The sequence below is a fragment of the Thrips palmi genome, unplaced genomic scaffold (genome assembly GCF_012932325.1).
Source record: "Thrips palmi isolate BJ-2018 unplaced genomic scaffold, TpBJ-2018v1 HiC_scaffold_19, whole genome shotgun sequence".
NCBI lineage: Eukaryota > Metazoa > Arthropoda > Insecta > Thysanoptera > Thripidae > Thrips > Thrips palmi.
This window is the reverse complement of record NW_023144628.1, coordinates 13,108,402-13,169,349: the sequence shown is the minus strand read 5'-3', so window position 1 is coordinate 13,169,349 and position 60,948 is coordinate 13,108,402. Positions and strand designations below refer to the sequence as shown.

Genomic DNA, 60,948 nt, shown 5'->3' with positions numbered 1-60,948 from the left:
AAATAGAAAATCCTCTAAAAATTTTAAATTAATTTCAAAAATTAATTGTTTGCCACAATACTTGCAAACAGAACAAAGATTTCAACAACAAAAAACAAACGAGATGGCCTCAGTAAATACACGCACAACTGATCCAAATTATTTCACAAATGTGCGGTGGTTTCGCAAATGTGAGGCGGGCAAAATGGGCGTCGTAGCGTTATCATATTTTGCATTTATTTCCGGATCCGTTCATTATATTGGAAAACAGAGTATAGAAAACGATTCTGCGTGAAATTTTACATCGCCTAGAGGTCATCATATGTTTCTATTAGTTGATATTCAATATGTACTGGAACTTAAAATGTCGCGGAACGGCGTCGCCAGCGCTCCGGCGCTCGAAAACGAGGGGGAAATCACTCGCGTAATAGTCGGGTCACCGATTCCTAGCATTACGCGTAATAGTAATAGCGTAATAGCCAAATTTTTTTAAAATTTTCCCTATTTAGGGTCCGATTTTGGCTAAATATGGATAATTTTGAGCGTAATAAGCCTTACGTAATAGCGTTATAGAACGTAACAGGGAGTAGTCGGGTCACAGTTTTTAAGAGTGATGTCCCCCTCGCTCGAAAAAGCGCGGCGAGCGTGTGGACAGCCCGGGCATGGGAGTTGCCGGGGGCTGAATTGTGGCTTAGCATGGCCACTTTTTCCAAAAGTCGAATTTTTAATTGATTTCTAAGCAATAATAGAGGCCGGTGCAGCCCATTCTCGGGCACCGGGCGGCCGACCGGGCCGTGGCGAGCAGCCCGAGACATGGTCCCAGCCGCGCTAAGGGAGTTTCCACCCGCTGTGTACCAGCGGTACACAATCGATGGGAAGGGCTTGACCAGCCTAGGGACTTGAAATTTTACCAGATCTTAGGGGACGTAAGGACAACATTTTTGGTTTTTTTTTTTCAAGAATTTGGAAAAACTTTTACTTTTGAAAAAAGTTGGACTTTATTTTTTTTTCTAGATCTCAAAAACATACTTTTGAAAAAATTTGAGAAAGTACCTTTCCTGGGTCCTAGTAACTGTACAAAATTTCAGCTCGGGCACACTGTGGCAAAAAGGTACGGAAAATTCTGTTAATTTTTTTGCCAGGATTCTCCGTAGCCCTCTTATCAATATTCTCCGTAGGCTCTTACAGAATTCTCCGTAGGGCCGTACAGATTCTCGTGGCACAGTCTCGTAGACTCACATGATCTCCGTACACTGTACAGTCTTCGTGACGACATTTCTCCGTAGGACCTCATCAGTGATCTCCGTAGGACTGTACAGTTTTCTACGCTAGAGATAGGGACAGGCACGCGAGCATTCTCCGATAGCACGGACCAACCACTCGAGCTTGCCCATGTGGTACTGATACGGCTTGACGGCTGCTCTGACGAGAGAGTGTGGGAGTTAGACAGAATCCTGATGTCGGCCCACGGAGACAACTAGCAAGAGTGCAGCGTGACGGAGAGAATTTGACTATATGCTACGTATGCTGCATACCTCCAACTCTAATTGAATTTAATGAGCAGGTCTCAATTAGTCAGCCGACCGATTCTAGCCGGCCGACAGTGAGATTCTCCGTAGGCCGCCAGTCTTCCCGTCAGGCAGCCACAGTGATCTCCGTACGCGTTGCACGTCTTCCAGGACCGCAAGCCTTCTCCGTGGACTCTACCAGCTGATCTCCGTACGACTGTACAGTCTTCCAGGTCCTACGGAGAAGACTGTGCGGTCCTACGGAAAATACTGTGAGAGCCTACGGAGAATACTGACAAGGGGCCTACGGAGAATTACCACAAGCTGTTTACAGAATTTTCCGTAGCTTTTTGCCACAGTGCACAGACTTGGTTTGGGAGCCATGGAGGAAAGCGTAAATTTCACTCCGTAGTCTGAAGGACTATAGCGGAGAAATGACTCATTTGTAGCCTGGGTATATAAGAATGGGATAAGCTATGATCCCATGATAGACATAGTGGCCTGATGAGTATCTTCTACTTCCTTACTTGTGTTTTGAGTATTTTCAGCCTGTCAGGATTATGTTTCGATTTTCGAAGAGCCATCGAAGAATCATCAAACCAAAGCACAATTTTTTAATACCAAATACAAAAAAAAGAGAAAGAACTCTTTAGAAAGCTTGCGATTAAAAATGTAATTTACGTTTTGATTTCCGCATGCCGGCATCTTTTAAAAATAAATCGAAGAAGTGAAAAATGTCAAGGCCAACCTTTTACGACAAAATAGTATGCGCAAGGAGCCTAAATAGAAGAAAATGGCTCTGCGACTGGGTTCAGCGCACAGATTGTGCCTCCCCATTGAAAAAATTTAATTATTACTTGGTAAGACATCAAATTTTTAACAAATTTACAGTGAAACCTATTTAGGAGAAAGTAGCATTTTCACCAGAACCTCCCCTTAAAAACATCTTGTCACTGATAAAATTGGCAACAAATGTGTCGTTAAGTTACGGCAATGTTTTTATCAGTTAACTGTGTGGTTCAATGCTGATTCTAACTTTTCTTGCATTTCATGACTTTTCCCCTCATCCGTTAACCAACCTTATAGCACAAAGATCAACCACGAAAGATTTTTAATTTCTAGTTATTCGAGATCGAATAGAATCTAGCCTGATTCTATTCGTTTCGGTACCGTACTGTTCACACTCTATAATCTTGAGGATTCCGTGAATTCCGCGTCGATAATAGACGGAGTGACCCGTCTACTGCACTCTCATTCCAGAAACGTGACATCACGTTCAAAAGAATGAGACAAAATGTCACGTTCGTTTGAGCATTGCATCATATTTGTTTCGAATTGAATCAGCCATAAATTAGCTTGTTCACGTTCAAACGAATGTGACATTTTGTCACATTCTTTTGAACGTAATGTCACGTTCCCGGAATGAGAGTGTGGGAAAGTGCGTACACCCTGGACAAAAGTGATGAATGTAATATTAGCGTCGTATCAGGAGGGACTTGGTGCATGATTGAAATAGGCAATACGTTATTTCAAACTTTATTTCAAAGTGTCAATTGAAACAAAAGTGAAAAGACTTCAACAGCGTAAGGTAAGTACATATCCTTCTGCATCTCGCCATGGTGGTGGCACGAACTGCGATATTTAAAATAATAATAAAATAAAAAAAAAAAGTTAATTCTCATATATGAAACACTCATCAATGACAACCTTGCAAGCAAGTGATGTAGTAAGCTCAACTTTCAGGTAAAAGATAGTTGAAACAGCAACATGGCAGTAGAAAGGAACCCAATTGGTTGACCGAGATCCATACGTATAAAACATGTGGCAATGACAAAATAACTATTACCCTACAAATCGAAAAGCGAACATTGTAAGTTAACATTAAATGTTTTCATAGTGCTAACAATGTACGCTTTTCGAGTTGTACAGCGATATGGTAGGCCCATCTTGGGATGTGAGGAAATTTAAAACGCAAACAATGACAGTTAAAGGGTAAAACGGCTGATGCAGAAAAGGTCACCAAAAAAGTGAGAAAAGGCAATCTAGTTCTCGTAGACCTCCCAGGCGTCGCCCAGCAGCGCGGCAGCCACGGGGTGCGCGGTCCGGAAGGCCTTCCACGCGGCGGTGGCGGTCAGCTCCTCCCAGTCGTTGAGCAGCGCCCTGGTGGTCTCCAGACGGACCTCCTTCGGCACGAACGGCCACTCCACCGCGGCCCGCAGCGTGGCCACCACCCTCTCCTTGTCCACCTGTCGACAGGGAAGACCAATGACAATACAGAAGAAAAATCTGCGAATTTTACGAGGAGGCGTCAACTTGCACAACACTCTCATCCCAGAAACGTGTTTTAGGAAATATAATGGCACATTCGCACTCTACCAAAAATGTCATGTCAATGCCGTTAATTTATTACCAGTTTTCACTGTAGGTCAATTCACAGCGTTTACTGTGATCTGCTCACGCGATTCACTGTGATCTGGATCACAGTAAACACTGTGAGTTTGACGCCGCTGAGCACCGAAGTGCTGCAAATCAGGCTCCAATTCACGGCGTTTACTGTGGCCAGATCACAGCGAACACTGTAACCGAGATCACAGTGAACGCCGTGAACTAGTTAGCAGCAAACGCCGTGAATTGCATAACAGCAAAAATTGGTAATAAATTAACGGAGTTGACAGGACATTTTTTGTAGAGTGTCGTTTTAACGTGATGTCACGTTTCTAGGATGAGAAAGCATTACTTCGTTCACAGGCTGCTTATTAATTGTTAATCGTTTACCTTAACTAATTCACAAAGAATCTTGGTAATAAAAAGAACGGAGAGAAAAAGAAAACGAAAAAAAAAAAAAAAACTTTTTGTGCTGAACCAACATTGTTTGATACACACTAAACTTCTTACGGATACATCCTATCTGTATTACGGACATTTTTGTGCAATTGCAATTACGGATAGATTTTGCTTGTAATACGGATGAAATCATCCGTATTACAAAAAGTTTTACGTCCGTACTATACGGATATTTTCGTCTGTATGTTACGGACGTAAAACTCTTTGTAATACGGATGATTTCATCCGTATTACAAGCAAAATCTATCCGTAATTGCAATTGCACAAAAATGTCCGTAATACAGATAGGATGTATCCGTAAGAAGTTTACTGTGTAGCTGCAAATTGGAAAATCAATCCTACCTACAACCAAGCTGGTTGCTGCGACCGGACACTTGAGGAGGACAACTTTGTATGCGGAGTTTGTTATCCTCTTACAAGTGTCGAGTCGTGGAAACCAGCTTTTGGTTGTAGGTATCGACTTTGCGATTGCAGTTATCGAATTAAGCCATATCGAATAAAGTTGATCACCACAACGAAGGATCTTTTAGCGTGTAGTCATTCCAAAGTACTTTGAGCATACATAAACTTTCAAAGAAAATACTCCGTACACACAGACCTGTATGGACTGTTTCCTCTCTTGCTTAGAGCGTTTTGTGAGCAAACATAAAATGTACTATTTTCCCCTTAACTATGCACCATTAAGATCGTTATTGTCAATAGATAATGAAGGAATTTAAAAGTAAATTGCAAATGACAAAAAGTCAGTCCGGTTCTACATACATTAGACATTAAACAAAATAGTGTATAGCTAGAGAGAAAATGGTACAAAAACCTTTACGGCAAGAAATAAAAAGTCAATAAGAGTCTTTCTAAATATTTCGTACCTTACGTTTACACAGTAAAGCCCTTTCGAAAAGCGTTTGTAGGTTACGGATAGTTTTGTGCAGCTAAATTACGGATCGAATTTTGTGTGTAATACGGATGTTTTTATCCGTAATACAAAGGTTTTGGTGTCCGTAATTTACAGATAATTTCGTTGTAACATACGGATTCCCAAATCTTTGTATTACAGACAAAAACATCCGTATTACAAACAAAATTCGATCCGTAATATGGCTGCACAAAACTATCCGTAACCTACAAACACGCTATCCGTAAGGACTTTAGTGTGTACTCAAAATACTTCGGAAGGTTTTAAGCGCGTGTACCTCCATCAGCCGCTCGATGCACGCCTCTCGCAGTTTCTCCACGATGTACCGGTCGGCCAGCCCCAGCAGCTCCACTTCCAGGTCGCTGAAGTCGGCGACGCTGCCGGTGTACAGAAACTCGAGCAACTTCTCGAAGGCAGCGGCGGAGAACACTTCCTTGATTTCGACGACACGAGCCTGACTCGCCGTGGCCGTGGCGCTCCCCTCCCCAGCGCCACCGGGCCCCTCCACGAAGTCACCCGTGAACATGCGGAGGAACACGGGGCTGGCCGCGCTCAGCACCACCTGCAAGACGAAACATTTTACTATTGAGAAGCTGAATGATCTAAGAAGCACACGGTAAGACTCGGTCCTTGAATTTCCCAGGACCGTCCTGGTTTCTCCTATACTGCAGGAACCTGAGTTTAACATCGGACCGAGTCTTACCGCGCGCGGAGGAAGGGGAATAGCCTCACTTATCTCCAAAATTGAGATTTCACTACGTACAAAGCACTGCAAGTAAAAAACCGCAATAGACAACCGAATTTCTCTGCATTATGACAAATTTGTGTCGTAATGTGCTAAGAATCAGCTTAGAATTATGACTGCAGGGTAATTCTTTCCCAAGTCACCCGAGGTCCCGAAATCGATGTCTCCGATTTCGACGAAACTTTGTGGGCGTGTTCCCTATGTAGCAAAGAGCTCCAGAAAAAATTTTCAACTTTTTTGGTCGGCCCAAAAAATTTTAATCACGTATTTTGTAAAAAACACTGAAACCTGCACTAAAAATTTGTTTATTGCCTGAGGGCGACCTGCCCGGTGGATTTTTCTTCTTTTCATGGTACTGAAAAAAAAAGTCCCCGAGAGCCACTTCAAAAGTCACTTGTTCCAGGAGATATGGACCAAAAAATTCGTTTTTCGCGAATACCCAAAAAATGCATCCGAATTTTTTGATGATAATTTTTTTTTAGGAAGGTCCTGTGGTGGTCTATCACCCTTATTGGTTTTGGGTTTGGCCAATGGAAAACCGAATAAAAATTGCGTTTTCTTCGTTTTTTTCGCAGTTTTTGGCCCATAGTATCGCCATTTTAAGTCGGACTTAATGAGCGCCATTAGACTTTTTTTTCGCCTTTCCAAGACGAATCGATTGATATAAGGTGAAGTCAAATCGGAGTATTTTGAAAAATCGCCCTTTTTACAATCGGGATCCAACTAATCTAGATGCGTAAAAAAAGCTATTTTTCAAAATACTCCGATTTGACTTCACCTTATATCAATCGATTCGTCTTGGAAAGGCGAAAAAAAAGTCTAATGGCGCTCATTAAGTCCGACTTAAAATGGCGATACTATGGGCCAAAAACTGCGAAAAAAACGAAGAAAACGCAATTTTTATTCGGTTTTCCATTGGCCAAACCCAAAACCAATAAGGGTGATAGACCACCACAGGACCTTCCTAAAAAAAAATTATCATCGAAAAATTCGGATGCATTTTTTGGGTATTCGCGAAAAACGAATTTTTTGGTCCATATCTCCTGGAACAAGTGACTTTTGAAGTGGCTCTCGGGGACTTTTTTTTCAGTACCATGAAAAGAAGAAAAATCCACCGGGCAGGTCGCCCTCAGGCAATAAACAAATTTTTAGTGCAGGTTTCAGTGTTTTTTACAAAATACGTGATTAAAATTTTTTGAGCCGACCAAAAAAGTTGAAAATTTTTTCTGGAGCTCTTTGCTACATAGGGAACACGCCCACAAAGTTTCGTCGAAATCGGAGACATCGATTTCGGGACCTCGGGTGACTTGGGAAAGAATTACCCTGCACAGCATTTCCCAGTAGGAAATTACACTGCAAACCTAACTGTCCACTAAGTACTCACTTAAAATGCATGCATTTATAAGTGTGTACTTAGTTGACAGTTAGGTGTGTAGTGTAGGAGTGTAGAAGTAATGTCTAATAAACAGTGCAGACAAAACTGTCAGTATGGCTCTGAGAGTGCACGTGCGCGCCACCGCGGCGACACACTGCAAAAGTGTGAATAGTACAACAACAAGTGTACAATAAAAGCACAACAGGGATCGTAGGAAGTGCGACAAGAATTGTAAAAACCACAACGAGGCCTTGACTGCCCGGCACTCGTCATGCCGGTTCCATTGTACTGTGCTGTACTGTGTATTGTGCTGTACTTTGATAGTGCAAAAAATCCTGTTAAAAGATCAGCCAGCAATTTGTGAATCTTTGTTGTATTTTTTCTTGCAGTGCACCGTAGACTCACCTTGTGGGCGGGGAAGTCCCTGCCGGCGGCGCGCAGCACCACATCGCACAGCTCGCCCATGCCGCGCACCACGTGGAGGCACGCGCCCAGCGACCGCACGTGCGTCACCGTCAGCCTGGCCGTGACGGCGTACGCGTCCGAGAGCAGCATGCGGACCAGGCGTCCGTTGCCCGTCTGCTTCACCGAGAACTTGCGCACCTTCCGCTTGGCGCCGGGCACGTCGTCCTCCGTGTCGTACGAGTCCTCCTCCGACTCCGACGACTCGTCGTCCTTCCGCGGCTGCGCAAACAAGAAGACCGTACTTAGAACCCACCATCATGCACTGAAATTCGAAAGGTTGAGACATCTGACCACACACAAAATCTATGTGTGTACTCAGTACACACTTCTAGGTGCGTGCTTACAAGCATGCACTTCGAGTTAGTTGTGTACTTGCCTAAGCACGTATCTAGGTGCGTGCTTAAAGCATGCTTGTAAGCACGGACCTAGAAGTGTGTACTGAGTACACACATAGATTTTGTGTGCAATTTTCGGTGATACAAAAAGTATAATCGAAAATAGGGTCATACTTAAATGTACGTATGACCGATAAAAGGCCAGACATCAGCGAGAATGTCCCTACTTTAGCTTGGGGATGCATCAATCAGCTTTGTCTGTGATGCAACAAAGTATCACCCTCTTTCGGTTCGGTCACAGGGTCAGTTAGGTTAATTATGGGACACGGGGTGAAAATGGGACAGCTGATTCTTAGTCAAGAATCGAGATTTTAGAACTTGTGCCGTAGCAAATGTTATTTTGTAAATAAAAACATAACATCTGGTATGTCATGCGTTCAAAAATGTCAAATCTTGACTAAGAATCAGCTGTCCCATTTTTGCCACGTGTCCCATATTTACCCCCACTGACCCTACATTTCAGTATGTCCCTTTAAGCGGTCTAAACAGCACTTTTCTCCCAAGTATGTGCAACATCCCAACATCGCACGAAAAGTTCATATAATCTGAAGAAAGGCGTGCCCCGCCATGACCTTCGGACTTGCATTAAAATTTTGGCTAATCTCTTAAAATGATGAAGGGACAATTGCTCCCCACCTGCGCGGCACGATAAACAATTAAAAATGAATGTTCTAATGATACTGACCTTTACATATTTTAGCACATCGCCATCCACGAGAACTTCATTAGGAACTGGGACGCCAGTAAGGTCCAGTGTGATGGTCAGCTTCTTTTCATCATCTCGCTTGATATTCACTGACACCTGAAAAAAAAGTTGTCAGCTGTCAGAAACGATCACGAAACGCTCTCCGCCTTTTTCAGACCATTTCTCTTTAGCAGACGCATTTCTGTAAGCGGCCATAATACTTAGTATTTTTTCTTAGTATTTCACTGGCAAAAGGCAACGTAAAATTCTGTAAGCAGCTTGTGGTAATTCTCCGTAGCCTCCTTGTCAATATTCTCCGTAGGACCTTACAACAGTATTCTCCGTGGGAACGCACAGACATCTCCTTAGAACCTTACAGTGATCTTCGAAGGACTCCACAGTCTTCCAGGTCCCACGGAGAAGACTGTACGGTCCTACGAAGCATACTGATACATGGGCTACGGAGAATCTTGGCGAAAAAAAATTAACAGAATTTTCGGTACCTTTGTGCCACAGCATAGCAATCGCTTATTACTGCACTGATTGTTATCGTTTACTAAGTAAATAACAAATAAATTTATAACTATTTAAGAACGAAATACTAAGTATTATGGTTGCTTACAGAAATGCGTCTGCCACTTAGAAATAGTCAGTCAATGAGAGGCTTAGGGTGAAGGATAACATGTTAGCAATCAAGAAGGAGAAACGCGGTTGACAACGACCACCCACCTCGAGCTGGAGCCCATCCACGGAGACGGCCACTGGGTTCACCACGTTGGACCGCGACCTCTTGCAATCTTTCAGCACGCCCGAAGGAACCGACACCTCCACCTCGGTAGAGACACGCTGCATTCCGTCTCCGTCAAATGTCACCTAAAAATAAAGATGATTTTCTAATTGAAACCAAGAATAAAGAGTATTAGTCGATGACGAGCGGAAAAGACTCTAGATGTTACGCGGGATGCTGAGTTAAAGTCGTACGAGAGGTGACACTTCATTGACGATATGACGTTTTCGCACAATTGACGTCCGATAAACTGAACACTGAAAACTGAAGGGTGAGATTGGCGACCAAAATTAGACGAGAAATATTTCTCAGTCTTGAGATAAAAATCAAAATTCTGATCAAATTTTAAAGTGAATTTTTCTTGCAAGCCCATGTGACGTTTTAAAAATTTCTCACCTCACCTCTTCATGGCGAGAATTCTGACTCTCGCTGCTAATGACGCGAGAATTTCGATTCTCACCGCTACAGAGGTGAAAATTTGAGTCTCACCACACTACGGTGAGAAGTTCTGACCCCTAAGGTGGCTCCGCCAAGAAGAGTCCAAAAGTGCGTGATGTAATCAATGGACGGTCCCTAGGCTTCTGAGCATTGGGGAAACGATGTCAGAGCCAACGTGGCGTTTCGCTTTACACGTGAAATGTGAGCACCGCGAGTAAGCAGGGGCCAACGAATCACGTTCAAATGAAACACAGGGCGTTACGATAGGCGAGGCGAGGGGCTGGGGAATGGGCTAGCGTAACGCGGGAAGACTAGGGAATCCAAAACTGCGTCACGTAATGTATGGGCATCTCCTACTCCTCACACGCAAATCTCCTCCGTAACACGAGAAGAGAGAAGTGAATCATTTGAATAATAATGAGAACAGATTCGCCTGTACCATGGAGACAAGCTACTAACGTAGGGAGACGCAAGGTCCCGGTTCCTGTCACCAGGTCATGTAGTATGGAGGGAATGAGACAGACATACGGTAGTCGTAAAGTGTTGAAATACCGGAGGGTGTCGTAAACCTTGCGTCTCCCGACGTGTTGGTAGCTTGTCTCCATGTCTGTACTCAGTATCCTCATTTGATTCAAACGAGCATTTGTGACTGAATCTTAGCGTGAATAGGTGTTGCCGTTGCCTGGCGTCTGAAACGCTACGTAAGAACTGGAAGCGTTCAAAATATTGAAATTTGTCAGGTTTGGAAGGTGTACTCATCCGCATTCATGCACACTAGTAAGTTGAGTGATAGACCACTCTAGTCGTGGCCGAGTGAAGAACAAGGATTACAAAAGACAACTTTTTAGCGCTTTAACTTTAAATATTTAAGATTCTTTGCTTGGTAGAAGTTAGTGAGAAAATGTTACAGTAAATACAACATATTTTCAGTGAAAATACGCACTCCAAATGGCCTTAACGAGTCTTTTGTGATTCTTCTTGTTCTTCACTCGGCCACGACTAGAATGGTCTATTCACCCTCGCCGTACAGCGATGAAGTCGTTGCTGGACATTTATCTGAAGTTCCAAAGGAACTCTGGGCCCGGAAGAAGAAGAACAAGAACGGAAGCAAGAAATGACAGTTTTGACGCGAATGATACGCAGTGGATAAGGTCGGAGGCGAATCCACAGCGTATATTTCCCGTAGAAATTACCATTTCTTACTTATGTTTTTATTCTTTTTCTTCTGAGTCAGAGCTTCTCTGGATTACTCTTTTCAATTTCGCACTACAAACCTAACTGTCTACTAAGTACACACTTACAAATGTATGCTTGCAAGTACTCATTTACAAACGCAAGCTTGGCCAAGTACACACTAACAAATGCATGCTTGCAAGTACACACTTACAAACGCATGCTTGACGCTGTATAACTCCATGCGTCAAGCATGCGTTTGTAAGTGTGTACTTGCAAGCATGCATTTGTAAGAGTGTACTTGGCCAAGCATGCATTTGTAAGAGTGTACTTGGCCAAGCATGCATTTGTAAGTGTGTACTTGCAAGCATGCACTTGTAAGTGAGTACTTAGAAGACAAGTTTGCAGTGTATGTGCGAAAAAACATGGCGTTGAAAATAGAGGCCACTGGATGGCCAGCACATGTCAAAACGGAGGATGAAAAAGAGGCTTTTGTGAATGACCAATTTGAGAAAGATTCAGTAGTCATTGACAAGTCCAAGGTGGAAAAACAATCCAGGGAAAAGGGCATTGGCCAAGCTGATTCTCAAGTCATTCTGTAAGTTTTTTCTTCCGATGTCATTCATTCATGGAGCCAATGACTTACGAGTTGTCTCTGTTTATTTATTGTTTCAGGGGGTAAACTTGAAGAAAGAACTTTGAGACCGACCACAGACTTCGTGAAAACGTATGGAGAGCTGCTAGAATTGGTTCAGAACTTCAGAAATTAACTTGTCTGTTATTTGTGTCCAAATGCAATGCTGCGAATGGCGTAACCGTTCGGCCACCCTAGAATTTTCCTTGAAAATGAACCAGAAATGCCCAAACCTGAACTGTGGAACGGTGCGTGGTGAACATAAGTTTTTTTACCTTAATCCTGATTTGTTCCTGCCTGTCCTGCCTTACACATGTTGTAATAAGTTTATTGTCCCCCCTGTGTAGATCGTGTGCTGAAAATCAAAATCACAATTATTGTAACCACGGTAACAAAGAAAGGGTTATAACAGGAACTTGGTGTGCTCCTGAAGTGAAAGTTGCCCTTCCAAAGAGTTACGTCACAACTAAAATTTTTGAAGTTCATCAATATCCAGGTGTCAAGCAGTACAACCCTCAGACAGGTGAAGATGGGTCCTTTTCTAACCATGTGCGCACTAAACATGGCGTTGAAAATAGAGGCCCCTGGTTGGCCAGCACATGTCAAAACTGAGGATGAAAAAGATGCTTTTGTGAAAGATCAATTTGAGAAAGACGGAATAGTCATTGACAAGGCCAAGGTGGAAAAAAATCCAGGGAAAAGGACATTGGCCAAGCTGATTTTCAACTCATTCTGTAAGTTTTTTCTTCCGATGTCATTCATTCATGGAGCCAATGACTTACGAGTTGTCTCTGTTTATTTATTGTTTCAGGGGGTAAACTTGAAGAAAGAACTTTGAGACCGACCACAGACTTCGTGAAAACGTATGGAGAGCTGCTAGAATTGGTTCAGAACTTCAGAAATTAACTTGTCTGTTATTTGTGTCCAAATGCAATGCTGCGAATGGCGTAACCGTTCGGCCACCCTAGAATTTTCCTTGAAAATGAACCAGAAATGCCCAAACCTGAACTGTGGAACGGTGCGTGGTGAACATAAGTTTTTTTACCTTATCCTGATTTGTTCCTGCCTGTCCTGCCTACACATGTTGTAAAAGTTTATTGTCCCCCTGTGTAGATCGTGTGCTGAAAATCAAAATCACAATTATTGTAACCACGGTAACAAAGAAAGGGTTATAACAGGAACTTGGTGTGCTCCTGAAGTGAAAGTTGCCCTTCCAAAGAGTTACGTCACAACTAAAATTTTTGAAGTTCATCAATATCCAGGTGTCAAGCAGTACAACCCTCAGACAGGTGAAGATGGGTCCTTTTCTGACCATGTGCGCACTAAACATGGCGTTGAAAATAGAGGCCCCTGGTTGGCCAGCACATGTCAAAACTGAGGATGAAAAAGATGCTTTTGTGAAAGATCAATTTGAGAAAGATGGAATAGTCATTGACAAGGCCAAGGTGGAAAAAAATCCAGGGAAAAGGACATTGGCCAAGCTGATTTTCAACTCATTCTGAAAGTTTTTTCTTCTGATGTCATTCATTCATTCATGGAGCCAATGACTTACGAGTTGTTTCTGTTTCGTTTCTGTTTCTGGGGGTAAACCGGAAGAAAAAACTTTGACACCGACCACAGACCACGAAAACGTATGGAGAGCTGCTGGAATTGGTTCAGAACCCTTTGATCAAGGTTACGGCTGTGATTCCGATTGATGAAGAAACTCTCCAGGTTCGGTACCAGCACATCGCCGAAATCGAAGATTCCAAGCCAACTTCGTCACTGGTGCACGCTGCCTTCACCACGGCGTTTGGTTGTCTGAATTTGTAAAGATACCTCGACAAGGTTCCAAAGTCGCACTCCTGTCATGGCTCCTAAACCCCTATACTTCAATAACACAGAGATATTTGTACTTTATTGTCAGCTCAGCAGTCAGCTCCGGCGGTCCTCGTGGTCTAACTCCACGAACAAGTTGTGATCCAGGCTGACCGCGAGGAACGGGTATGGCGGGATGATGTCCGCGTAGATTCCCGGAGCCGCCGTGGCCACTGGAAGCGGCGCGGCCTGGAGCATGTTACATACCAGGCCGGGGTGCGTGACCGGAAGATCAATATGAAGCATTGCCCTCGTTGATCCTGACGGTGGTCCCGCGGCTGGCTGCCTAGTGGGCCCCCAGCGAGTCCAGGTCGACGGGGTGCAGCAACGCCCGGCCCGCCGTCAACTGGCCCTGGATGGCCCGAAGGGAGGTGTACAAGTCTTTGGGCGTGAGGAGGGCCGGTGAGAGGTTGTGTTGCGATGCCGCAGTCCAGCCCACCAGAAAGCGTGACAGCTCGGCGTGCAGGCGGCTCATGGCGGCGTGGACGAGCCGCAGCTGAGCCTCCATAATCGTGATGGCGGGCTGTTGGTCGACCAGGGTGGCTTGGGGGGGACTGGAGTGACTTCACCTCGGTGACAAACAGTGCAGGAACAGAGGTAAAATAGAGACTGCTGAAAATGGGCGTGAAAAAATAGTTTTAAATAGAAAAGTAGATGGTTCTTGCAAAGTTCGGCTCCCTGATGGCACGGAAGAGGAAAAGATTTACAATTATCATGGGTGTTACTTTCACAATTGTCCTAATTGCATGAAAAATGAAAAGTTCAGAAAGCAGCTCCGGGGAGGAAATCACGAACCGTATCTCCGCAATCAAGAAAGTTCTGCTGCATTTAGAGAAGCAGGCTATGTTGTCATTAAAAAATGGGCCTTTGAATTTAAGCTGGATATGAAACACGATCCGCAAGTAAAAGCTTTCTTCGAAAAGAATACAGTAAAAAGAGTTGAACCCCTAAATTTTCGAGAAGCCACCTGTGGGGGCCAAACTTCGGCTATAAGATGTTATTACAAGGCTGATTTAAGTAAACATGAAAAAATTAGCTTGTCTGTTATTTGTGTCCAAATGCAATGCTGCGAATGGCGTACCCGTTCGGCCACCCTAGAATTATCCTTGAAAATGATCCAGAAATGCCCAAACCTGAACTGTGGAACGGTGCGTGGTTTACATAATTTGTTTACCTTATCCTGATTTGTTCCTGCCTGTCCCGCCTTACAAATGTTGCAATAAGTTTAGTGTGTAGAACGTGTCCTGAAAATAAAAATCACAAATGTTGTATCACGGTAACAATAAAACAGGAACTTGGCGGGCTCCTGAAGTGAAAGTTGCTCTTCAAAAGAGTTACGTCACAACTAAAGTTTTTAAAGTTCATCAGTATCCAGGTGTCAAGCAATACAGACAGGTGAAGATGGGCTCTTTTCTGCCTATGTGCGCAAAAACATGGCGTTGAAAATAGAGGCCACTGGATGGCCAGCACATGTCAAAACTGAGGATGAAAAAGATGCTTTTGTGAAAGACCAATTTGAGAAAGATGGAATAGTCATTGACAGGTCTAAGGTGGAAAAAAAATCAAGGGAAAAAGGACATTGGCCAAACTGATTCTCAACTCATTCTGTAAGTTTTTCCTTCTGATGTCATTCATTCATGGAGCCAATGACTTACGAGTTGTCTCTGTTTCTTTTTTGTTTCAGGGAGTAAACTAGAAGAAAAAACTTTGAGACCGACCATAGACTTCGTGAAAACGTATGGAGAGCTGCTGGAATTGGTTCAGAACTTCAGAAATTAACTTGTATGTTATTTGTGTCCAAATGCAATGCTGCGAATGGCGTAACCGTTCGGCCACCCTAGAATTTTCCTTGAAAATGAACCAGAAATGCCCAAACCTGAACCGTAGAACGGTGCGTGGTTAACATAAGTTTCTTACCTTAACCCTGATTTGTTCCTGCCTGTCCCGCCTTACAAATGTTGCAATAAGTTTAATGTCCCCCTTGTGTAGAACGTGTGCTGAAAATCAAAAATCACAATTATTGTAATCAGGGTAACAATGAAAGGGTTATAACAGGAACTTGGTGTGCTCCTGAAAAGTGAAAGTTGCTCTTCAAAAGAGTTACGTCACAACTTAAATTTTTGAAGTTCATCAGTATCCGGGTGTCAAGCAATACCCCTCAGACAGGTGAAGATGGGCTCTTTTCTGCCTATGTGCGCAAAAACATGGCGTTGAAAATAGAGGCCACTGGATGGCCAGCACATGTCAAAACTGAGGATGAAAAAGATGCTTTTGTGAAAGATCAATTTTAGAAAGATGGAATAGTCATTGATAAGTCTAAGGTGGAAAAATATCAAGGGAAAAGGACATTGGCCAAGCTGATTCTCAACTCATTCTGTAAGTTTTTTCTTCTGATGTCATTCATTTATTCATGGAGCCAAGGACTTACGAGTTGTTTCTGTTTCGTTTCTGTTTCCTGCGGTACACTGGAAGAAAAAACTTTGACACCGACCATGGACTTCGTGAAAACGTATGGAGAGCTGCTGGAATTGGTTCAGAACCCTTTGATCAAGGTTACGGCTGTGATTCCGATTGATAAAGAAACTCTCCAGGTTCGGTACCAGCCCATCGCCGAAATCGAAGATTCCAAGCCAACTTCGTCACTGGTGCACGCTGCCTTCACCACGGCGTTTGGTCGTCTGAATTTGTAAAGATACCTCGACATGGTGCAAGATCGTACCTTGTGCCACGACACTAGTAAAAATCGTTTTACTTACTCTTGCTCTTGTTTTGTATAACAAAATAACAGTAACGTGACGGCTTTCGAGGGAGGGCTTTCGCCTTTTCTGTGACCGGTGAGGGCTCTGTTATCTGAACCGTAAGTGTTGGCCTTTGTTTCTCGGGAGTGGGGTGCTGCGGGCGGATTCTAAGGGTGTTCTGTTTCCAGGGAGGGGACATCACTTCATCCCCCATAACAGGGAGAAGGAGGTGTTTGAAGGACACCGGCAGGACATGTGGGGGGAACACTGTGTGCTCGGGAGGCCGGCTTCCTGGTTCGTCCCCCTGCGGCCTCACTCAAAATTCACTAGATCCAGTTGCGGCGGCGTCGCGGCCGCCTTGTAAGGTCCTGGGTCATGGTGGCCCGGGACCACGACGGCTGGCTGGAGCTCCATCTAGAGGAAGGAGAAGAACGGTGGCTGTTCTTGTGGGCCAGCCGCCGCATGAGGTCGGAGGTCACCACGACTATGGACGAGACGCGGTCCTACAAGGAGGGCTGCGCTACCTATTCGTGGAGGGGGTCGTAACGAGTCCTGGAACAAGCTTGGAGGTCGGAAGGAGGCAGCTTGGCCACATTCTTGGCTCTCAAGCGTCTCTCCTGAACACAACGTTCCAGAATCTGTAGTAACAAATCTTAGTCTCCCCAAACATCTATCTCTCTCCCTCCGAGCATCTTTCTCTCTCACTCACACTCTCACTCTCTGCCGACCTTCACCAAGCGAGCACCAGCCACCTCACCGAGCGAGCACCCGACTTTCTCTTACTCTCTCCCTCCCCCCCCCCCTCGCTCTCTCTCTCTCTCTCTCTCTCTCTCACGGCCACCGTTTCACCCCTTCCACAACCCCTTGGCCATCAGCGGCGCGGGTATAAAAGAAGCTGACCGCCGTCCGTCAAGTCAGTCGTGTACGGTTCCCTCCCATTGCAAGAAGGTAATAAACACACTAAGCCCACCTCACGACTCTTCACTGGCCACCCTGTCCGAGACAGAACCACGCTGACCGAGATCACACGAACACCCATAAGACGGAGTTAGGTCTGCGAGCATGTCTCAATAGACCAACACAGGCTCAAATATCCACTCCACAGATCAACAGACCTTGAACAAGGAGGTGGCCCGGCTGGAGGCCACCAACAAGCTGTTGGTCACCGAGGTGGAGTCACTCCAGTCCCACCAAGCCACCCTGGTCGACCAACAGCCCGCCCTCACGATTATGGAGGCCCGGCTGCGGCACGTCCACGCCGCCATGAGCCGCCTGCACGCCGAGCTGCCACGCTTTCTGGTGGGCTGGACTGCGGCATCGCAACACAACCTCTCACCGGCCCTCCTCACGCCCAAGGACTTGTACACCTCCCTTCGGGCCATCCAGGGCCAGTTGACGGCGGGCCGGACGTTGCTGCACCCCGTCGACCTGGACTCGCTGGGGGCCCACTACGCAGCCAGCCGCGTGACCACCGTCAGGATCAACAAGGGTATTATGCTTTATATTAATCTTCCGGTCACGCACCCCGGCCTCGTATTTAACGTGTTCCACGCCGTGCCGCTTCCAGTGGCCATGGCGGCTCCGGGAATCTTCGCGCACATCATCCCACCATACCCGTTCCTCGCGGTCAGCCTGGATCACAACTTTTCGTGGAGTTGGACCACGGGGACCGCCGGAGCTGCCAGGAGGGGACGGTGCGGCTGTGCAACCCCTTGGGACCCCTTCGCTCCACTGGAAAGGCGACCCCGTCGCACTGCCTAGCTAGATTAATCCCTGTAAGGTTTAACCGTGTTCGCCCCCTTCCCTCCCCTTTTGTTTCGTTGCAATTTCGGGAAAGAAAATAGTACAGTCATAAAAAATATTTTTTTTTAAATTTTTCAACTGGCCATGCGGATCCCCGCCGGGTTAATTGTTGGCCCGCGAAGGAAGAGAAACACACACACTCTCATTCCAGGAACGTGACATCTTGTTGAAACGAACGTGACAACATGTCACGTTCGTTTGAGCATTGTGTCACATTCGTTAGAGTGTGAATTGTCCAAAAAACAGCTTGTTCACATTCAAACGAACGTGACACAATGCTCAAACGAACGTGACATTTTGTCACGTTCGTTTCAACGTGATGTCACGTTCCTAGAATGAGAGTGCACATAACAACTTGGTGTCAGAAGTGGGATCGATTCTCTGTACGGAGTGACCCGAGACCGCGCAGTGATAAAGTATCTGTGTTGGTGACTCGTTGACTGTGACGATGAACTGTGACCGTGAATGCCGACGCGGGACTCCATTACTGCCTGGCTGAGATCTCCGCAGCAGAGACGCCTTAGTCGCCGTTCCTGGGGAATACCTCCGCGAGGGGCCCTCCTGCCGCAGGGGTTTGCATCGCAGTATTGCCGGTTGTCGGTGCTGCCGACCAACCAGAGCGCTGCAATGGGCGGGTTTGGCCCTCTGGCGGACCCGTCACCGTGCCTCGAGTCGGCCCGACCCGACCCGAAGTCCGGTTCGGTCGGGTCGGGTCGGCAAACCCGTACTGCATTTTATCTATTTTTCACGATTCCTTTCAAGTTATACCCATTCGGACCGCTGGTTCGGTCAAACCTTGCATGGACCCAGTGGTTTCACTAGGTTCCACCTCATTCTAAGGCGTCTTTGTTTTATGTAAACAACCTGTAAATCAGCTGAGTCCACCTGAGTGCGACAAAGCGACGGTGCTGCCGCTCAGCGGTATCGCTCGGAATCTCTTGACGGGTCTTCGGATCCGCCCATTGCAGCGCTCTGCGACCAACCCCAATTACCTCCGGACCTTCGATACCCTGTGGGTCCCTGTTCGAGACCGGCCCCTTCTGCTAGAATACGCCTGCAGGAGGTTCAAGGGCCTGCGCTGGCGCTTCAGCCTGGAGGCCGATCCCGGCGAGAGGCCCCACCGGATATACTACTGCATGGAATCAGTCGTCTCAGAACTCAACAACAACCGCCTCCAGCAAAGAGAGGAGATCTTTGCCACTCAACTCAATCAAATCAAATTACAAATACAGTTCGAAGTGAACCACACTAGAACACCACTTTTACCCACACCGACAGCACCACCAACAAGATACGACCACCTCAGATAAATAGCACAAAGACACCGCCACAGATCACTGAACCCACCGAGCATTATGACCCATCGTCCGGCCAGACAGCGCCAGGGCCCGACACACATTCACAATGCGGCGGGGTTTAAATAGGCTGGCCGCTGTACGCTCAGCAGCCAGTAGTGTACGGACCTCTCTCAAGCAAGGTAATAAAACACACTGGGCTCTCACCAGCGAGTCTTCCTTTGTCACTATCTGACGACGGTCCAGCAGCGCTAACCAAAGCAGAACCAACACACGTGGGATAGGTCTGCGAGTCTAACACAATAGACCATCGAATTCTCAGGAAATGGCCCGCTGGACATTCCTTCTTGGTCCCCCCGAATCGAATCTGCTCTACCAATTTTACGACATGGCAGAAGTTTACGCAGCACTCCGATTGGACCACTCAATCCGACTTTTTATCATGCTTCCACTGGCCAACCCCAACTGAAATTTGACCTCTACAGAACGGTGCCTGTCCCGTCCCGCCTTCGGAATCTCACTCTCTGGGCCTTTCACAAGCCCGAGACAGAATTTTTGGCCGTTTCGCAAAACAGGCAACTTTTTATTTCCGTCACACGAGCCAGATCGGCTGCCATGAAGGGCACTACATGCTCAATAGCAGCATTCATGAACGACGATCAGCTAATCAAGGACATGTGCGATTCAGTGCTAAAAACGACACCACAGTCACTGTTCTACAACATAAGAAACACGGACAAGGGGGTCTTTTCCGTTCCAAATCCAACGCGCCTGAACGTGCGCTGCGACACCTCGGAGCACGGAATCTCCGCCCTGGTACATACTCTACTACTACTACATAAAGCAGGAATAGTGTATGTAGTCTGATCTATCGCATTTTTCTTAACGATTTTATTTTTCTTTCTTGCAGGGTTCGTCCGCTGAGACGTCCGCCGCCAGTCAGGACAGTGTGGACGGGAGGGCCATGTCTCCGGTTTTGAATAGCCAAGACATGGCTTTTCTCTCGCAGCTCGTTAGCGAGAGCCTGGCTGCGTTTCTGAACGAGCCGATCGACATCACTGACTCGCCTGTGACTTCGCCTGTCGAGGTCATAGATTTGGCGAGCCCTGCTGTGACCCCTACCCGGCCCGATTCAGCTGGCACCCCTGCCGCTGCCCCTTCTCCGCCCGCTGCCCCTGCTGACGCTACGCCGCGCCCCGCCACTGATGGCGTGGCCGCCTCGAGCCCCACCCCTGCCGAACCTCAGTTTGTCGATGACGCAGCGGTGATTGACTTTATGAACACTGTAGATTTTCCTGTTGTCCCTCCCTCCTTGAAGCATCGTCCAGTGTTAGTGCGATGGCAGGACATTCCCCTGACACTGAATGACAATAAGAAAATCAGAATTGGCATATATTTGGCGAATAATTTTGAGATAAGCGCCCAATTACTGAGCCTTGAGGGGCGGATGACCGCCTATGTTAACCTTGCAGTGGAGGAGCTTCGAGGGCTGCTCATGTCTGATATTAATAAAACGGTCAAAAAAATATTTTATGTAGAGAAAAGTGCTTTCTGTGATGTCTCAGGTCTTCACTTTGAAAGAAATTTTCTGGAAGATGGACTAAAACTAGTAAAATTGACAAGATTGTCAGGGGGTCTTTCAATCAATTTTACCCAGAGCGCATGGGATAACTTCATAGGGTTGAGCGAGATTATCAGCGCTGCTTTGGACAAGGTCTCTGGAGACCAAATCTTTGATTCTACTTATTACTCTCAAATGTTAGGAGAGGTGAAAACCTCTCTGAGTAGTCGTGATTTTACGAAGGATTCAATTGAAAAGTTGTCGTTCAGTCAGAGGAAAGCCCTGCTCACTCAGACCTTGTTGGAGTGTTCAGATTATCTAGAATGTTTGGTCAGCCGAAAGAGAAAGCCCGCATTCTCTTAAAGTGTGTTGAAATTATATATTTCTGTCATGCTTTGGCAGAGGGTTTTGATTGATATTTATTGATATTTATGTATGAAATCAGAGTAAAATAAGAATGAAATGAAAAAAAATGGCTTTGTACTTTTTTCTTGAATGTGTATCCTATCAAAAAAATATGAACGAAAACCGGAGAAAAATATTATCAAAAGAAAGAATCGTGCCCAGGACACGATTGCCGGCCACCCATTCCCGCCTGTTGCTCAGCCACTTTTCCTGCCACTTCTCTTTCTTTTCCATTCACCTTACTTTATCTCAGACGTCTTAGAGTAATTGGTAATTCAATTTTGCCCCAACAGGACGATTGATGTGGGCGGCGACGGCCGCGGCGACGCCACCCATGGATGTCCACCGGAGTGTCCACCGGTGCCACCGGCGCAGCGTCACGGGCCGTGGTCACGGGCTAGCGTTGGTGAAGGAGCCCTATCAGTTTTGCCAACTTGCCAAGGACAGGCACCGCGCCGAGGTCTGATACGACTCGGGGCCACTCACAGCGGAGACAACCAGAACGTCACTCTGCCCGAGCAACCCACGATCAAACCAACGACCGAATGTATCTTGTAGTGGGTGAGTGTCGTGAACAAGAATAAAACCTGGAAGCTGTACTGTCTCCGTGCATTGAAGCCGATCTGGACGACAGCCATGAAGGGCACTACACGATCTGCCATCCTCGTTGGCAGATTCGCCGCCTTCCGGAAGTAACATGCTCAACAGCAGCATAACGACGATCAGCTAATCGACGACAGACCACACTCACTGTTTTACCACGCAAGACACACGGACAAGTGGGTCTTTATCGTTCCAAATCCAACGCGCCTGAAGGTGCGTCGTCATGGCCCAGCCCGTCAGTGTCCAGCACAGTGTCAGTGCAGTGCTCCACCGCCGTCACCCTGTTCAAGAGCCAAGATCGCTACCACCGGCTTCCTTGCTCCACGAAGCGCAGCAGACACCACCCTGGCGTTGGTCTTAAGATCCGTCATGGACGATCTCCGGACACTCCGACGCCAAGAAGAAGCAATTGCCAACCCCCTCCGCAATCTGCAATCTCAGCTGGACATTTACCTCACCGAGCTACTGCCGCCACCTCCACGAGGCTACGTGGGATCAAGAGCAGTACTAAACAGCATCCGAACCGGAAAAATAAGGCCCACCCCCTTCTCGAAGACTTGACTGCAATCAACCATATCAAACAGCCCTTACATCCGCAAGCTAATGAGGTACGACCCGGCCAGACGAAGTTCTTAGCATCGGCCGCTAGGTGGCGCGCTACTGGTTTCTGCATTTTGACTTCTTTAGTTCTTCTCTCGACGACGAGCGAAAGGGACTATTCTCACGTGAAGGACTCGACATCCTATAATTTTATCCTTAAGCATCGCGATCAGTTTAACCAGACTTCAAATTTACCTAAAGGTTGTTGTTTCCTCAACTCTCCCGAACGACAGACCCATTCATCATTAACAAATTTTTCTTAAGTTAAATCACAACGGGAATCACGCGAGACTGCATTGAAAAGGCCTACCATAAGTGTAAATTGAACCGCAATGGTGTCTAGACAATGAGCATGCTGATTAAACTATTGATAAAGCGTTGAGATACTGAAGTCTTAAGCTTTATTTTCACACACTTTTGAAGTTTGTTTTACCTGCGCAATGGTGAGTGTAACATAGCTATAGATCAAGCTGAAGTTTCGAAACTAACTGCGAAAAAACTGCAGTCAGGCTATTCTTACGAGTACCACCTGAACAATGCACAAACTTGTAAGTAACTACTAGATAGCTTAATGACACTTTAACTGTACTGAAGACCGCAGTTTGTGCACTGCAGTTTTTCATGCAGTTCACTGCAGTTGTTACATCATGCATGCCGGCATGTTACGACGTTTTTGGTCCGCGGCTGGTATCTCGATTGATCACCGAGCTGCCGGCTGCGGGCCATGGTACGTTTCCACGGTTTTGGCTAATATGGCAAGTGGCGAGCAGCGGCGTGAGAAGCCGAGCTCCGAGAGGCATCTTCTTGGAACAGCATCCGGCCCGGCGGCCTGAGGGGCCCAAATGTGACAAACATCCCTGTCGCATCCCCTCCAGCCCCGGTGTCCGCGGCAGTTAAATACAGAGGCCTCTCGGTGGCTCGGGGTCACTCCGAGAGTAGCGTTGCTGCCCGTCACTCTGCCCGAGCGCGCAGCAACCTCCTTGAAGATTATTGTATTGCAACCTCCATCGAAGACTAGACCATGTGCAAGTGTAACGGTTTGTTGGGTGAGTGCCAACGCCAATAAATAGAGTGAAGCTTCCACTGTTTTATCACTGTGCCCTGAGAATCGATCCCTCGATCCCCGCCGGGTTGATTGTTAGCCCACGAAGAAGCGAGACTGCCACACATAACAATTTGGTGTCAGAAGTGGGATCGATTCTCTGCACGGAGTGACCCGAGACCGCGCAGTGATAAAGTGAAAGTGTTTTGTTGGTGACTCGTGGACTGTGACTGTTGGGTGTGATTGTGAATGCCTACGCGGGAGTCTATAACCGCCTGGCTGAGATCCCCCCAGCAGAGACGCCTTCGTCGCCGTTCTTGGGGCTCAGCAAGTTTGCCAGACATGCCGGAGCACGAAGAGCGGGTCCTGGTGAATGGCGGCGCTAGCGGCAGCGGGATCGGCGCGGCCAGCAGCGGCAGCAGCGGAGCCGGCAGCGGCAGCGGATCGGGCAGTGGCCCCGGCCCGCGCCGCGTCCCCGAGCTGCACCCCGAGGCCCAGCCCCAGCTCCTCGCCTCCATGCTCGCCGACGTGACGACCTACGACGGCGAGGGCCCCGCCACGCGCTTCTTCAAACAGCTGGAGGACGCGGCCCGTGTGGGCGGCCTCACCCCGTCCACCCTCGCCATCCTGGCGAGAAGTAAGCTGAGGGGTGCCGCATCCAGGTATGTGGAAACCACCGTGTCGCTCGCGGACACGGAGGACTACACGTACCTGAGGGACAGCGTCATCGGACGTTTTGCCCAGCGGGAGAGCGAGGCCGCCGCTGAGAAGCGCCTCAGCACCTGCACCCAAAAGTCGAACGAGCGGGTCACAGAGTACTGTGACCGGCTCAAGGCGCTTGGGAATGTGCTCCTGACCTCCATCCTGAGCGTAGGTGACAGAACCGAGGCTCAGAAGGAGCACGAACGGGAGACCTTCCGCGGGCGACTCCTACGGAAGTTCATTAGCGGGCTCCGCGCCCGGCGCAACTCGCGGCTGAGTCGCGCCCCTCTGCTTCGCGCCCCCGTCGCTCTGCAGGCCGCCCCTCGGCTGCGCCTGGGCTGGAGACGGGACTTCTGCCCTTCTCGTGCCGCATGGGCCTCATTCGAGGCCCCCAGGAGACGCAACTGTGGGGGTTTTGCGAGCGGATGGGCCTGCCTTACATTGACGGTAAGCGAGCAACCCGGTTGTAATTTTCTTCTGAGTCCCCAAATCCCCGGGGCTAGAGCGAGCGGTTAAGTTACTTGAATTCTACCTTTTCCAGCCCGAGGGACCTACTACCTGCAAGCGGGGCATCGCGGGGCCCCTTGGCCCCTTGCTCCCTGGGAGACCGCGGCGGAGCTCCAACGGCCGCCCCGAGGAGGCTGCCTCCGCGAGGGGCCCTCCTGCCGCAGGGGGGTTGCGTCGCAGTACTGGCGGTTGTCGGTGCTGCCAACCGAGCCCACCCACGCACGGCGATGACTGAAAGGGTCTATTCGCCCAACAACAGATCAAAACCGTTCGGGTTTTCTCGAGTTTTTTTCCCCTGATCATTACGTGTGCGTGGAGCAGCGCCCTTGGCTTTGGTCAGTAATAGGGTACACCAGAATCTTGAAACGGCAGAAGAGGATCAGGAGAAAGCTCTGTAAACAGCTTCTGCGCATGCGCAAACGTTCCCCCACCACCTGGTGCGTATGCACATGAAGCTGTTTTCAGGGCTCACTCTTGCTCTTCTTCTTCCATTGGAAGATTCCTTGGGTTACCCTATTACATTGCAGGTCAGCCGAGCAACTGTCACAGCCCCTGTTCCTCAGTCAAGTAGTAAGCAGCAGGCCAAGTGAACTTCTTCGCTCTTCAACGTAAAGGTTTGCAGAAATATTTAACATCAAATGCGAATTATAACTGTTGAAGACGAAAGAGCATGCCGTTTGTTCGTGCGCGTTGATGGATGGTGTACACTAAAGTACCTTCTCTTATCGTAGCCTCACTGATAAAACTAAAGCGTAACTTTATTCTTGAGTCAAGCACAAAGTTACGCTTGAAGACGTTTCGTTTGAAATGAAGCATAGACTAGAAATTCCCCCATGCATTTAGATAGGAGGAATCTAGGCGGCTGAGTCTGTTACGCTCGATTTCAAGCGTAAACTGACTACGCTTGAAAACGAAGGGCATTGCTACCCTTTAGTTTTGTCAGTGTTGCCGTGCGACACCTACCTCGGTCGTCGGTGCTATCCTCTGTGCTAGGCGCTCTGCCAGTGTGAGGTCTCGCAGTTGACAGGGTTTGCTCTGAGCAGAACTTTCACGGCGCCGGTGGGATTGGCTGTGCTGGTTGAAGGTGGCTACACTGTCCGCGATCGCCAAGCGGGCTACAATCAAAGAGGGTGAGGGCGCCTACAATGGCAAATCCACGACAATCGCGGGTTCTCTTCTCTTTTCAGCAACGGAATAGAGCATTTTAATAAATCGAGCACCCAGACGAGAGGATTTAAAAAAGGGAAGTAGTAGAGGTGGTTGCACTTTTAGCACGTTACTGACTTTTTGCTCATATTGTCTGTACGCAAGTAATTTGTGCAACCATGATTCGTACTTTTCGTCATTTAAGGAAGTACTTAGGAATAGGGTATTTCGGAGCAGCCCTGGCCCGGAAGAAGAAGAACAAAAACGGAAGTTAGAAATGACAGCTTCTATGAGAAATATACGCTCCAGATGAGCATCCGCAGCGTATATTTCTCATAAAAACAGCAATTTCTAACTTCCGTTTTTGTTCTTCTTCTTCCGGGCCAGGGCTGCTCCGAAATACCCTATTATCAAATAATGTACTGGTTGGTTTCGTTAATGATTTCACGAGGGATATATAGTACACGCTCGTTTTCTTGCGTACGGTTTTATACGGAAAACGTCAGTAATGTGTTGAGAATGCAAAGAGCTCATACGCGTTCATCTCGCGGTCCCTTGCGCTCTATACTCAAAAAAGAATTGCACTTCAAAAGAAACGCTAGAAATTCAAATTTTGACCAGTCTCTTCCGCACATCCTTTCAGTCACGTGACTACCTGAATCTAAACTGCCCATTACCAGTAACTGCTGCGGTTATTTCATTTCAGTTCGATATCGTAGAGGGTAAGCTAAAATTTTAACAACGTTGCTTTATGGATTCGTCCCAACACAATAACTGTTTAAAATGTAAATGGCATACACTCTCAGACTCAAATTGACTTTTTTCTTTCAACTATCGACTTTTTCTCCTTTGTTTGCCTACTTTTTTGAGCAGGACCAATATGTATTATTTCCTTTGTAACAATGCATATTTTTCACTGCAAAGTCAAAATTCTCATAAGTATTGACTATATTTTTGAAGTCAATTGTGTATTTGTTACGGCTAATGACGGGTACCCGGCTCGTGAGACACATGTGGGGGAGGGGAGCCATTTATTTTTGCAGTTCCTATTGTTGTGGCATTTGCTCTTGCATATGTTATGTGCATAACTGAACCCCCTTTGGCGACGGTCCCCTCGGTGGAAACTGCCAGCCCTGCAGCGCGCGTGCACCACACCGTCAGCCGGATCGCGCATCCGGCTCGACATCGCAGAATCGCGGAAATCTCCTAAGACCACTCTTTCCAACCCCGCTGGAGGCAGCTCGGCCGGGCAGAGCGGGGGGCAGGGGAAGGGTGGCGTGACACCCCTCGCCTCACCCCCTGATCCGATCTGCTGGGTATTTAGTCTCCAAACGGCTCGGTCTCCACTCTACCAAAAATGTCCTGTAAATGCCGTTAATTTATTACCAGTTTTCACTGAAGGTCAATTCACAGCGTTTACTGTGATCTGCTCACGGGATTCACTGTGATCTTGTTCGCGGTGTTCACTGTGATCTGGTCCCCAGTAAACACTGTGAGTTTGACGCCGCTGAGCACCGAAGTACTGCAAATCAGGCTCGAATTCACGGCGTTTACTGTGGCCAGATCACAGTGAACACTGTAACCGAGATCACAGTGAACGCCGTGAGCTAGTTCACAGCAAACGCCGTGAATTGCATAACAGCAAACATTGGTAATAAATTAACGGCGTTGACAGGACATTTTTTGTAGAGTGTCGTGGCCATTCCGATTCGATCGACGAGAGACCCAACGCCGCCACTCTGCCCGACGGAGCCCTGTTTGAACCTTGTGTAAGACTATACAGTGTACCAGTGTAACCCGTGCATTAAACAGTGTGTCCCTGAGCGGCGTGTGTTCGATCAAACCCCCTGTCCAACCCCAAGAGAATCCTGAACCCACCGGGCATTGTGACCCAGCGACAGAAGCGAATTCACAATATTGGTGTCAGAAGTGGGATTCTCTAGGGTTGCCAGGAGTGGCCCGCGTTTTGGCAGCGTATGCCGAACAAGACAGTTACCTCGCGACTGCGCGAGTGGGTGCGCTCCCCATCGAGCCGGCTCCGCCGTCACCGTTCAGCGAGTTCACTACCCACTCCCCGTCGCCGCACCATGGACATCTGGGACGACGCTGTTTCGGAGGGCGACTCCGAGTACGAGCAGGACGACTTCATCGGAGTGGTGCAGCCTTCCTCCGGCCCCTCCGGGACTCCCTCCGGGTCCGGTCACTCCTCGAGCGGCCCCAACAACGGACCAGACCCCACCCGCCAGCAACACCAGCAGACAGAGGTACCCCTTCCTGGTTTCACCGCTGTTCATGCGTTCCCGGGCGCGCCCGGTTCTGCCCCAGGGGAAGGTTTCCACCAACTCCGCCCCGGCCACGCCGAGGCCCCCTGGCCCCTCACTGCCGGCGAGGAGATGATTTGTCTCCTCACCCCCATCGAGGGGTCCCTGTGGGAGGGACCCGACCCGCGACGGCCGGGCCCCAACCAGCAGCGCGGATGGGCCTACACCGTGCAGCCGGGGCGCCCGGAGTCCGACCCCGTGTCCCTAGACCTGTGGGTCCGCGACAGGGACCGGGGTTTGCTTTTCGAGTGGGCCTGCCGGCGATTCAAGGATCTCCACTTCAAGTATACACTCGAATGGGAGACCGGCCGCCGCGTTAGCCGGACCTACACATGGTCACGGCCTCCCGGCCAATCTGCGATCTCCGGGCCGGGGACGACCGTCCGTCGAAGCTAATGGGGAGGGGTGGGGAGCAGATTGAATGTGAAAATAAAAGAAACTGATTTAACTGTCTGTGTACTATTTGCTTACCCGGAATTGCAATAAACCAGAAAGAAAGGGAAGGAAAAGGGCGGACACGGTTAAACCTTACAGGGGTTAATCTAGCGGGGGAGGGGGTAACACAATGCTTACATCTAATTTGACCTAATTTGAACCAAAACCCCAGATCCCTAACTCTTGTTGAGCCTTATCGGAGGGTCAACTTCGGGACGCCGAGGACGACCATTTCGCCGGGTCGGACCAGGGAGGCAGTACTCTGGTCCGGCCCACGCCTCCACCCCACCGAGAGGGCGCTTCGCGGACGGAGCCCCGCCGAAGGACTCTCGGGGGCGTCATTGGCGCTAGCCAACGGGCCGCCGGGACAGGGACGTCCCGGGGCCAACCCCACGTCGACAACAGTTGACCGGCCGCCGAGATCGAGCCGCACGGACCGAGCGCCGCTGCAGGAGGTCTCGGGGCACCACCACTTTGGCACCAGCCAACGGGAGCTCCACGTCGACACCCGTCGACCGGCCGCCGGGACTTGGGCTTCGCGGACCGAGCGCCGCCGAAGAAGTCTCGGGGCACCCCTGGATCGGTGCTAGCCGATGGGCCAGGGTCACCACCCCCGAGTTCACGCTCGGGGCGCACCACCCCCGAGTTAACGCTCGGGGTGCACCACCCCCGAGTTCACGCTCGGGGCGCACCACCCCCGAGTTAACGCTCGGGGCGCACCACCCCTGAGTTAACGCTCGGCGTCACCGCCGCTGGGAGAGAGCGCTCTCAGGGCATACCCCGAAGGCTGGCGGCCAAACCGCCAGCAGCAGAAGAGAGAGGGAGAGAGAGAGGAGGGCGCCAGGCACAGACGGTAACCGTGTTTCCCCTTTTTCCGCAGGGCGCACACACACGAGTCATGACGTCCCAACTCCTCCACCTGGTCCTGACCGCCACCCTGCTGATCGCCGCGCCGCCACCGTCCATGGGCGAGGACGACGGCGACTACTCTGTGGCCAAGCTGCAAGGCTTGGACATCAGGCCGCTGCCTCCAGGACAGCAGCACGGCCTCAGCCTGATGAACGAGGGTCGTTTCACGATAGCAAACGACGTGTGGACTCTGGCCGTCGCGCTGGACTTAGGGAGCTTCCGGACCGCCGTTCGGAAGATCTCGGCCAACACGGACGTCATGAAACAACTCAGCGGGAACTTCACCCTGCTGGCCCAGCCCTCGTCGTGAGCCACCGACTCCTCGCGGGAGTTTTCGGAAGCCGTAGCTGCGCCCCTGGAGACGGAGGTGGCCGCCGTCCGGGAGGACCTGGACACGGCCTCCAAGAACCTCCGGAACCTGGAGATTGCTACCTCCCCGGCGAGGCTGGCGCCGCCACCCACCCCCGCGCCTAGGACTGGAAGCCCGCCCCAGGACACCACTCCGGAGCCAGTCCCAGCGCCAGCCCGAGCCGGCCGTGTGTGCGCCGCCGCCAGTGAATTTCAGCGCCGCAGTTGCGTCGTTGTGCACCGGAGCATTAACCTTTAAACAGAGGTGAGTGCATAGAGTGTTTGTTTCACAGCGATCTGCAGGATCCCTACTTAGTGCTAGCTCATCTAAAACCCGTTCTGTGCCTCTGGACCAGGTCGCGCCAGTTTCAGAGCGGAAGGAATATGGAATCCTTTCGAGACTTATGCCGACTGCCCATCCTGAGTGGGGCATCGAAATGGAAGAGAAGGGGATTGCCTTTGTTCTGCGACCGGTGGGGGCTATGCTACGTAAACCGTAAGTATTGGACTACATTTCTCGGGAGTGGGGTGCTGAGGGTGAATTCTAAGGGTGTTCTGTTTCCAGGGAGGGGGCATCATTTTGTCCCTCACAACCGGGAAAAGGAGGTGTTTGAGAGGCACCGGGAGGACATGTGGGGGGAGCATTGCGTGGGAGGGGTCCCCGCTCCCTGGTTTCTCCCCATGCCACCGGTGTCTCTAAGCATCCACCAATGCCAGCTGCGGCGGCGCCGCGGCCGCCTGGTACGGTCCTGGGTCATGGTGGCCCGGGACTACGACGGCTGCTCGGAGCAGCGAGAACTACACCTGGAAGAAGGAGAGGAGCGGTGGCTGTTTGAGTGGGCTCGCCGCCGAATGAGGACAAAAGCTACAACCGTATTTGACCGGACGCGGTCCCACAGGGAGGGCCGCGTGGTGTACTCGTGGAGGGGTAACTGCTACTGACTGTACGGGTGGGGGGGGGGCTTTATTGTGAATTATATTGAAAACTTGAATTTCTGTGTTGTCTTTCTTTGCCCTATCCGTTTCCGCAGAGCGGGGAAAGGGGAAGGGTGGGGGGTCGACCTGGCCCTTACAGTGCGTGCCTACTGGGAGAAGGGGGCCGGGGGTTTCCAGCTCCGCGCGGCGGCCGAGGTCGGCCAGCGCAACGCTCGCGGCGCGGATTACCGAATGGCGCGGGGGCGCGCCAGAGGTAGTGGGCGCGGGGGAATTTGACTGAAAAGCGGAAAGTGAAAACTAGGGTCACCTTCCGGGGACTAGATTGAATATACAAAAGGACACCCAAGCCAACTCAGTATGGAATCACAGATACACAACTAAGATGACGTTTGAACGAAAAATGAAATTTCGGAAAAATTGAAATTGAAAGGAGAAAGAAAAATGAATTTACAGGAAGAGCTATGCTCGAACCCCTTCTCCCTTACAAAAAGAGTTCCCACTAGATTGAAAAACTTGAATCGAAAAGCCACAGAAAGTTTGTACTTAGCCTAGTCAACCTTCCTCCCGGCTGCAGCCGAGTCGCCAACGAGGTTATGTAAGTGCAGCGGCCCGCCGGCCTTCGCTGCAGTCTGGCGCAGTCCGGGGTTGCCCCGGTGGAGACACTGCATCTCGTTGACACCGCAGAGTGGGAGGGGTTGAGGGTGGTCGCGAGCCCAGGGTTGCCCAACCCTGGGCTCCGGGTTACGTGGTTCCACGGCGGCCGGTCCGGGGTTTTCTGGTACAAAAGGGCGGCCGCGGCGAGGGTGGAGCACAGTTCTCCAGCAGCGCCCTCCGCCGCGTTGTGTCCCGCCGTTGTGAAGTACCCGCCGCCGTAGAAAATGGAAGCTGTCCGGGGTGAGAGGAGTTGCAGGGTGAGTGTTTGAAGTCCCAATTGCCGGAGAGTTCCCTGACCTAAGTGCTTAGCCTAATTGGTATGATTTTGCGTCGGCCTGATTTAGCCCGCGTCCGCCCGGCCTGTCGCCCCTCGCGAAGGCGGCGCGGTTGGCGGGGCCCGGGCGCACCGACCCGCTCGCCGGCACCCTGTGCCGGTCCCCGCCCCAGTGATGTCGTTCCGGAGGCCCTTCCTCCGGGAACTGCCTCGGGAGTGCCAGCCGGCTCTGCCGCTTGCCCCCCTCGAGGTGGCTCTGCGCCGATGGTCCGAGGCACAAGGAGTGCCCTACATCGACAGTGAGTATTCGGAAAGGTGACTGATGTAATTATTGTCGCGAGTATTGGATGTTAATTTGGACCGGTTCTGCCCCAGGGGAAGGTTTCCACCACCTCCGCCCAGGCCACGCTGAGGCCCCCTGGCCCCTCACTGCCGGCGAGGAGATGATTTGTCTCCTCACCCCCATCGAGGGGACCGTCGCCGAAAGGGGGTTCAGTTATGCACATAACAACTGTTGTGCTTCCAGGTTGTTTGGTGGGGGCGCTGGCACTGGCGCTAGTGGCGGCGGACAAGCCGCCCATGAACATCCGGCGATTTTCACCCGTGGAGTCACATGGGCTGGCGCTGGTCCGCGAGGGGCGTTTTGTGGTGGCATCCGACACGTGGGCGCTCGCGGTGTCACTGGAACTGACCTCGTTTTTGAAGACGGTCAACCGACTGACTTCAAACGCGAGGACCATGCGACAACTGGCTTCCAACTTCACGGCTCTGGCGGTGCCTACAAGTCACGTGGACAACGCCACCAAGGAGTACGCGGAGGCCATATCCGCTCTGCTAGACTCCGAGGTGAGCTCCATCCAGGACGACCTCACGGCTACGAGCAAGCACCTGAAGATGCTCGAGGTCGCCACGTCGACGCAGCCAACTGCACTGCCCGACCCCACATCGTCACCACTGGGCAAGCGGCAGAGGCGAGCCTGGATTCCGATCGGAGGCGACGCCCTGAAAACTGTTTTCGGAGTAGTAGCCACCCAGAGGGACGTCGAACGCCTCCAGGGGCAGCTCAGCCGCTTGCAGGTCGGCCAGCGGGAGGTTGGCCACATCCTTGAGTCCCAGGCTTCTTTGCTGAACTCAACCTTCCCCAACACGCCCCGGACCTTCGATACCCTGTGGGTCCCTGTTCGAGACCGGCCCCTTCTGCTAGAATACGTCTGCAGGAGGTTCAAGGGCCTCCGCTGGCGATTCTGCCTGGAGGCCGATCCCGGCGAGAGGCCCCACCTGGAGGCTGTTCCTCTTCGACTGGATCCAGGGCATGACCCGGCTCACCTTCCACCTGTCCTCCCCGGAATTCCACGTCCTCTACCTTTGGTGCTACCGGCGGATGGGGGCCCAGCCCGTTCTGGCCAGGGCAGGGCCGAACACGCTTCTTGTGTGGGACCAGAAAGAAATTATGAGAGAGAAGATCAGGTCAAATAAATTGAAATTATGAAATTCTGTGTTGTCTATCTTTGCCCTGCCCGTTTCCCTATCGCGGGGGGGGGGGGGGGGGCAGGGCAATTTCAAATTGAAATTGACAAAAGAATGAAAATACAGTGAGAGCTACGCTCGAGTCGCTGTGCACCGGAGTTTTAACCTTGAACAGAGGAGAGTACAAATAGTGCTTTGTTTCACAGTGTTTCTGCAGTATTCCCCACTTAGTGCTAGCTTATCTAAAAACCGTTCTGTGGACCAGGTCGCGCCGTTTTCGGAGGGGAAAAATGGAATCCTTCCGTGACTTATGCAGGTTGCCGGCGATGCGCCGGAAACCTGACGCGGCCGATCCGGACCGGCTGGAAGAATTTTGCCGGGGATACAAGTTGATCTTCGTGGACGGTGAGTGTTCGAAAGCGAGTGTGCAGAGGGGTGCAAAAGTAGGAGTGCCGCAGTGGAATGTGTGCTAACTGCTGTCCTTTCTGCTTACAGAGGGAGGGTGGCATTACCCTTCATGGAAGAATAAAATAACGATGGAGAGCTACCTCATACTCCATGACCTCATCGCCCTCGCTCGCGGGGAGCCGGGGCCGGTCAGCGTGTTCCCACCCGACCGGATGGTAATAGAAAAGGGGAACGAGGTCCGTCGAGGCCGCCGCTGGGTAACAACCTGGCGGCTATTCATCCGCGACGCGATCCAGGGCTGGTCGCAACCGACATTCCACCTGCCCTCCCCGGAGCAGCACCTCCTTTACCTGTGGTGCTGCCGGAGGATGACAGCACAGCCCGTTCTGGTCGGGAGAGGGCCAAAACCATGCTTCGGATGGGACCGGGAAGAAATTATGCTTGCGAAGCTCAACCAGAATATATCGAAAGTTTCAAATTCGGTGTTGTCTTTCTTTGCCCTAACCATTTCCACAGCGCGGGGAAAGGGAGGGTGGGGGTCGACCTGGCCCTTAAAGTGCGTGCTTACTGGGAGAAGGAGGCCGGGGGTTTCCAGCGCCGCGCGGCGGCCGGGGTCGGCCAGCGCAACGCTCACGGCGCGGATTACCGAATGGCGCGAGGCCCGCCGAAGGCCGGTCCGGGGGGCGTTCTGTTACAAAAGGGCGGCCGCGGCGAGGGTGGAGCACAGTTCTCCAGCAGCGCCCTTCGCCGCGTCGTGTCCAGCCGTTGTCAGATCCCCGCCACCGTAGAAGAAATGGAAGCTGTCCGGAATGGGAGGAGTTGTAGGGTGGGTACTCGAAGTTCCATTCGCTGAAGAGTTCCCTAACCTAAGTGCTTAGTCTAATTCGTATGATTTTGCGTCGGCCTGATTTAGCCCGCGTCCGCTCGGCCTTTCCCCCCTCGCGAGAATGGCGCGGCTGGCGGGGCCCGGGCGCACCGACCCGCTCGCCGGCACCCTGTGCCGGTCCCCGCCCCAGTGATGTCGTTCCGGAGGCCCTTCCTCCGGGAACTGCCTCGGGAGTGCCAGCCGGCTCTGCCGCTTGGCCCCCTCGAGGTGGCTCTGCGCCGATGGTGCGAGGCACAAGGAGTGCCCTACATCGACAGTGAGTATTCAAAGGGGTGACTGATAGAATTATTATCGCGGGTATCGGATGTTAATTTGGACCGTTTCTGCCCCAGGGGAGGGTTTCCACCACCTCCGCCCAGGCCACGCCGAGGCCCCCTGGCCTCTCACCGCGGGCGAGGAGTTGATTTGTCTCCTCACCCCCATCGAGAGGTCCCTCTGGGAGGGCCCTGACCCCCGGCGGCCGCCGGCCCCAACCAGAAGCGCGGCTGGGCATACACCGTACTGCCTGGACGCCCGGAATCCGACCTCGTGTCCCTGGACCTGTGGGTCCGCGAGAGAGACCGGGGCCTACTGTTCGAGTGGGCCTACCGGCGTTTCCGGGACCTCCGATTCAAGTACATACTTGAACGCCCCTGCTGCTACTACTATTGCTGATGACAGCCTAGATACCGTCATGGTGAATATGGATGTTGCGTCTGTGCCTATTATAGAGCTGTCGTCACCGACCTTTGTTTTTTGCAAGGACGTTAGAATCATGCAGAGAGACAATAAGAGACTTTCTATAGGCGTCGATCTTGGTTCTAAGGCAGTGTGCGTGATCAGGTGCGTGGAGGCGTGGAGGCCATCAATTGATGTAAATGATTCCGCCCTTCCGAGCAGGTCCTTCTTGCAATTTTTCGTGAAACAGGTAGGCCAGGTCTCCAACTTGGAAATCGCGCATGCGTTTTCCTCTGTTGTGACTCTTGATTCGCATTTCTTGGGAATGCACCAAATTGCTGTTTGCAATTTTGTAGGCGTGCTTCATTTTGCGTATCACGTCAGAAGCGTAGTCTTCGCCGTAAATTGGAGTGTCGTCCAGAATGCGCGGGTATGGAAGGCGCATGGAAAATCCATGGAAAAGAAAGAAAGGGCTGTAACCATGGCTTCGACATGAGGTGCTGTTCAGAGTACAAATATCTTTGTGGCGTCTTTCAATTGTGGAAACCTGTGGATTGGCTGGTGTCATCCGAATTTTGTCCATGTCCAGCGAATTTCTCAGTTCGGTCATAATTGAGCCAACGAGATTTGAAGCGTTGTCGCACTGCAAAGTGTCAAAACACCCAAGTTTTGTGATGACGTGTTTGACGAGTTTTCTCGCAATTGTGGCTGCTTTTATGTCTCGAACTGGAATTAAACGGATTAGTTTTGTGAATCCCGCTGGCAGATTCGCCGCCTGTAGCGTGCTCAATAGCAGCGTTCATGAACGACGACCAACTTAAAAAGGACATGTGCGACCCTGTGCTCAAGACAAGACCGCACTCGCTTTTCTACCACATAAGACACACGGACAAGTGGGTCTTTTTCGTTCCGAATCCAACGCGCTTGAACGTGCGCTGCGACACATCGGAACACGGACTTACCGCTCTTGTACACACTTTACTTCTAAACAATGCAGGAATTCTAACTTTGCCGCAAAACTGCGAAGCAACGACACCAGGAAATATCATCATTTCCCGCTACACTGGGGAAAGCAACGTGACGGCTCCGCACTACACACAGCTTTTACCATTTTTGGATCCCATTTTCAACATTATAAATGAAAAAACGAATACGTCGCTCTTGAAAGCCTTTGAAGGAACCTTAGACAAAAACTTGCCACAGTACTCTGTGGGACTGCGAGGACAGAGAGTGGTGGACTGTCGATGTGGAGCAGCATAGTTGTAAGTTTGTTTGTTTGTTTGTTTGTAAGTTTCAGCCTACACTGGCACCGTGGAGCGACCATTCAAGGTGCCAACCATCCCAGAACCTACCCTAACCAATTTCACACTGCCCTTAGGCGCTCTACAAATCAAAGAGTGAACATGGTATGCTCTAACTGGAGCATGCTATGTACACTCTTTGATTTGTAGAATGGAATGTGTGCTGACTGCCCTTTCTGTTTACAGAGGAAGGGTTGCATTACCCTTCCTGGAAGAATGAGATCCTGCTGGAGAACTACCTCATATTCCAGGGCCTCATGGCCCTCGCTCGAGGGGAGCTGGAGCCTGTCTCTGTCTTTCCGCCCGACCGGATGATAGTGGAAAGGGGAAACGAGGTCCAGCGGGGCCGCCGCTGGGTTACAACCTGGCGGCAACGCTCGGGGCGTCACTGCCGCTGGGAGAGAGCACTCTCAGGGCACAGCCCGGAGGCTGGCGGCCAAGCCGCCAGCAGCAGAAGAGAGAAAGAGAGAGAGGGAGGCGTCAGAAGCAGTCGCTAACGGTGTTTCCCCTCTTCCTTCCACAGGTCGCGACCAGCCGAACATTTACCGACTCTTCACCACACTGGTCGCGACCGCGGCCCTCCTGATCACGGCTTTGCTGCCGTCCGCCGCCCAGGACGACAGCGCGCCGTGGGGGGCCAAACACACCCTGCACATCAGACCGCTACCCCCTGGACAGCAGCACGGACTCAGTTTGATAAACGAAGGACGCTTTACGATTGCCAACGATGTCTGGACACTGGCTGTCGCCCTTGACTTGGGAAGCTTCCGAACCGCCGTCCGGAAGATCTCAGCCAACACCGACAAGTGTTACTCGTTGATTTCGTTAACTGTGTTAATCTTTTCCTTGGGCGTACACTGTTAAAACTAAAGCGTAACTCGATGCTTGAGTCAAGCATCAAGTTACGCTTGAAGGCGTTGCGCTTGAAATGAAGCATACTCTGGAAATTCCCATCCTTGCCCATGTTGAAAAATCGAAAGAGCGAAAAAGTGGCCGGGAAAAAGGCGGTCTGGACCTCACAATGCTGCACTACCGGGAGAAGGGGCGGAAAGTTTCGGCGGAGGTAGCCAGTCGCCCACCGCAGCAAAGCCGCCGCACTCATGTAAGTTTTGTCAGAATTTCAGATACATGTCTGAAATCCTGATCAAAATTCGCGCACCTTTGATAGCTGAAATTCTGAAACCTTATGCTGAAAGTGATGGTGTGAAGAGTGTCAGAATAAGTTTTCAGCTTTCAGAGGTGCGCCAATTTTGATCAGGTTTTCAGACACGTCTCTGATGTTCTGACAAGATTTACACGAGTGGCGGGGGAAAGCATGAAGCATGCCATGAATGGCGCCCCGCAGAAAACAATAGGGAAAGCGTGGGTAAAGTAATGTCGTTGGATTTCGTCCAGCGGCGAATGCTCAAGCCGCTTTCAGATTTATGTTTGTTAAGTTTTGTGCACTGCTACAAAACTAGGATATTCCTGGAGATCTTTGTTAGAGCAAAATTGTCTTCGATTTTCGAAAAAATTCCAAGACTTCAATGTTTCCATTTCCTATAAATTTCCGGCAGGAAAAGTACAAAAAAAAGTACCTCTAAGAAACACGAAACCTCCTTCAAACCCCACTTTTCGGAGTTTCTATTTTTAGCAGAGTGTGATGGAATAAATTAGCGACGCTGCTTGATTGGACCTTACACAGAAATGCAGTGTCCAAACTAACCGCGACGTTGAGTCACATGGTAGGATCGAAGATATAGATCCCATCATGCGCAGAAAGTGACGCAGCTGGGACCTTTTCGAACGAATGTTCGAATCAAACATCAAACTGCTTTGAATTTGTTTGGCAAACAATGTTGTGGAAAACTGGAGGATTTCGGACAGAACGAAATCGAGCCGAAAATGCCGAATACCTTTTCAAAGACACAAAGATTCTCAAATGAGACAGCTCCAGCGATACTCCGCGTGCTCAAAAGACCGTCCAAATGGGCAGGTTGAGCGCGGAGTATCGACGCTAACCACTCATGTCAATTTTGTCAGAACGTCACAAACCTATCTAAAATTCTGATCAAAATTCGCTCATCTTTGAAAGCTGAAAACTTATTCTGACCTTCAGTAACTCAGGCCATGAATATCAGAACCAGTTTTCAGAATCTCAGCTTTCAGAGGAGAGGTGCGCGAAGCTTGATCGGGATTTTAGACATGTTTCTGACATCTTGACAAAATTTACACGAGTAAAAATTACTTCTTCGCGCACGTGCACGAGGCCTGATGTTGGAAGAGGTGCGCAAGGTGGTGATCCCACAGCAGACTGAACCAGAGAGTTGGTTTCGTCGTTCTGCCTCGCTCACGCTCACACCTATACGGGACGCCCCTTGAGTGCGAGAGAGACAGAGCGACGAAAACAACTCTCGAAATCAGTCTGCTGTGGCCTCTGGCGTGGGCCACGTCAGCCCTGCCGAGCATTGCCGAAGGTCGTTTCGTCGCTCTGTCTCTCTCGCACCCCGAGGAAAAACCCCATGGGAGTGACGGAATGTCTCTGTCACCCTCATGGAGCGTTTCCGAGGGGCGCGAGAGAGGCAGAGCGACGAAACGACTGAGTGGAATCAGAATGCAGCACCACGCCACGTTTCTCAATGTGGAGATTGAGATGACGTGTCTCGCCCAAGGGCGCAGAGCAACGCGCAGTGGGCCAGAAGACCGGTAGGGGCAGCCATAACTTCAGACGCGGTTTGAGCTCCAGAGTCGCTAAATGGAACTCGAACCGAACCTGTGACCCCGCCAATGGATTGCTCTCCGAACGAGGAATCCATTGGTGGGGTCACAGGTTCGGTTCGGGTCCTGTTTCGCGACTCTGGAGCTCAAAACGCGTCTTGTGTTGTGGCTGAGGGCGCTGGTCTTCTGGCAAATCCACAATGCAAAGAGTTCAGCGCGTAACGAAACGCCACGTCGCTGGACCAGCTGCGGTAATTTCGGGACACGGGAAAAAAATGGGACAGCTGTTTCAAGAAAAAGCTGTCCATTTTAACCCCGTCCCGAAACGGCCAATAAGCTCGGGAATCGGACTTCGGACGCAGGCTGCAAAACGGGGGGCCGAAAGCGGCTACGGATACAGTTTGTAGAGTCGTAGATGGTCTAGGACTCTACAAACTGTCCGACTGCCGTATGGGCGCGGCCACGTCGGCATCCACTCGGCAGCCTGCTGCTGCGTCAGAATCGTTGATTCCCGGTGAACGGACGCGAGCGACGCACAGTGGGCCAGAAGACCAGTGGAGGCGGCCAAAACTCCAGACGCGCTTCGAGCTCCAGAGTCGCTAAATAGGACTCGAACCGAACGTGTGACCCCACCAATGGATTGCTCTCCGAACGAGGAATCCATTGGTGGGGGTCACACGTTCGATTCGAGTCCAGCTTAGTGACTCTGGAGCTCAAAACGCGTCTAGAGTTTTGGCCGCCTTCACCGGTCTTCTGGCCCACTGTGCGGCGGACACACTGCAAACCCACTAGCAAGCTTCCTTGGCGCTCCATTTCGGGCCGCCTGGCTCTGGATCGCCCCGTGAGAACGCCAAATTGTGGCACTCCAGCGGCTTGGAACGCCAAATTTCCGCGTTCTCAGAGGGTAATCCAGGGCCAGAAGGCCAAATATTGACAGAGATATTGGCAAACATTCGCGGTGAAAACGGGAACTGGTTTTCCCTGGAAGCCTACGGTAAAGACTTAGGCGATTTCCAGGGGGCTCCTGAGAAAACCAGGGACCGTTTTTACCGTGTTTGGCAATATTTGAGTGGCAAGGAAACTTACCTTGGATTTGCAGTGCAACTCGTTGCTTACTTCTCTTGGCTGACACCATCTGCTTCAGGACGCCTTGAAACGGCGTCAAGCCGAGCGATTCAGAAGAATCGTCTCGTCGCTCTGTCTCTCTCGCACTCATAGGGCTGTCCCTAACGGTGCGAGAGAGACAGCGCGACCAACCGATCTTCTGAATCGATATAGAAGAATCGTCTCGTCGCTCTGTCTCTCTCGCACTCATGGGGCTCTCCCTAAGGGTGCGCGAGAGACAGAGCGACAAACCGATCTTCTGAATCGCTGGACAGGCGGTGCAGAGAGCTGCCGGCTGATTCCGAAGGACTGCTTCGTCGCTCTGTCTCTCTCGCACTCATGGCGCGTCGCGTAGGGGTGCGAGAGAGACGGAGCGACGAAAGAACCCTTCGGAGTCAGGCGGCTGGGCGCGTCGCGGCGGGCGCACCAAAAAAGTCGTTTCATGATCCAAAATAAAACGCGTCAAGCGAATTTACTTGAGTGTTTCAAGCGAATTCACCCGATGCAAGTCGACTGTCTTGGTTCAAGAAACGGCTGCTTAGGGTGTGGCTGCCCGCTGCGTGGCACTGCTGGCGACCGCTGTGGTGACCGCTGCGGCTGGGACGGCCAAGGCCGCGGCTTGCCGGTGGACTGCTGCAGTGTCTCTGCCGCGAGGCCGCGGCCGTGGCGGAGGCCGCGCACGACCGCACCGTCGAGCTGTCGGGACCGAACTGACTGACTGGGCCCGCACTCTGCACCTGCAACGCGGCGGCGGGGCGAGCGGAGTGGCGTAACGCAGCGCGGGGAAAGGGCGCTGCTTTCTGTCTCTCTCACACTCACGGGGCGTCCCCCTCCGCCGCCACCCCTCTCCCTTCGCCCGCCGCTGATTCCGAGCCATGCTTTCGTTGCTCTGTCTCTCTCGCACTCACGGGGCGTCCCGTAGGGGTGCGAGAGAGACAGAGCGAGCGGAGTTCGGAGCCAGCCTGCGGGCGGACATTCCCGGGCCGCGGTGGTGAAGGGCGGATCGCCGCGCCGCCCGGCTGGAAAGACCGCGGCCGGGACACAGTGGGCCAGAAGACCGGTGGAGGCGGCCAAAACTCTGGACGCGTTTTGAGCTCCAGAGTCACTAAAGGGACTTGACCCGGACGTGTGACCCCACCAATGTGTTGTTCTCCGAACGAGGCATCCATTGGAGGGGTCACACGTTCGGTTCGAAGCCTGTTTAGCGGCTCGGGGGCTCAAAACACGTCTGGAGTTTTGTCCGCCTCCATCGGTCTTCTGGCACACTGTGCGGGGCGGAGTGGCGGCAGCGAGGCTGATTCAGAACACTGCTTCGTCGCTCTGTCTCTCTCGCACCTCTACGGACCGCCCCATGAGTGCGAGAGAGACCGAGCGACGAACGCATGGCTCGGAATCAGCGGCGGGCGAAGGGAGAGGGGTGGAGGCGGAGGGGCGGCGCGGGTGGAGGCGGGAGGGGTGGACGGAAGGGCGGGGCGGGGGCGGGTGGAGGCAGGAGGTGGGGCGGACAACGGGCGTAGAAAGTTCCAGGTGAAATTCCACACAGCGCTTGCCACACTGCAAAAATGTGCATTCAGTGGTGGAGTGGACGATAATTTCAAGCGTGGAGTAGCAGTAGCGTGACCCCACACTCGTGTAAATTTTGTCAGAAGGTCAGAGACTGTCTGGAATCCTGATCAAAATTCGCGCACCTCTGAAACCTGAAATTCTGCAAACTTATGCTGATATTGATGGCCTGAACTCTGCAGAATGTCAGAATATGCTTTCAGCTTTCAGAAATGCGCCAATTTTGATCAGGTTTTCAGACACGTTTCCGGACATTCTGACTAGATTTCTACGAGTGCAGGAAACGCGACCAACACATTGGGAATCTCCCTCCGCTGCACTGAAAATCTATCGGCGTGACTCCGTGCCGCTGTAGGGGCGTAAATAAAGTGTCACGCCATTAAACGGCATGACAGAAAAGTCACGCCAAAAATCGGCGTGACTCAAAAATTCACGCCAATTTTTGGCGTGAATTTCTTGTCATGCCACTTTTTGGCATGACATTTCTCATAAAAAGCGTCGTCATTCACGCCACATGAGGGCGCGACTCACATGTCACGCCCTTTTTCGGCGTGAATTTTGTGTCACGCTAATTATTGACGTGACTTTTTGTCACGCCATAATTTAGCTATGTGTCCGACCATTACGTTTTCAGTGTGAAAACGCAAACCTCTAGTCCGTCACCCTCGCCAGGTCTGAAACTTTCAGATGCGAACTTTGACGTGGAGGAACTTTCTGAACGGTTTTAACGGTCCAAAAAGTTTTTTGGTTTTTACCCATTTGTACGGCCCTTGCTCATTGCTCAATGCTCATTCATTTGTTTTTACTAAAAATAACGCACATGAGAACTGCTCTGGGCCAAAGTTTATATGGCTTTGTCACTCGCTCCAGGCACCAATTTTTCATTCGGAGCAGCTCCAGACAAAAAAATAACACTTGGCCGGGGACCCCCTCAGATCTGGCTCCCTCCCGGTTTTTTTGGTTCCTCTAGTGAATACGAATTGCCGAAACACAAATTGGGCCGGATCCAACACCGATTGGCTTTTTGTTAGAGGTCAAAAACCCCTAAAAATGGCTGTTTTTGAGGGTTTGGTGCTTTTTGGGACCCCGGAACCTGCTGGCCAAAAATCTATCAAAGTACCTTTTCCGAAAGAAAAAAGCCAAAGAGGAGCGAAATCGCCGATGGTCTACTTCGAACGGACCTGATACGCTCAAATCTTCAGTTAAAAATAGTGAAATTGAGCAACTTTGAAAGCCCGTAGCGTCCAAACCCGACCTCGTAGAACCTCGCGCGACCCGGCATTCGAAAGAGCGCACTTTTTTCTTTCGGAAAAGGTACTTTGGTAGATTTTTTGACCAGCAGGTTCCGGGAACCCAAAAAGCACCAAACCCTCAAAAACAGACATTTTTAGGGTTTTTGACCTCTACCAAAAAGCCAATTGGTGTTGGATCCGGCGCAACTTGTGTTTCGGCAATTCGTATTCACTAGAGGAACGAAAAAAACCGGGAGTGAGCCAGATCTGAGGGGGTCTCCGGCCAAGTGTTTTTTTTTGTCTGGAGCTGCTCTCGATCAAGTACATAGAGTTCAAAGCAGAATCAATAGACTTGCAAAGTTTTGTCTCGTAATCGTTGACTCATCGATAACAAAGCCGGAACCCAGGCAAAGTTGAAGGTCTCCAAAATGAAAGATCAGTTCAGTGGCGTGCGCAGAAATTTTTAGGGGCAGGGTGCATGCTTTTTGCCTACTTACAGGGAAATTGTGACGAGATTTGCCTACCTTCCAGGCAGCTGTCTAGTGGTCTAAGGGACAGGTCATAACCCCTCCCCTCCAACCTCCCTCTCTCTCTCTCTCTCTCTCTCTCTCTCTCTCTCTCTCTCTCTCTCTCTCATTTTGTGACAAATTTTTACACCCCCTTTTGGCCCGAGTTGTACATTTCAAAACCCCCCAATAACACTTTTATAAACTAAACTCAATCTCTCTCTCTCTCTCTCTCTCTCTCTCTCTCTCTCTCTCTCTCTCTCTCTCTCTCTGCGCACGCCACTGGATCAGAAACTTTGGCCTTCATTTAGCTGGCACAACTTTCTTAAAAATCCAAAGTTTTCTCTGCAGCCCAACTAAGATGAACACCGACTCTCTACGTGCAACGGGATATCTCAGGGGTTTGACGGAATCTTTGAAAATTTGCGTGTCCGTAACTGCCCCGTGCCTGTGCCAGTGTGCCCCACCCTCCCTTACCGCCTCATTTGCGGGGCCTTTCCCCGACATCCGCGTCCCGCAGTGCACTGGGATTTCACAACGCGGAGAGAAGGGCCTGGCCGATTCCCACAGTGCGCTTTCGCGCCTTCGCTGTCTTGTCTCTCTCGCACTCACGGGATGTTCCGAAAAAGAGGGAGAGAGACAGCGCATTGTTCAGAACCACAATGAGGTGAAGCAGGACATTGACTTTGCGATGAAACAGGGTTGGCAATGGCATGGCAATTTCGTCTGCGTTTGAAAAAAAATTTCGAAGCATCGCTTTGTAAAAAACACGGATCGGAGGGGGGGGGAGGATTTTCTCGAAACGTTATGGAGAGGGTGAATAAAGGGGGGGGTTATAAGGAGTCCAAAACTGCCTAATTGAAGTACTGGACGTCTCGCAACGTTGTCGTGGTTCCTCTCAATTCGTTTGAACGCGGCGAATCAGGGGCGTTTCCAACAGACGGTGCTTATTTTTTGGTCCACAGTGTTTTGGGGGAGGCCATATCTCCATGTCTTTCAGGGTCCAGGCGTGCACTGACTCTTTCAACCTCTACAGATGTGTAACCCTGCAGCCGATTGTGAAAATGGCACGTTTGAGAGATTGTCACAACAAAATGGTTCTTGCGAACAGTACACGAATAAGTCACAAACCCGTGATCTATGAAGCGGAAGACGGGGATAATTCAATTTTTATCACTTTTCAGGAGAAACAAAAAAAAAAAATTTGCAGGGGAAACGAAATACAAACAAGTGAATGATGCCAATGGATTTTTGTCAAAAAAACCGTAAGTAATAAGTGAAAATTTTTGAAAGTATAAGGTCACTTCCTAAACTGTTTCCGTCTGTTACGAGTCGACTGTGGAGCCATGTTTACTTAGTTCTGCCAAACGAGGTGGGATTTAGAGACAATTCTAGTGGGGCTGAGGTCTGCACCGAGTCCATATAGCTCTAATATTACATATTTGGAGTTAACTGTTCTTTCCAATTAGCGTCTAAAATGAAAGAGCACTAAAGATGAGATCACTCCCATTATATTGGATTCATAAAAATGCAAGTTAGGTCATCAGCTTTTGAAATTTTGTGCAATGGAGCCATATGCACTCGCTTGATTGATCTCCATTTCCGATGAAATTTAGACCGTAAAAGGGGTGAAGTTGAGTCATATCCGTTTTCCATGTGGATTTTCTCCAAAACCACTGGTAATTGAGTCAAATAATTTGGTGTTATGATGCAAACCATCCTGATGCACAATAATAAAACAAAAAGTCAATTTGGACATGAATCAAGTTATTCCTTTCATCCGCTTCATGAATCATGCATTAGAGTAAGTAACGTGCTGTCTAGATCTTTTTTGGTGCTCAAATGAAGGCAGTCACCAGTTCTGCCCTTCGATCAATGTCATATTATACATAGCTGTCAGAGTTGAGCTCGCCTCTTGATATTACCATCAAGAAGCCAGAGTACATTCAGTGAAAGGAGAAAATTCAGAACCTTGGCATGTCGTCCCAAGTTGATGGTAAGGGAGATTCGACTCAATTTAAAGGAAATGGAAAAAACAAATCAAAACTGGGAAGGTGTTTTAAAAATATATAAATAAAAGAACCTTGAGTAAATTTCTAAATTTCTGTAGGTTTTATTTCAAAAATGACTAAATTCTTTGGTGTTTTGACCAAAATATCTGAGATAGTATAGACACCCACCTCTTTTAAACCTCGAATACGATATTTCACATAGGTCGAAGTAACAAACTAGTCTATGAAACATTTGCAACAACTAAAATGATCCTGGATGGCTTGTAACCGGAGTATAATGATAAATGAGATCAGTGCCAGATGTTACAGTAATTACCCTGATTAACAAAAACGACACAGTCGAATATAAAGGAATCAGGCAAACAGAAATGTTCAAGAAAACAAAACGAAGACAAAATCACAGCCGTAGCACACCATGTGCAATTTAAAAGTGATGTGACTACTTTAACTTGGAAACAACTAAAAAATTAACTTGAAAAACAGTTTCACAACAAATTGATGTCAGTTCTACACATACAGTCAAAGCAAAAATCAGTTGCCGTATCAAAGGTGGCACCCAACATTTCACTGTCATCCCTTGAATGCGAACTACTGGAAATCTGAGCTTACCGTAAAGCTCTAGTAACATCACAAATGCCATGTAATTAGTGCGATGCCTAAATACAGCATGGATGTTGTATACGTGCGTTAAATAAAGAAATATAGCGTTAACTACACAGCCATTCTCGCTGAGCCAAGTTACTGAAGTTCAGACAAAATTTCGATGCGGGAACTTGTTTTAAACGACGCATTTGTCACTGGTGGTCATGGAAGCATAAAATTAATCATCGTCCCCTTCCTCGTCAGACGAGTAGTAACTGGACGCGTCGCGGCTGCTGGCTTCATAGAACGCGTCCACCATATCGTCGTAGTCGTTCTCATAGTCGTCCTCCGTGTCATCAGTGCAGTGGCAATGGCTCTTCTCCACTCGCGCCTTGACAACAGCGGTGTCCGGCAGTGCGGCCCGGAGTCTGGCCTCGTTCGCTTCGACGCGAGACTCCCGCGTGGCAGAGCCGCAGAGCACCACCAGCTCCACGGACTGCAGCCCCCCGCCGTGCTTCCGCAGGCCGGCCGCCAGCTCGTCCAGGCCCGTGCCCTCGCCGTCGTCTGTGTGAGCGCTGGAGTCCACGTCGAACGGGCACGGCAGCAGCAGCTGCAACAGAATGCAAACCATCAAGTTGCTGCCAAATAAAGTCTCAGTTTGTTACGAACTGCATTCAAAAATACCTTCAAAGCATTTGCTTCATAAATTCGAAGAAAATAAAGGCATCGTAGAATTTAATCGTATTACGCACAAATGCTTCGTATTATGAAGGATTTTGCTTCATGATATAAAGCATTTCTTCGTTGATTTTACACAATGCCTTCATTTTCTTTGTATTACGAAGCGATTCTTCGTTGAGTTTTGACTGTGAGGGCCACTCCGCACCCAAAAGTGTACTAAACATCACTTTATAATACAAAGAAAGCCAACGCATTGGCGTTGGAAAATTAACGAAGGAATAATTCGTAACGGTACGAAGCAAAATCCTTCGCAATAGGGAGGATTTCTCCACAATACGAAACAGTTCCACGTCTTCATATGACGCCTATCCGTCTTCGTATGACGCGCCTCTCCGAGCGTAGTTGCCGAATGAATCTCGTGCAACGTTTTGATCTCTGTTATTTTTACGGGTTTGAATGATTTAAAAAGGATATCACGTGCAGGAAGTTGCGCGAAGATCAAAGGTGGCGGAGCGCATGAAGTTTTTGGGCGGGAGCTCCGGACAGCGAGCTGTGCATATATGGACAGGGCCTTTCGTTCTTGTTGCACCATTACACTCTAAGGTGGCCCCACAATGGCCGTGGGCGGACCCGGCTTCAGGGCTTCAGGGGGCACTTCTCTTTCGGAGAATGTATTTATTTCGACGAAAATTGTGACAACATGGCGAATTTGTAGCGAATTTATGGGATAGGGGCGAAACCAGACGTTACAGAGCCCTGATCCGACGGCTGACGCCTGAAGCCTGAGGCCTAAAGCCCGTGTTCCGGGGCCATTGTGGGGCCACCTTCACTCTCATTCCTAGAACGTGACATCACGTTGAAACGAATGAGACAAAAAGTCACGTTCGTCTGAGCATTGTGTCACATTCGTATGAATGTCAACAAGCTCATTTAGGGCTGACAATGCACTGAGAATGAAAGAGTCACCACCATCGCCCTTTATTTGGGTAACGCACGCACCGTTGCCCAAATTTGGGTGACGAGCCCGCGGTGACCAAATTTTGGGCAGTCATAAAATCGTCGCCCAAATTTGGTTAACGTCGTCAGCGACGCCGTGAGGTCCCCGATGACGTTCTTCCGGGGCCACCATGATGACCCAATGGGGCGTTGAGGCCTCCGGTCATCGTGGTGGCCCCGGAAGGACGTCATCGGGAACCTCACGGCGTCGCCGACGGCGTTACCCAAATTTGGGCGACCAAACGCCTGTTACCAAATTTCGGGTGATGAATTTTTCGTCACCAAAATTTGGGTAACGAAGTTGCATTACCCATTTAAAGGGTGATGGTGGTGACCAATTCATTCTCAGTGTGCTCAAACGAACGTGACACTTTGTCACATTCGCACTGAAAATCCAATTGTGGGACAGGCATGCACTAGATAACGTGGGACAAACTGTCCCACGCTTGTCCCACGTTATGTATTTTAGTGCATTCCTGTCCCACACTTGGATTTTCAGTGCGTTTGAACGTGATGTCACGTTCTTGGGATAAGAGTGTAAGTGAAGTTTCGCCACTCGTACAAGAATGACAGGGAATCGGACTGACGACCAAACCTTGAGATGCTCCAGGTGGGTGAGCTCCTTGGGCAGTTGACGATAAATTCGCCTCGTGTGATTTTTGTAGGCACTCATCAGATTCATCTTGAACGGTCCCGCAGGTAGTTTCAGAGTAAGAGATCTAAGTTCGCGGCACGCCGCAATGCTGGCGACAACCTGCAACAAAGAGGCGTCGTGTAACAGGGAACAGAAGCCGTGACACAAGATACTACAGACAAAAATTAGCGGAGCGCTTTTTGTTATTTCCTAAGTCTTTTGAGTTAGAAAGTCGAAATTAGGTGCAAGGGTGCCTGCACTACGAATTCGTAGCATTTTACGCGTATGCTTCATTTTCAATGCAAAGCCAGTGGTAAGTTTGCTTACCACAAAATTCGCAAGCTGATTAGAATTCCAAAAATGAGCAAGCTTGGCACGGAAATGCTCCCCCAGCTTCACAAAATTTGGCAAGCTTATGAAGATTTCAGGTCAAAGCTTGGCTAATTTTGGCATTCAAACCAGCTTGCGAAATTTGCGGCAAGCTAACTTACCACTGGCTTTGCAGTGTCCAACGAAGCTTTACACAAAAACACCACACATAAATTTTCTATGACGTTAAGGGGAGGTTCTGGTGAAAATGCTATTTTCTCCTAAATAGGTCCCACTGTGAAAATTTGTTAAAAATTTGATGTCTTATCAAGTATTTATTAAAATTTTTCATTGGGGAGGCACATTCTATGCCCTGAATCCAGTCGCAGAGCCTTTTTCTCTCATTTAGGCTATAACTTTAAAAATCTTCTTGCGCATACTATTTTGTCGTAAAAGGTTGGCTTAGACATTTTTCACTTCTTCGATTCATTTTTTAAAAATGCCGGCATGCCCATCTCAAAATGTCAATTGCATTTTTATTCGCAAGCTTTCTAACCAAGCATTTCACTAAAATTGATCAAAAATGTACCAAATAGACAAATTTTAGGGACTTTTCAGCTTAAAAAGCTAATAATTAATAATATAATGGAAGTTTCGAGCTATGCATGCCGGAATCTTTTGAAAATGAGTCGAAGAACTGAAAAATGTCAAGGTCAACCTTTTACGACAAAATAGTATGCGCAAGGAGATTTTTTAAGATACAGCCAAAATAGGCTCAAAAAGACTCTTCGACTGGGTTTACAGCCTGGCATGTGCCTTCAAAAGTCAAATTTTAGTCTCCCCAATGAAAAATTTTATATTCCGAACAAATTATGACTGTAGGATCCATTTGGAAAATGGCAAGATTTTCACCAGAACCTCCCCTTAAATGAGCCTATTCGAGAGGGTGCGCACTAACGCGTAATAGTCTGCGTGATAGCATAAATTCTCCCAATTTTATCCGTTTCGGGGTTGTTTTAACCTGTTTTTAGCCAAATCCCGATAATTTAGAGGCGAGGCGGGGTGTACTCTCAAAACCTGAGACTCGACTATTGCGCTACGCCTAAAAATAGTTGGGATTTAGGTGAAAACACTCCAAAACACCCCAAACATGGGTAAAATTAGAGAACATCGCAGACAGAGTGATCAGTGACCCGACTGATACGCTTCAAGGCGTACACTGGTAACCAACGAATGTGAATTTTGTCACGTTCGTTTGAATATGATGTCACATTCGTTTGAAATGTTGATCAACATTCAAACGAATGTGACACCCTTCTTAAACGGCCGAGTCACGTTCAAACAAATGTGACGTCATATTCAAACGTACGTGACAAAATTAACACTCCAACGGACGTCACATTCGTTGGCTACCAGTGTAATAGGCGTAAGTCGAGTCACAGGCTTTGATGGTGCATGCATACCCCCTCGTAGTGATTTTCTTGTCCTAACGTAAGTGCATACCTTGCCGTCCATTGGTTCGATCTCGTGAAGCTCGAGGGAGCGCAGACTGGTTCGGTGCGCTCGCAGCAGGTTGAGCACTGTCTTAGCCCAGCAGTCACGAGGTTCCCCCTCGACACACAGCTTCTCCAGGGTGCCCTGAACTGGCACTGGAACCGGCGGACGTTTAGGGTACCTGTCCAAGGCGAAGTTCATATCGCCCATCCTCAGTTCACGCAACCGCGGCATGGCGACGATAATCTGCAACGAGAGGGCCGCAGTGAAGGAGAAGGGGTCTAAGACACATGCTATGCAGGACCACAACATTAGCTCTTGAGTTATTGATTTGAAGAAAGTCTGACAAAATTCCTGAACTGCAGGTTTCTTGAAATTATGTTAGAATACCTGAAACCTTGCAGGGACGCTTGATTTTTTACAACAGCCTGCCCCTTAACACAACAACTTGGGCGTTGTCAGGTTCACAAGACGTTACGTTACTTCCAACAACTATGCATGTTCAAAAAGTGCACTACATAATTATGAGAATGCACAACTTCGTTTTCATTCTGCACTTGCTGAATGATGTTGCCCGTAAAGGAGGCGCCACTTAGTGCCCTAAAACCTGGTGCAGGCGACAAAGGCGCCAAGTTCCAACGCATATAAAATTTGAAGTGCAGTTCTTAAGGATAACGTGAAGTGAAACTAGCATGTCCGAGAAATATTTGTCACAGAAAGATCATTTTGCGGTAAAAATTCAACCACTATTAACTGAATTTATTCCCAAAGTTTGGGGCCGCAACTCTTATTAGTTTCTGAGTTAGGGAGGTTTACGTTAACTTTTAGTCCTTTCTCACGAATTCTCATCACAACAAAGGATAAGCTACCCAGTCTGCAGATTCTGGCACTTTTATCCATTTTTGCTAAGAAAAAAGATAGCTTTGGCACATTTGAAGATATCAGTCGAACAGACGCTGTATAAGCTATTTTATCAGGCCTTTTTTATTTTTCTTCAAATTTGAGAGATTTTGACCCATTTTAGTCTTGCTTTTAGTTTTTGAGGAAAACTAAGGCAGGAATTCAAAAAAGGGCAACGATATATTTTTCCTATTCAAAAAAAGATAATATTGCCAGAGTCTGAAGACTGGGAAGCTAATCGTTTGTCGTGACGAGAATTTGGGAGAAGGAGAAATGACTAAAAGTATACCTCCATAACTTAGAAACTAATAGGAGTTGGGGCCCCGGTGTTAGTGTGAGTTTATGTAATAGAAAGGAACTTTAACCCCTAAATTGAGACATCTGACACAAGTATTCAAAAATGTCAAATAGCCACTTTTTTCATTTAACAATAACCTTCAGAGCGGAGCCTAGTGAAATTGGCATGAAGGCTTTAAAATATCCCAAAAAGTTGAAACTTTGTTGAATTAGGTCAAGTGTGGTGAGTACCCAAAACATAATTCAACCCAAAATGTTAGGTGAAGAGAAGTCCCACTTTACTAGTATGTTCTAGAATGTTAGCCAATAAATAAAATCTTCCTAAATCTTTAATTAAGGGGAGGTTCTGGTGAAAATGCTATTTTCTCCTAAATAGGTCCCACTGTGAAAATTTGTTAAAAATTTGATGTCTTATCAAGTATTTATTAAAATTTTTCATTGGGGAGGCACATTCTATGCCCTGAATCCAGTCGCAGAGCCTTTTTCTCCCATTTAGGCTATAACTTTAAAAATCTTCTTGCGCATACTATTTTGTCGTAAAAGGTTGGCTTAGACATTTTTCACTTCTTCGATTCATTTTTAAAAAATGCCGGCATGCCCATCCCAAAATGTCAATTGCATTTTTATTCGCAAGTTTTCTAACCAAGCATTTCACTAAAATTGATCAAAAATGTACAAAATAGACAAATTTTAGGGACTTTTCAGCTAAAAAAGCTTACAGTTAATAATATAATGGAAGTTTTGAGCTATGCATGCCGGAATCTTTTGAAAATGAGTCGAAGAAGTGAAAAATGTCAAGGTCAACCTTTTACGACAGAATAGTATGCGCAAGGAGATTTTTTAAGATACAGCCAAAATAGGCTCAAAAAGACTCTTCGACTGGGTTTACAGCCTGGCATGTGCCTTCAAAAGTCAAATTTTAGTCCCCCCAAATGACTGTAGGATCCATTTGGAAAATGGCAAGATTTTCACCAGAACCTCCCCTTAAAAGGGAAAGTTTTGCAAATTTTTTTGAGTTATTCTTAAGGGGGCAATACACTGAAAATGGCCAAAAACTGACTTGTGCGATTGCTTCCAAACGCGTTGTTGAGTGTTGTTCAATCTTTTTATGTGTCAAGACCTTACAAAATGAAGCATTTTAAGCCCAGAATGGCGTCGATCGGACGTCAGGGAGCGGAGCAGCGCCCAATCCAATTTTCGTCAAAAATCGAACTGGCGGGCGTCGCTCAGTCCGCAAAAATGAAGATATCTCGACCCCGTTTGCGCCAAAATGTCGGTAATTAAAGCAGCTATAGCGCAAACTAGGATTATGAACATCGAACAATCAAAAGTACAAAATTTTATGAAAGAACCTGTTTTGATCATTTTTGCAAAATCCTCAAAAACTGTTTTTGGATGAAATTTTGTACTTTCGGTTGCTCGATGTTCATAATCCTAGTTTGCGCTATAGCCGCTTCAATTACCTACATTTTGGCGCAAACGGGGTCGAGATATCTTCATTTTTGCGGACTGAGGGACGCCCGCCAGTTCGACTTTAGACGAAAATTTGATTGGGCGCTGCTCCGCTCCCTGACGTCCGATCGATGCCATTCTGGGCTTAAAATGCTTCTTTTTGTAAGGTATTGACACATGAAAAGTTTGAACAACGCTGAACAACGCGTTTGGAAGCAATCACACAACTCAGTTTTTGGCCATTTTCAGTGTATTGCCCCCTTGAGATGTATACAATAGATTGATACATTGAGGCAGTTTCGAAATTCAATTCCTGTTCTGATATAGATATTTTAAACTTTCAGTCATTTTAAAATGTGAAGGTTTTGCCTTTTTCCGAACTTTTATGTGTCTGTAATCAAAAGTGAGACTGTTATTACGAAATCTTCAATAAAATTTGTCAAGTCATCTTGCTTGGATTGGATTCTTTGATGACTTGTTAACAAGTTTGCTTGCAAGCAACTCCTGTTTGTCTGAACTAGGAACGACTAGGAACCCAGGAAGACTTTCTACGACAAAAATATATGTCGACTAAATATGGCAGTGAAGTGAAGCGTTTTAGCTAATGACACAAATGAGATTTTAGTTGATGCTTTTCAAATGGTCAAGAGTTGAGCCACTCAAATGTTGAAACCCCTGAATGTGAAAACTTTTATGCACATTTTAAACTTAAGGGGAGGTTCTGGTGAAAATGCTATTTTCTTCTAAATGAGTCCCACTATGAAAATTAGTTAAAAATTTGATGTCTTACCAAGTAATTATTAAAATTTTTCATTAGGAAGGCACATTTTATGCCCTGAACCCTGTCGAAGAGTCTTTTTGAGCCTATTTTGGCTGTATCTTAAAAAATCTCCTTGCGCATACTATTTTGTCGTAAAAGCTTGGCCTTGACATTTTTCACTTCTTCGATTCATTTTTGAAAGATGCCGGCATGCACAACTCAAAATGTAAATTACATTTTTATTCGCAAGCTTTCTAGCCAAGCATTTCACTATAATTGGTCAAAAATGTACAAAATAGTCAAATTTTAGGGACTTTTCAGCTTAAAAAGCTTACCATTAATACTGTAATGGACATTTTCAATTGTGCATGCCGGCATCTTTTAAAAATGAATCGAAGAAGTGAGAAATGGAAAGGTCAACCTTTTACGACAAAATAGTTTGCGCAAGGAGATTTTTTAAGATGCAGCCAAAATAGGCTCAAAAAGACTCTTCGACTGGGTTTAGAGCCTGGGATGTGCTTTCAAAAATCTAATTTTAGTGTCCTCATAGAAAGATTTTATATTCCGAACAAATTATGACAGTGGGATCCATTTGGAAAATGGCAAGATTTTCACCAGAACCTCCCCTTAAAACATTAAAATCTCCGTTATTGTCAATTTTGGCTATTTTTTTATTTTTATGAATGTTAATACCTGAAGCACTCTCTCTCGGGTCGCTGAAACAAGGGAGTGTTCTTCCACGTAGCACAGGACGGACAGACCGCGCAACGATTGCGACACCCGTTGCAGGATTCGCACCAGTGTGGCGGCGTTGGCACCTTTCTCTTCTTGGCCGGCGGCACCGCCACCACTCGGCAAGCAGGTCAGACGCTGGATCTGAAGAGTCCAAAGAAAACGGCGGAGATCAATAGCCTGAAATCGTGACTTACACGACTCAAAACCGTACAAACTAGGACTTGCGAAGAAAAGTAGCTTGACATAAAAAAGTGTTTTGAGCATACACAAGCTTTCAAAGAAAATACTTCATAATTGACTAACGACGTCTTCGCATGACAAAATAAAAAGTTTGAAACTTACACATGCTCTAAATACTTCGTTAAGTTTTAATCACCTGCTCTGAAACCACAAAGAAAATGACTGCATGTTACGAAAAGATGCTGCGTATTTAGGAGGATTTTAGAATTTTCCTATTTTCGTTCAATGGAGCATTTCTCGGTAGATTTTACAATGCCTTCGTTTTCTTCGTGACGCAATGCTCCTTAGACTTTTTACTATGTACAGAGGAATAGCGTACGGAAACGCAGAAGTACGGAACGTCCACACCTGCTCTACAAACTCATGTAAACCGGTATGGTAATTAAGTACGGACTACGGACGGCTCAAGCAAATTGTTGACCTGACTTGTTCCATGCTTTTTTTCTCCCAATGGATGCACGCCTGCTTCAAGCCCACAGTAGTAGATGCGCATTTATTCAGCTGTAGCCATGCAGCTGGAGATGACAAAGTCATGCAGAAAATTGAGTGATAGGCTAAGTACAGAGAAAAACGGCTAAAAAGCATCGCTTATTGTAATACGAGAAAATGAGGGCCCTGGAAAATCTAAACAGTAAAAACTCACCGAAGAAAATGAGGGCACTGTCAAATCTACGTACAGTTCTTCTTCGTAAAACGAAGCATTTCTTCTACGAAGCAATCCTACAATGCTTTCATTCCCTTCGTATATACAAAGCAGATGCTTCGTAAACCGGTCAAACAAATGCATAAACACAACGTCCTTAATTAAAGGCGTAAATAGTCTTTCCCGATTCACGTTCGCCCAGGCGCAAACCGTTACGGCATGCGTGGAAGTCATACCGATTCACGCCCTTGCCAAGGGCATTACACGCACTGAGAAAACCTTACCAACTATTTTAGGCCTTACTGAGAAAAGCAGCTTGTTATAACAAAGTATTTTGAGCATACTTAAGGGGGCTCATACATGTTAAAAGCACTTTTCTAAAAAAAAAAATTTGATGTAGACGGATTAAGATTTTACAATTTCTGTGTTAAAATCCTTTTAGATAATTGAGTAAGCTTCATTTTGGCTCAAGGGAAAGTGACTTTGGACATTTTTTAGAGATTTAGTCGAAACGTTTAAAATTTTGCTTCTCGTAAGATTTTGTTCGCATACTTGCTCAGATCTGTGGGGAAAAAATCAGGGAGACTCATCCCCAGTAGTGTCATAGAATTGACTACAATGGGCTTTATATCTGCAATTGTTTTCAAGAAAAAAAATAAAAACAATTTTTTAAACAATTTTTTAAACAATTTTTTTAACAAAAAATTGTTTTTATTTTTTTTCTTGAAAACAATTGCAGATATAAAGCCCATTGTAGTCAATTCTATGACACTACTGGGGATGAGTCTCCCTGATTTTTTCCCCACAGATCTGAGCAAGTATGCGAACAAAATCTTACGAGAAGCAAAATTTTAAACGTTTCGACTAAATCTCTAAAAAATGTCCAAAGTCACTTTCCCTTGAGCCAAAATGAAGCTTACTCAATTATCTAAAAGGATTTTAACACAGAAATTGTAAAATCTTAATCCCTCTACATCAAAATTTTTTTTTAGGAAAGTGCTTTTAACATGTATGAGCCCCCATAAGCTTACAAAGAAAATACCTTGTAATTTACGAACTATTACTTCGTATAACGAAGCAAATTATTTGTACTAAGTACTATGCTAAAAATACTTCGTAAGGTTTTTAACGTGCGATTTACACCGTTCCAGGGGGTGAAAATCGTTTATGGCCTGCAAGCGCATAGTTTTCATGGCTTTGTTTCACCAGTGTAGACTTTTTTGAGAGCCCAAAATTGTGCAGAGACATTTGCTGCGTACTCACCGCGGCGTTTCCGGCCAGCAGCGCGTCGAGGTGCCGCGGCTTGAGGTCTGCCACCACCAGCTCCAGGTCGGCGATGGCGGGCGCGAAGCGCAGCAATCCCGGATGGTCGCCGGGGAACCGCAGCCGCACCGCGTCCCACAAGGCCGGGTCCTTGACCGCGAGGCGCCAGGCCCGCGACATGGTGGACAGCGCCAGCAGGTCCCTGGGGGCCAGCAGCTGCACCAACATCCGCACCAGCTCCACCGGCAGCACTGTCAGAGGATCCATCTGAAAAAACAAGAGAAGCAAAGTTAGCAACATTGAAAATTCTGAAAATTTTATGACAAACTCGTGAATGATATATTCATCACTTGGAAATAACAACAGTCTCACGACAAATTGATGAGATTTTCATCCCAGCTCCATACTTTTTGCATGGGCATGGCAATTATGTCATCAACTAGTTTAATGATATCGTTGTAAGGAAAATCAGTGAACCTCTGGAAACGGTCAGTGATAAGAGAAGTGGAAATGGTGTCTACAAGTTTTGCATATGGCACTCGAAATGCAACAGAAGATAATCTAATTCAAACCGATAATTGTGAGGGATCAGTTGACCAAACTCCAAAAAAGCTAGCTAATTTCTGCTAAATACTAAGAAAATTCCTGTGTGACAAACCCCCATTCAAGAGTATCAAAAACCTTTTAAAGATACAGGAGAGTAAAATTATATAACTTTAAAATTTTAAATTTATATTTTTTCAGCAAGAGGTACATGAAAGGTGAAAACCAGCAACAAAAATACTAACAAACTGACTTATAAACAATATGGGAAACGCTCAAGTTACAAGCAGTTTTAATTTTTGAGAGCTAAACCAAAAAAAAACAAACTTTTTATGACCAATTGTAATTTGTCAGACATTTAATCTGCTGCGTTTAAGTTGTTTAAAGTAGATTAAAGTAGGTATTCATTGGAGCTAACAGAATGCATATTGATGTACTTTACGCTTAGAAACTCAAGCGTTCCAGTTGGGGCTACGTTAACTCACTTTGGCAGCATTTTAAGCAAACCGCTTCATGGATTGATCTGAATTTTGAATGCGTTATCCTACTATATTATTCAAAGGACCACAAGGGCAAAGATATGAAATAGGTGACCTTGGGTAAGACAACTTAAAAAACAAGAAAGAGAATTAAAACTAAAAAGGTGGTGATTATTTTTGGTGTTAAGTGACCACGGCAGTGGGAGTTTCTGTTTTGCACAAACAAGCACAAATGTTTATGTCACAAACTCTGCCATGAGCAGATACACTCTCATTCTAGGAACGTGATGTCACGTTCCTGGAATGAGAGTGTATAATAGGTAACTTTCACTACCAATGCACCATACTGAACAATGTCAAGAGGGCAAAGATGCTGTATTAAGTTTTCTAGTAACTTACTTCATTCAAATTAACTATCAAGTGATTCACCCTGCTGCACTTCTAGAATTACCTCAGCCAACTTTTTAAGGTAAACATTTCTGCCTAATACTTCATTGTACCAAACAAGTAAAAAGTAAACTACTTTGCCCTTTAGAGCCAGTTCTGCTTTGCAGTTCGTGCTTTTAGCCAAAGCTTCTGAAAGATTCAAAGCTCTTGAAAACTACAATGGAAAGCAAACAATGCTGGTAGAAAGAATCATAATGTGATCCAGAGTACACAGTGACCTACAACTGTTAGCAAAAAATACTACTGGCAGCACAACTTCCAACTGCAGAATTGCTTTATTTTGAAGCTTGTTTCAAGTTTTACAAAAGCTAACACCCAAATTACATTGTTAAAAAACAGAAACCTTCGTGAATAAGATCTCATTACTCATGGGATGTCCTGTGGTGCACATCATTTGAGAAATATGATAAAGAAGCAATGCCCCTCAACCTTGCCAGAAATAATAAGTTGGAGCGGTAAGAACTATTTTATTTTGAAGATGATCAACACGACTTGAGGACTACTTTTACATACCAGAGATAGTTCACATTGAGGTTTCCATTTTTACAAACTTAAAGTATTATTCTACGAAAAAATTTCTTTTAAATTGAAGAGGCTATTTCTTTGCAAAGAGCAGTCACCGAGCAAGAACATTTTGCACTAAGAAAACACAAAGTTTTGATCACACAAGTGACCCTGGAACTTAAGCAATTTTCAGCCCTCAGCAGTTTCAAAATGATAAATGAATAACTTTCCGAATGTAAGAAATTTTTCTGAGAATGTCAAGATTTCCTCGCAGTTTGCTGCTCTCCATGTTTTCAGAATCTAGATTGGCTTCTAACTTAGGTAGGATAATGCAAGATACTGAAGTAAATAACTTAGCTTTCATTGAAAAACAGTTACATGACCACATTGTGTTTACCTTATCGGAACAAACCCGGGTTGTATTTATCTTGGGCTTGAACCATAACATTGACACAATTGAAACCTGCGTTTGCCATAAGTTCCCGTCAAAGAAACCAAAGCCAAGATTCACGTTAACACTGGATTGTTTAAGTGGTGTTCACTTAAGTGAATCCAATAACATCATGACCCATAATTTATTGGAGGATGGCAAAATTGTAATAATGGAGTGATAACGATTCACAAAACGATAATTAATATTGAATTGATGCTAACAAAAAGTTATGGAAGTGTTATTTCCACACTGCACAACACTTTCCAAGTCTGATACCACACATTGGCTTTGGAGTTGTTGCTCTCTGTCACTAAGACATAAGAATTAGCACGCTCTAAGAGCATCAAAAGTTGAGAGATAAATTTGTGAGTTGAAATGAGAGATGAGTCAAACAGAGTTAATTCGAAGCCATAAAGTTGAAGCAGACTCACTATTTTTTAATTTCTTTGGGAGAAATTAAGAGGAGGACTCTGTGAGACAAAATTTTGAATCGCGAAGCCCACAGCTACTTTAACCAACGAGCTATTCGTACTTTGGGATCTATTTAAATGAATGTGAATCGGCTCATGGCTGAGCTACTTGCCGTTAGAGGAAACAGATCTATCAAGATTCTTATTTGTAAGGAGAACATCACTAAGACGGACAGATGCACACCCTCTGCACGTTAGCAACATACCTTTCCAAATGCAATCTAACGCGGCAATGTCTTCCTTTGACGCAGATCCTGAACGGGAGGCGAAGGGAGACTTTAATCTATCAGTAAGTTTCGGTGATGGCTGGTTTCTGTATCGTTTTCCGTTAAATCCACAACAAAGCACTAAAGCACTTCACTGACAATGTTCTGCTACACGCGCCATCTTCCTGCAAACAAAAACAACTCTCGGGTATGAAAATTTCATGTGTGAGAAGTTTATAAGGCAGATTGACGGCCCCCAAAAAGAACAAAAAACACGACAAATTCTTCAATTTTCTATTCCATGTTTCAGAAAAACCACTTCATATTATCATATTCATCCCAAATGTGTGAAAGGAAGCACTAAATAAACGTCTTTGGAAGAAACCAGCGCCCTCTGGAAGTGAGCGATTTGGCAGCGAGCATTTCCACAAGGCGGTGCGTCGCCGTACCGCGTGCGAGCGAAAACGCAGCTGTTTGTCTTTGTCCTCCGGCTTGACTTGCTCGAGATCCTTCTAGAAGGACCTTCCGCACCATCGCGGCTTCGCATTCCATTTTGTACCTCGGATTGGCGTTCTTGAAGGTAACATTTTAGCGTAGCATTGTTTTATCTCATGTTTCGCGTCGACGGGCTTGCTGAGCGCAGCCAAGTAGTGGCGACCGGGGAGTGAGCCTTTAACCCTCTTTGTTCGGATTTTTCACGTTGTTTGAGTTTTATTTGCAAGGGACCCTAAACCGACACCTAAGTTCATGTTTTTACAATTTCTTAAAGAATCTCTGCTTGATTTCAACGTGAAAGGAACATCCCAATTGTCGTAAACTGGGGTTACTTGGTTTACCTGGATAACTTTGGCCTAGCGGCTCACCATGTGGCTGAGGTATTTAGCTGAACTTAAAACGAATTTCTAGCCCATGGGCTACAAAAGCCTGAGTTTGTTGTCCCAGAAACAACCCTTTCCTCCCCGTTATAAAG

At 47.9% G+C, this 60,948-nt stretch overlaps 3 protein-coding genes across 21 annotated transcripts; 1 reads left to right on the top strand and 2 right to left on the bottom strand.

The window, feature by feature from the left end:
* Positions 1 to 3,487: 3,487 nt before the first annotated feature.
* On the bottom strand, positions 3,488 to 16,307 carry LOC117646290 (speckle-type POZ protein-like). 19 transcript variants are annotated; one of them, XM_034387134.1, is made up of 6 exons: positions 16,227 to 16,307; positions 9,639 to 9,782; positions 8,910 to 9,026; positions 7,770 to 8,048; positions 5,522 to 5,806; positions 3,488 to 3,733 (listed from the first exon to the last, which is right to left on the bottom strand). In XM_034387134.1, the coding sequence occupies exons 1-6, from the start codon at positions 16,290 to 16,292 to the stop codon at positions 3,530 to 3,532; spliced, it is 1,095 nt and encodes a 364-aa protein (XP_034243025.1). In that variant the 5' UTR covers positions 16,293 to 16,307; the 3' UTR covers positions 3,488 to 3,529. The 19 variants fall into 19 exon arrangements, with proteins under 19 accessions (XP_034243025.1, XP_034243027.1, XP_034243041.1 ...); XM_034387136.1 differs by lacking the exon at positions 16,227 to 16,307 and adding an exon at positions 14,006 to 14,059; XM_034387150.1 differs by lacking the exon at positions 16,227 to 16,307 and adding an exon at positions 12,217 to 12,314.
* Positions 16,308 to 25,363: 9,056 nt separating this feature from the next.
* On the top strand, positions 25,364 to 30,335 carry LOC117646292. The gene is made up of 3 exons (XM_034387152.1): positions 25,364 to 25,491; positions 25,582 to 25,668; positions 29,837 to 30,335. The coding sequence occupies exon 3, from the start codon at positions 29,855 to 29,857 to the stop codon at positions 30,173 to 30,175; it is 321 nt and encodes a 106-aa protein (XP_034243043.1). The 5' UTR covers positions 25,364 to 25,491; positions 25,582 to 25,668; positions 29,837 to 29,854; the 3' UTR covers positions 30,176 to 30,335.
* A 15,652-nt stretch (positions 30,336 to 45,987) lies between these two features.
* Positions 45,988 to 59,661, bottom strand: LOC117646367. Its single transcript, XM_034387246.1, has 7 exons — positions 59,584 to 59,661; positions 59,267 to 59,332; positions 56,897 to 57,163; positions 54,709 to 54,891; positions 50,616 to 50,852; positions 48,765 to 48,923; positions 45,988 to 47,102 (listed from the first exon to the last, which is right to left on the bottom strand). Exons 1-7 carry the CDS (start codon positions 59,644 to 59,646, stop codon positions 46,731 to 46,733), a joined length of 1,347 nt encoding a protein of 448 aa, XP_034243137.1. The 5' UTR covers positions 59,647 to 59,661; the 3' UTR covers positions 45,988 to 46,730.
* Between the last annotated feature and the right edge of the window lie 1,287 nt (positions 59,662 to 60,948).

Bases quoted from the DNA above. Each gene is read 5' to 3' on its own strand.
- LOC117646367 (XM_034387246.1), bottom strand. From the start codon at position 59,646: ATGCTCTTAGAGCGTGCTAATTCTTATGTCTTAGTGACAGAGAGCAAC. The intron at 54,892-56,896 runs GTGAGTACGCAG...TGGACTCTTCAG, and splicing joins TGCTGGCCGGAAACGCCGCG to ATCCAGCGTCTGACCTGCTT. The intron at 50,853-54,708 runs GTATTAACATTC...CTCTCGTTGCAG, and splicing joins CCCGAGAGAGAGTGCTTCAG to ATTATCGTCGCCATGCCGCG.
- LOC117646290 (XM_034387134.1), bottom strand. From the start codon at position 16,292: ATGGTCGGTGTCAAAGTTTTTTCTTCCAGTGTACCGCAGGAAACAGAA. The intron at 9,783-16,226 runs GTAAGTCCTTGG...CTTTATTTTTAG, and splicing joins AAACGAAACAGAAACAACTC to GTGACATTTGACGGAGACGG. The intron at 9,027-9,638 runs GTGGGTGGTCGT...CTTTTTTTTCAG, and splicing joins TGGATGGGCTCCAGCTCGAG to GTGTCAGTGAATATCAAGCG.
- LOC117646292 (XM_034387152.1), top strand. From the start codon at position 29,855: ATGACGTCCCAACTCCTCCACCTGGTCCTGACCGCCACCCTGCTGATC.